Source organism: Coturnix japonica, chromosome 1 (assembly GCF_054131305.1).
Source record: "Coturnix japonica strain WE chromosome 1, WE-NBRP24, whole genome shotgun sequence".
Classification (NCBI taxonomy): domain Eukaryota; kingdom Metazoa; phylum Chordata; class Aves; order Galliformes; family Phasianidae; genus Coturnix; species Coturnix japonica.
The window spans coordinates 118,348,515-118,420,603 of record NC_140663.1 but is presented as its reverse complement, the minus strand read 5'-3'; the positions used below and the strand labels follow the sequence as shown (position 1 = coordinate 118,420,603).

Genomic DNA, 72,089 nt, shown 5'->3' with positions numbered 1-72,089 from the left:
CTAGTGACTAAAATATTTTGCAAATTCAGGTTTCTCTTTGAATTTGCAGAGTTTCCAATTGGTAACATTTAAAACACATAGCACATTGATTTGTGCTACTTTGCACTGGAATTCCTCTGGAAGGATGTCTGACCTCTCCATTAATATAAAATGAACTCCTTGTGATACCTTAATGAATATGCAGTGTCCCCTTAGTGACATGAGTAACATTTGAAACCTTTATGCATTTTCAATGGGCATTCACCTCGGCTAATCCTCAGAGCAGGTTCATTCATAGTCATATTTCCTGTTATCTGCTTACAAAGTTAAGATGTTCTTACTGTTTGAAATTTGTCACTTGCTCCAGAAGAAGGAGGAAAAGAAAAAGCAAGTGATGGTTTTAATGGGCAATGTGCCAAGATAAATGGTCCCTGCTGTGCATGTTAGATTTGATGCAAGTGTTCTTTGTGTAGATACTACTTCCTGTACAGAATATTGCAGCCTTATGGCAACCTTTGTCCTTTGTCTTGATGATTGTATGAAATATTAATCTCTGAAACAGTAATGCTAAAAAGAAGCATTCTGCAGTATATCTGGTGGCTACAGCTGCAGACAGGGATTCAGATGTCGGATCCTATTGCTGTCTGCACGGTAGTCTCAGTGGGTACTTTTTTCTGTATTTTAGCTCCCTCACTTGTCAAGGAGGAAACATTATCGTTAACTAAGTCCTAGGGGGTTTTCTGCACCTTACATAGATAAGTTGGTAAAACACATTGAGGTCCCATATGGGACTGGATGGTAAAGCTTTCTGATTATACATACCAGAATTAATACTAGACAGTGTGTCATGTTATTTTGTTGGCTGACAGTAGTAGTTAGGCTCGAACATCCTGACCTAAGATGTACTTTCTGATATTACTGGCAATACCTGCAAAGTTATTGCAGTTATTGCTCAGGGTTCTTCAGTGCATTTTACTTTGATGGTACAACCTTAAGGATGTGTTTGTCAGGCATTGTGGGGCTGAAGTCTTACAATTTGTTTTCATCTTCTGGGCAGCATGGGCAGCAACAGAGATCAGGCAATGGGTACACCTTTTCTTTAGGTCCATTGATAGTTAAAATTCAGAGTGGAATTTTTAGAGATGGTAAAAGATATTCAACAGGTGGTTTTGTTCTTCACACCAGACACAGAGGGAATGAAAAGCTTTTATGTGCTGTGCTGTTATCCTCTGAATTTCTACATTCTTAGAAAGGAACACACCAAACAGACATGTCCTATACCTACATGTTCTACACAGAGGAGTCTGGGTATTTTATTTTTTTTTGTAACCCCTTTTCCACCCTAAATAATGTGGTGAATAAATCAGATGGAGGGAATAACAAAGTCATTTGTTCCTGCCTTTTTCTTTTTTTTTTCTTTTTTTTTTTTTTCTTTCAATACCTACCAGGTGGTCTCTGCTTCCTCGGAGGCCAACATACTTATAGCTAGAGTTCCTTCATTTTCCTTTTTTCTTTTTCTCTTTTTTAATCATATGTTATTGCTCAAGAGATTGGTAGGATTTGCTACCCTCCACAAAGCCTATTAAAGCCTACTATAGAAAATAGAAAAACAACAACAACAAAAATGGGACAAATTAAAAATAGAGACACGATGTGGTAGTTTTGCTTTGTTTCTCTCTCTTACCCTCATTCCAAAGCTTACAAAATTCATCCCTGCTTATGTGGCTGTATTTCTACATTGTTTATAGCCAATGGACACAGGGATGAAAGGCATAAGTAAAGGGAGAGGAAAGAGCTGCATAATTAACTTTTTAAATTAATTCATGACCCAGTTAAAAGGACAAGGAGGGGGTTATTAATTAATTAAGGTGGGAAACCCTGTGGGCATGTGAGATTTAGAGAGTTTTAACTTACCAGCCAGGTTAAAAGGCTTTCTACGGGCACTCACTGAATCTGGAATACAGTCAATCTGAAAAAAGAAAAAAAAAAAAAAAAAAAAAAAAGGCGAAAAAAAAAGGTGAAAAAAAATATTGTAACAGGTTTTCAGGGAAATAAAAAGTCTAGAAAGACTGAAAATTAATTAGGAGGAATTTTGACAAATGTTTCATCAGAATTTGAGGAACAGCTTAGCCTGATTCTCAGTTTTTACAAGCTTACTCAGCCCTACTGAACACAGGCAATGGTTGATAACATAAGGATAAGATTTTGTCTTGAAATATATTTTTAAAATTTTCTTAAGTCCTAAGAATTTTAGCAGAATTCATGGATTAATAGTTACAGAAACTGTAGCAACAAATACTGATATTAATTTGAGTGAACTTTTTTGACCTTCTGGAGACACTATAGTCTCTTCTTGCAGATCTGGCACCTTTCAATGGGAATACATTTTAAATCAGCCATCCTGGGTTCCCTCTTTTCTCTGGTATCTGTAACTGCAAATGTCCATTTAAGATGCAGTTTTGTATATCTCCATAAAGGTTCATACCACCTCTGCTGCTTCCAGCACATGTCCAGGTACTGCAGGGTAAAACTTAGAACCCAGGAGAGTTTAACAAGTCATTACATATTGTGTTTTCTTCCTATTAACATTCCTTATACATCTTTGTACAGATTTTTATACATCTTAGGGCTTTTCAGTCATTAAAGTTAGGGATAATCCTTCCATGAACTTCTGGCACAACGAACAATAAATGTGCTAGTAAAGGAATTATTTTACAAATTCCTGAAAATTAATGTTGCTTCTCATTGATGGTGTTTGAAGCAGATCACATGTGTTACTGTTGGTTTATTTCGTCGGTCTTACATTTCAATTACCTAATGATAAATTTAAAGACTAATCATTTTCAGCTGTCTATAAATGCCGCCATCTTTTGTTGGCTAATACTGACTATGTGTCTTTGTCTTAGCAGCATTTGGCAAAATCTCAATCAGAGCTCAAATATTGTCTCAAAAGCTAATTGTGCAGAAAATCTTTGCCGTTTCTCAATTTCCCACCTTGGAATATCGAATATTAAAAAACCAATAACTAATAAATGTAAAATGTCAGGCCAAATGATGTGAAAGTGTTACTACAAACAATTCTGAAATTTAGAAGGAAAAAAATTATCATCAGTAGAGGCAGGCCACTGCTAATAGAATTTAAGTCTTTTTATGCATGAAAAATGTCATGCTATCTGCACCATGTTACTGTTCCCTAGGCAAGTAACAATCTTCATTGCTTTATGATTCTCTTTTTCTTCATCATACTGCAGCATTTTGGTGTGAGAATTTTAAAATTAAATCTCCTTATTGTGCAGGCAGGGTGTCCAGTTTTATTCTATCAAATGCCACAGAAACAAAGGGAACAATCCATTTTTCCTGATAGAAGCCAACAGTTCGTAAGAGGTTTGAGATGAGTGTAAGGATACAATTTGCCTAGAGAGTGCCTGAGGATCAAGACAACCTGACTTTCCACGGAATGAGTCTGTCAGCTGGCATCTTGCAGTAATTGCTTCCCATGGCAGGACCTTACCAGCCGAGGGAGGACTGCTCTCGTCAACCCAAGAATCAATTTCTACAGTAGCTGAATGATAATTGTTTGCTAAGGCTCGGGGAACTTGTTGCCAAGCCTGAAAAAGGGGCTGAAGCTATGATTGGCATTCATTAACCCGGGATTTGGATTTGATCATTTACCTTAGTAGAAGAATGTGTGGGGGTAAAAAAAGGAGAGGACTGCAAAATGTTCTTTTGTTTGGAAGAAACAAATGAAATCAATCACAGAATGGGTATCTGAATGTCAAGCCTGAAACCATGTCAGTCTTCACTCAAACAGACCAAATAACATGCACTATCAGGTGATTTGAATGCTTTCCTTCAAGTAGAAACATCTCTTTGGAATTTTTTCCCTGATAGATACCAACGTTTGCATATTTTGTTCACTGTGTTAAATATATCCTTGGTGACTGGTGTCCTGAACTTACATTGCTGGGTTATACTATAAAGAAAGGGGGAGAAAATATGTGAGAGGTCAGGAAGACTAAATTCTGAATTCTACGGTGAAAAGCGCGCTTTTGCAGGAGGTGTTCACCACTGTTTTGGGTACAGGCTTCGCAGTTTTGTTTCCTAGTGTCTGCTGATTATTTATATGACCCTTCAAAACCTCCTGACAAATACATAAACACTATCATTTTTTTTCTATATTACAAGAAATGTATGCATATCACACTGCCAGTGCCGGTTCAGGGAGAAGCACAGGGCAGTGACTAAGTCGATAGTATGGTATTTAGATGACTGCTTTAGGGAGATCCTGTATGATCTTCAACACCTGTCTATGTTTCTGGAAATGGCTGACCCAAATTTTCACCTCAGCCCTGACTTCACTCTGCATGCATATGTGCATTACTAGCAGAAAGCTCTCTCTGTTTTATGACTCTAGTCTCATCAAAGCTGTTCTCTTCAAATCCTTTTGTGTTATAAACTCTGCAATGGAAGGCATACAAGTCTTGAAGTCTAATTTTCCAACTGTTGCTGTGTTGCCAGTGGTGGCTCTAGCGAGTTTTAGTTCATGGGAACCTCAAAAGAGAGTCTTGTGGCAAGCATTTCTGCATAGTCATGTGCATATAATGTATCAACAAGAAAAACATAACACAAAATAAGAACAGAATGGTATATTGGTTATCAAGGTAATAATAATAAATCAAGGGTAATTAGCAGTTGTTGGAAAACAAAGCCAGCCATTGTAACTTAATCATATTCCCCCTTTCAGTGCTCATCCCAAGCATCTGATGAACAGTATCCATTGAGGCTCATCAAAGAGAGATAGTGTATGGATCCTGAAAAGACAAAAAGAATGTCTTCACTTGAATTACTCTGCAGCGCTGGAAATGAAGCGGATCTAACTCTTCTGCTCAGGCTTTGTTTGCACATCCTCACTTGCCTGGTTTGCATGCACAGTAAATTTTGCTTGCCCATGTACAATTTTAGGGAATGAATCAAACAGTCCTTAGAACTGGGGGACTGATTCATCATTTGGAAGGATCTGTACTCAGCCATGGTGCTATTTCCCACCTACAAACCACAAGGAATGCATTCAATTTTTTTACTGTCCATAGAGAGTTTGGAGTTTTGTGTTTTTATTTCATTTTTTTTTTCCCACCCCCCTCCCCCAGGGAATATCAACTCTGAACTTTATTAGGTTATTGTTTCCACTACACCCTGAAGACAAACCTGGTTTGTCATCTTACTCTGCATGGTGAAGGCAATGTCACATTCCTAGTTGCTCCCTTAGTGGATTAGTCGTGACCTTAGCAGCAGCAGTATCAGAGTATATGGATGTGAAGCATTTAGAATAAGTAATAACTAGACATGCTAGCTTGGAGATAAATATTTTACAATAAACTGACCTGTAAAAACCTCCATCTTAAAAAAAAAAAATAAAAAAATCCCCTATGTCCTTCTGGTTTGGGCAAGTTCACATCAAATGCTGAATGACTTGAAAGGAACTGCTTAGGAGATACAGGATCCCTCAGATACTGCAGTCTCCTTTAGTTCATGTGACAATTACATCTCAATTAGATTAGAGGGGAATACATTTCCCTTTTTACTGAGATTTTGAACATTGCATCCTGTATCTTCAGTGCACCAAATTAATGTGAATAGATGTCAAGTTATAGAATCCCAGTCTGGCAATGGGTTTGCATTCATATGCAACCTGGGGAAAGCAGCTTTGTAAAAATGATGAGTTTTCTGAGATTCATAACCAAGAAAGTTACATTAAATGAATTTTGCACATGCAAAAAGCCATAGTCTCTTATTAAACCAGTCCCAAAAAGAACTGATGTCCTTCAACTAGATGGACATATTAGTCAAGAAACATGATTTTCAATCTAAGTTTAGATACTTATATATGTAATATATGCACAACCAATGAAAATGGGGATATTACGTCTGACAGTGCATCTGTATTTTCCAAATTTTATGAACTGTTCCTTCTTAGTGAGCAGATCTGGTACTTCACAAGGGATTTGGAATATGAACGACTGCCATTCTTTATACTGCAAGAAACAGTACACAGCAGAGTTCTTCTGATCATGCATCCAGTGGTTTGTATAAAACAACTAGGGTGACATGCCTCTTTGATGTGTCAGACCGATTTAATCTGTGGGCCAGATATTTTCAGAGAATAAGGCCCTTAAATGAGTATCTTCAAAGGAACTCTGTGCCTCCAGCTCTTCTGGAGGGGTGCTGCCTAGCCAAAGATGCAAAAGGCTAAAAGGAGTGACACCAGTTTGAAGTCCAGGTAATTTGTCTTAAACTGTAGGTTTAAGACACATGGAAAAAGAAAAAAAAAAAAAAAAGAAAGAAAGAAAGAAAAAAAAAAAGAGGAAAGCATGCTCCCTGAAGTTAAATCAGAGCATTGCCATAGAAGTATTTTGTGACTGTACTCCATTTTGATAGCTGGTTTGGAAAAAACAGTGGCACTTATGATTTTGTTGGGGCTACTTCTGTTCTCCCACCAAGCAGCCATAAAAATAAAGAAGTTGTATTATACAAATAAAAGAATAATCCCATTTTTGTCCTTTCCATTCTCCTTCCTTCTAGTCTGCTAATGGAAAGCAATGTGGCACTGCTTATCTCATCTCTGATATATCTTTTTCAGTCAGTGAACATTTGCATTCCATACCTTTATCTTCTACATTCTTGTGGAATTACAGGAGCAGTAAGCATTGGATTTCTATGTCTATTAACTTACAGGAAGCTTGAGTTGTGTGAATCACTGCGATGAGGACAATACCCCACACACCACCTTGAAAATACAAGTTTAAAGCAAATGCATTACTGAAGTATTGCACAGCCAAGGGTCTTTGAAAGTTAAACTGCTGAAACATGGTGAAATTAACAAAGTGAAAACTTTTATCTGGAGATGTTTCTTTGTTCTTGAATAGAACATCTTCCATCAAGATCTCTGCTTGAATGCCCTTATACCATACTGAAATAATTCTGTTAGGGAAAAAACTAATAATAATAAAGGAAAAAAAACAAACAAAAACAGTAAGAGCTCCATATAGGTTTGATATTTTGTGGTTACAGGTTTTGCTGTGTTTCACTTCAGAAAACATAGTTCAAGAAATGTTTCCTAGTTTATGTTCTCCTTGGAAGGAATCCCAATCCTAAACTGGTATTAATTTTCTTCCAGAGCATGAATTACCCTGTATACAGGGGCTTTCCTATATGTAATGGGAAATTACAGTGTATCTCTCACTCTCTCTCTTCATCCTTCTGCTGGACTCATAATCCACAGCATCTTGTATGTGCATTTGTCAGTACCATCTCCTGGTATGAGGCTTACTGGAGTATGCATGAGAACCTTAAATTGTAAGAACTTTCTGAAAAGAAGATATAAACTCACTTTGGACATGATTGGCAGCTAATGGGATATTTTCCATTACTTCAGGTTTTGCAGGTGTCTTTTGGAGAAGAGCCTCTGATGACCATCAAAAAGATCTATTCTGCTGTAAATCAATGTAGTTTCTTAAGAAATATAATTCCATGGTGCAGAAGCAATAGGTATTGATGCCAGGTTCTAGGTGTGAGCACTGCTGACATTTTTACCTTTTTCCTGAATGACTAGCCCAGCTAAATTTACGTTAACAGCAACATTTCCTCAGCAATTCCATTATCTGCAGGAAAATAATAAGGATTTCGAACAACATTGATGTAGAATATAGATTGACAGCCCATGAGGGTTTTTGTTACTATGAGAACCTATGAAGCTTTCCAACTTTTGTGTGGGCACATCTGTTAGTCTCCACTCCATGTGGTAGATTCTGAGTCAGCACAACTCAAGCCATCCGCTGCCAAAAGCCACATAACTGCATGAATGCAGTGCTGAGCTTGACCTTACAGGCCCAGCTGGCTTGTGGGTTCCTTGGAGGATATTTTTATCCTAACACTGATATTTGTTTTCTTTCAGTATATAAATCTCTCCATGTGCAGTCCTTACTTACACTGATGGTCATTATATTATCATAATGTATAGTGTTATTAGCTTGGCCTCTTCTCTGTTATTCAGTATTACAACTTTGAACTGAAGATGGCTCTTCTCCCACTGGCTTGGAGCACAAGAATATGCATGAATGTCTCTCCACAGACAGCTGTCTAGGCATGAGCTGAACCTACAGACAAAGAAGCCAGTGGAATTACCAATTTAAGCTTATTTCAATTTTGATCACATTCCTCTTTCATATCTTCTGTGACTGTGAGGTACAATGTAGAAATCTAACTCACACCAATCTTTTATGATGACACCATAAGCATAGCATCTAATGCATGTTTATTTCTCAGTAGTAAAGAGTTACACGGTTTTAAAAAAAACAAAGCCACTGCTCTCAAATCATTTACTGTGAGTGAAAAAAACATTTTTCTTTATCATATGATCTTATTTCTTACCCCTTCTACAACTCAACTGCATGAGTTCTTCTCAGCAACAGTGTTTTGGTAGCACATCACTACAAATGAACCCAAAGCCTTGTACCTATTCTGCTCTCTATGACCTATGGAAGAAAAAATAAATACTTCACCTATATTTTTAATCAATTAATTAATTTAGTAAGAAATGTTGATGAGGCAAACTCTTCGCATATTCAAGATGTAAGGAAGAGTTTAATGTTTGGGAAAGGGTGTGTTCCAATGCATATCACTGGAAAGCTGCCAGGAGCAGCCTGGAGCCAGTGAGGAGACAAGTGTTTATTGTGGTCAGTGTGGTAAGATAGAGGACAGCAGGGTCAGACAAGGAGACTGAAACCATAGCAGCTGAATGTGGAAAGTGCATAATCTAATGATGAGCCTATGACAAGGCAGGTGTGAAGAGGAGATGCTTGATCACTGGAAAGGCTCAGGTAACTAATTTCAGACACTTGATGGAGACAGAGCAGTTGCTGTGGCCTGAGCAGAGATTTGTTCCTGACCTTCACACTAACATTAGAGGAAGGGGAAAAGGCACCTATCCTGACACCTCCATAGTTGCTTAAAAACTCTGACCTCAGTGTCTTCTCATTTCTGACTGAAGCTGTACCTGACAGCAAGCATAGCTGCTCTTCTGTGCTATCCCTGCAAAAGGGTTTTACAGTTATTTTTCTGCTTCCTTGTAGTTTCTTTTCCTTTTTTTTTTTTTTTTTTTTCCTTTTTTTTTTTCTCCCTGTCTTATTTTCCCCTTCGTAATGGAAGGAAAAAAGGTTAGATTAGAAAACTTCAATTAAGCCTTTAAAAAGACCATCTGCTGAATGCTGACTGGGGTTTCATGTAAACAAAATGCCTGTGCTGGTTACAAACAAATGATCTTATCTATTGTATTGTGTTACAAATTAAAATTAGATTAAGCCACCTACATGGTACCGCCGCTGAATCTTAAATTTCTTATGGAAACTGAATGTTTGCTGCAAGTATTCATTCGGCCTGATGAGAGCCTCATTATTTTTGTACCAGCAGTACACACTGGGTATAGCATAATCAAAGCCTGGGGGTACGTATTAATTATCCTTTTGAATAGTGATGAAATTTTAAAAAGATCTCCTTTAGGCTCACATCATCAGCAGATGAAACAAAGCTTTGCACAGCTTGTGAGCAGTGGCTCACATGTGTTTTTACATCTGTTCAGGATATTTCAATTTGAAGCGCAACAAGCCAAGTCTGGGATTAAAGACCCGGAGAAAGAGGGGGGAAAAATCTGCAACAATAACCAGACCCCACCCCTTCCTGTCTGCAGCGGAGAGGGAGAGTGTATCCTCAGTTAAAAAAAAAAATCTAACTCCATCTTGCTTTTCATTTTGGATATAGCCATGCTATTCAGAAGATGAGTGCAATGCTGTGAGCTGACCACACTGCCTGTAGGTACCAGGACTGATTGCCTGGTCACCTGTCCTTGCTGCCCATAACATCATCTATAGAGGCGCCAGTTTGTGCTGTTAGTGCTGGAGGTGCTCATGGGAGTTCACTGCTGCTTCCCTCTCTAGGATGGTAAAAGAGAGGAGATGGTTGACAGAAACTGCACATCCTGTTGCTGCGAAGAGTAAAAACAACAGTGGTCAGTCAGAGTGCAGATGTATTAACTTTCAGATGGAAAGGACTGCTGTAGCTCGGAGCTCCATCAAAGGGCTAGATTTGCAGGCAGCCATAAAGCTAGAACCACTCTGAAGTCCATGTGAGCTCTGTCTTGATAGATACTCAAAGATCAAGCTGATCGCGTTTACAAGTCAGTAAACATATTGCTATTTGGTGGACCTTTGTTTCATTTATTTATTTATTTTTCACTGCATTTCTTAAGAGAGAGTCAATGGCCATTCAGCCTAATTAAAATAACAAAGGCAAGGGCAGAACATGAGTAGAATCTGTGCTGTTGAATATATGTAAACATAGGTGTTAGGTGTTGCTTAGGTTAGATGTCATTCCTTTTTTAAAAAAGAGGTTAAATCATTTTTACATAACACAAGGCAAATTCTGCAAGCACCCATGTTACTTTCTAAAGAGGAATGATGGTTGTAGCATAGAACAGCACACAGAGCTTAATCTTATGACTGGACCTGAGTAAAAGTGGTATCAAACTGGTTGCAAATAATCTCTTACAGATTAGAGCACAAACCTTCATTCTTTATCATAAATAAATTTTAGCTAATTGCTTAGAAATATACAAAGGCACCATTAAAGGTGAACTGTAAAAGCTATTTAGTATTCTTATTTCCTTGGTCATGTACAGTGTTTCTGAAGCATAATAATCTTATAAGAGGACGTAGCTTATAATTCATGTGGTGAACTGAGACTGGAAGAGTCATCTCCCTCTAGAAGTCCATTTTGAAATACCATTAGTATCTCTGTTGGCATACACTGCAAAACAAACAGGTCTCAAGGAGGCATCCAGACCCACTGAAACATCTTTATCCTCTGGGCCAGTGCAAAAGTCAGGGGAAGCTGCACAGACTGTAAGAGAGAATGATTTTCTTCACAAGTTAGAAGTGAAGGATGTGAGCCCTTTCCCACTGACAGGACAACACTGACTTAACTTTGTCTAAGACAGGCTCTTTCTAATTAAGAACTGGAGATAGAAGGACCTGTGGTCTACTTTTCAGGCAACAAATGAATGTTGTCATTATTAAAAATTAATTATGCTAATGTGTTGAAGACTACACTCCAAGTTGTGCGCTTGTTGTAAACTAACAGCTGTTGCAGTTCTTTCTCTTTGCTCAAGCCTGCATGGCCTGTCATTTACTATTCCTTACAGAGTCCGGAGTATGGATCATAACAATATAAATATGGATATATGCTTAAAAACATGATTAAAAATAGTTACTGCTCATGGACAGTAGCCAATTTGCCAACATGAATAAAAGCAACTCTGTTTTTAAAAATGCATCGTGACACATAATGGACAAGCCTGTAAAATTTAAATAATGAATTTTATTTTTTATTTTTTCTGAGGTAGAAATGAGGGAGTGTTAAAATCTTCTTTCCAACAAAATAAAAAGTGACCAAAATGGTTTTTTTGTTGGTTTTTTTTTTCTTCATATTTATAAAAAAGTGCTTGCAGGCTGAGACTTTGCATGCCAAGTTTCAGCCTAAAGCGAAATTTAACAGCTGAGTTATAAACCCCTAAAAATAGGGTATTGTAATGGAAGTGCTGACACAACTTTAACTATCACAATGAGAATGGCACAGCTATAATCAAAAGTACATAGTGTACTTTGCCTTTGACTAACATAAATAGTTGTCAGGATGGACTCCAATAGAGCTCTCCATGTTATTTTGACTCCAGCACAATGGAAGTAATTCCTTATTATGGTGAGTAGAGACAAATTATCTAAAATTATAGAGTCACTGGATTTGTCTACAAATAGCAACCAAACACCCTCACATGTTGCTGTCAAGTGGCACCAAGAGCTCCAGCTGTTCTAAGAGATCATATCTTGACTCTGTCCTATGGAACTAAATTGCTTCTTTTCCTGCTTCACTTCATTAGGTGGGTGATCAGTGGGTTTCCACTGGAGTATGAAGATAATATCCTCCAACTAGACCAAGCCTTTGATGCTGAGGTACCTTTAAATTGCTGGATACTGCTGTGGCTTCTTGTTTTTGTGGTGACTTTTATATTTAATAATACGTTATTGAATAGGTGCTATGTAATTAAACTTTTCCGACAAGACTTCGTGTTTCTTTTTCCAACCCTTCTGTTACATTTCTAGGAAAAAAAGAGGCGTATTTATATATTTCATGACACTCTTAGCTTTTGTCTGTTAAGTCACCTTGTTGGTTGGTTTTCTCTCCCACCTCTTTTTCCTGTTTCTCTCTTCTCCCAGTGCACATTACTGCTCTTCTGTCTCTCTTTACCCTCATCTCACACTGTAGGGCTCCTTTTCCCATCTGTTTCTTTCCCCTCATACTTTGTATATGTGTCTGGCTTTTTCTAGTGGGGCTTAATTCGGAGGTTCCTGTACATTCAGCTCAATGAAGTCACTATTCTGAGTCAGTGACTGCCTCAGAATTCTGTCTCTCCTTCCCTAAGGCCCTTAAGGAGTTTATGGCTAATGGATGAAATAAATAAATAAAGCCAAGCACCTTATTTTGCAAACGGTTTCACATGTATAGCTCCATGTGAGTTGTGGCTGTTAAAGCGTGAGTTGGAAAGGCTGAAGCTGAGGCACAGCTTTGTGAAATACCTCTCGACTGCTTTGCAGCACCAAGAATTCCTTTGTCCCGGTATAACTGTTGAGATATACCACCATCTCCATAGGCTACAAAGGTTGGCTTTAAACATGAATTCTGCCTAAAAAGGAGATTCCTTCCACTGAATGCACTTGCAGTGCACCTCTCCTAATGCAAATAGGAATGACTCATTTTGTTTCTCTTCCAGGATATTTAACTGATTTTACTGTTGCTGTAGAAATTGAACCAGGAGGAATGTTTCAGAGACAAACGTGGGATACACATTGCTTATGGTCAGGTGACAAAAGACAGAAAACAGACAGTAAGAAAAATAATAACATATCTGACAAGAGAAACATGAAACAACTTCCTTTTACTAAGTAAAGTGCTCTGTAGCTAGGATGAAAGCTTTATTTTTAAGAGCCATACATTTTCTTAAGCTAAAAAAGAAATACAGGAAAGAAATAAAAAAAAATGCAGAATTGTATTTAGGTGAACTTGAAACTGAAATGTTGGTAATTTTAATTCTATCTTTTGTGAGTTTAGTTTAGAAATTTAGGTAGAAATTGTAAACTATTTCCAAAATATAAATGTAAATATTTGTGAAAATAGTGAAAATAGGATATTAAGAGACTGCTCATTCTAAATTTATATATATAAATCAAAATATATATAATTTCTATATATATAAATATAAAACTTTTAAGCCTGTAGAGGGAAAATTTAAATGAAGATTAAACATGAGATGTATTGCTTCTTGTATGACAAAATGGCAGATATTTTTAACTTTCTGTGTTTCTGCCTTAATTCTTTCTTTTCGTTCAGTTCCACAGAATAATGTTAAAAAACACCGTGTTCTGGGACAGCTCCCACCTTCAGGTGGCTCTTGCTCTTGGTTTTCGGCCTCGTGCCTAACACAACTCACCTGAGGCATGGTGATATCCCAGCATAACACAAACCTTGTCATGTCTTATTCCTTAAATAACACAATAAGGAAATTAAACGGCTTGCTGGTTATGATTTTCATTGTTAGGGCTTAGGAAGTCTTGAAGAATTTCAGGAAATTGATTACCCCGGGAGGGGTGATGGGGGTGGTTGATACCTACGGCTGAGGAAAACAGAAAAAGAAAAAGAAAGGAATAAAAAAGCACATATATAAAAAGAAATGTTCTGAGTAAACTCCTTTGAAATTCATACAATATACGTACACTCGTCCATGTCCGCAGATCATACTCGGACCGTGCATGCCGCCGCCTGGTGCCGTAACGGGGTCTGACGGATCGGCGTGGGCTGAATGCCCTCTACCGGGGGAACCCGGGGGTTACCCACGGCCGCACCATCCGTGAGCAAGGAGGGCTAGGGGTGGGTGCCACCTGCGTCACCTGCGTTGTCTTTGCATCAAAACACAATGAGGGGTAAGGGGGGGGGAAAAAAAAAGCTAAACTCTAAATAATGCCGACGTTCTTTCAGGAGGGAGCAGTGGGAAGGAAATCAGTGGTGCTCTTCGCAGCTCTGATGCTTCTGAGAGGAAAGGTGGGAAAGCATGACAGGCTTGTCTTCATCCTTTATGGCCCTGACAGTGCCCCCAGCACTGCTCCTGGTGTTGCCCCTGGATGCTCTGCCATGTTTTGCTGTTTTGTCCCAGACACACGTCCCAGCACCAGGTCACACAGAGGTGTGTGAGGGAGCTCTGTGCTGGGATCTCTGAGTTTAATAACATCCCTGAGTTTGACTCTCAGGAAAGGAAGGGAGGGGAGGAGAAAAGAAGGAAGGGAAGGGGAAGGGGAAGGGAAGGGAAGGGAAGGGAAGGGAAGGGAAGGGAAGGGAAGGGAAGGGAAGGGAAGGGAAGGGAAGGGAAGGGAAGGGAAGGGAAGGGAAGGGAAGGGAAGGGAAGGGAAGGGAAGGGAAGGGAAGGGAAGGGAAGGGAAGGGAAGGGAAGGGAAGGGAAGGGAAGGGAAGGGAAGTTTGATTTCTCCTTGAACAGGCTATGAAGAGTGACAAAAATGGTGACGGGAGAGCAGTGTGGAGCTGCCCACTGTGTCCGTGCTGGGTCTGCCCTGCCCTGGTCAGCTGCTCAGGGTGATGGAACTTCCTATTCCATCACCACATCCCAGATGGGTATTCAGGGAAGGCAGAGCTGCTGGATTCTGAAGGTGTAGTGGTTCTAGCCTCAAACCAGGCCCAGACTAGGAGGCTGTTCTCAAGGTACATGCAGAGAGCACCTCTTGCCAGAGCAGGGCGGCCTGAGGTCTTCTGCAGGGCAGGATGGGCAGTGTACTGGTGCAATGAGAAATATGAGAAATAAGGGGTAAAAAAAAAAATCAGTGTTTTCATTCAACACTGCTTGATGAGGATGTGTCCATTATCCCAGCTTCCCCTCTTGCCCTAAGAGACCATCTTGGCCATGGCTGCCCTGCTTGCACGTAGCAGTGCCCCTACGTCCCCTGCTGCCAGGTTTCTCCAGTTGTGTAAGCAGTCTACTTTTGAGCCACATAGGCAAAAAAAAATGTTGGTCTTCTTGAAGGAATGCTCTTCCAAAGTCAGCAGCCAGTACAGTGAGTACTGCCAGCACACAACTGGGTGGGATGAGGCTGCTCCAGCTTTACCCCAGGATCCGATCACTTACAAAGACTTCAATTAGATCCATCATGTTATCTGAATGGTTATTTTGTGATTTAATTCCCCCTGCTTTTTCACAGTGGTAATTAAACGAGCAAGGAAAAAGAGACAGATTAATTGATTGAACTGGTTCCAGGAGAAACCATTAGTCCTGTTCCTCTTCTGCTCTATATGGTGTTTAAACAACTCTGAAATGGAGCCCGGTGAATTCTGCCAACATATTTCTGTAAGCGTTGCTTTGATTTTCAAATGAATTGTCTTCATCTGCTTTTATACCCCCATTGCCTTAGCTTTACAGGAAAATTTGCACAATCTTATTGCTTATGAAAAAGCAAGAAAAAAAGCTAATATGTTTCAATATGATTGAAGATGGGTTTTTCTTCTGTGAGCTCAAGAGTTATGTGGCAACAGGACCAAAATAATGTAATGGGACAGACCAATAATCACTAATGACATTGTTCAAATATGCCACAGTGCAAATGAATTACACTATGTTGTGGATCGAATATAGGAAAATTATGTAACTTATATCACAAACAACAAACTCTGTAGGGAAAAAAAAAAAAAAAAGAGAGGGAAATGTACCAAATACTGCAGTTTCTTCCAGTTATTTTATTGAAACAATTAAGAATATTTTTCTTTTAAATTGCATTCAGTTAATGTGCATTTATGAATGTGATGTCAGTAAGAACAGAGTGTATTAGTCAAATCTGTGTTCGAGGAATATGAATAGTATTTATTAACCATAAAATTCCCATGATGTTAATAGATATACTAGCATAGTTTTTTAAGTATTTTGAAAAGAAGGAAAAAAAAAATTATGAAGGAGTGACTTCTAAGTGAATTTTACAAAAAAAAAAATCAACATTAAATAAATGCAATTTCTCATCTGGATCTAATCTAAAGTTTCATGAAATTTTTCTGTTGAACAATTATTCAGAGAGAGGTTGAATAAATATAGTGGTAAAAGCCACAATGAAGTTTTCCCGATGATTTGAAAAATAGGCAGAAAAGACACTTCTATCTCCACCTATAAGAAAGATTACTAATTTAGTTTGTATTAGTGTTACGCTTTTCTTTTTAATTTCTTTTATGGAACATTTCAGATTATGTAAGACTGCAGAAGGGCTGAAATTTTCAAAGCTACTTTTTGAATTTATATTCATTATTATTATTATTTTAATGAGCAGATCTGAAGTTTGGAACAATTCATTTTCCTAAATTACAAGTCTTTGGTGTGATAATGATTATGGGGATTCCTGTTCCAGCCCAGATAACTGTTCACCTCAGGAATGCGCTATAGATCCTCTGCCCTCCCAGGAAGACCTACATGTTTAGAGAATGCACAGTTAATTTAAATCTATGAGGAAGAACACAAAAGGCAGATGATGATGATAAAGAAATAGTAGAGGGGAGAAGAGGGGTTTCTTGCAATTCTTTCACCCAAGATGTAGCTGTGTATACACATAATATATGCTAAAATCTCAGTTTTAACAAATATCTGGCTTCTAATGATGTAGAAAACAAGATGCACCATGCCAGTATTTTACAGCGTGTGAATGTTTTATGTAGTTGTCTATAAAATGTGACCAGAGAGTTACAAAAATGGGTATGAGCTGAAGGGAAAAAAACGTGGTTTAATTTTGGGATGTGCTAATGTGAACAAAAGTCACAAGAGTTGTTGTTTTACTATATAAGAAAGGGTTTTTTTTGTTTGTTTGTTTGGTTGTTGTTTTTTTTGTTGTTGTTGTTTGTTTGTTTTTGTTTTGCAGTGTCATCTCATACACACCTGTTGGAGAATGATATAGCCAAAGAGAAGAAAGCCAAAGAGGAGAGTTCTGTGGTCAGTCCATAATCTTCCATCTCTGGCACCACTCTGTCCACTCTCAGCCCCAACTCCACATGGGTCCTTCCCACAACACCATCCTTCTCGACTCCCTGTGGGCTTCCCACAGTTTTCAGCCCTCCCAGCACTGCCCCACTGCTCCCATCCTCCGCTCACCAGAGGATTCCCCTGCAGCTCTTCTGCTACCAGAACCTCACCATGTAAGATCAGTATATCATGGCACCCACCCGGGCCTGGCTGTGGCACTGGAGCTATGTGATGAAGCCATCAGCTCTCCAAGGTGCTTATTCAGTGGCAAACCTATGAGGTCTCTGGTGACACCCAACAGCCAAGTTTCTTTAATTAAACATTTTGAAGGTTTCTCATTTGTAGCAAATACATGTTTGTTAATATTTTTTTTTTTATTTATCTCCACAAGGAGATTGAAGTGTTTCACTTGTTTTTCTTTTTGTCTTCTTTAAAGAAAAATAAACATTGAAAATGTGTCTGTCTCCTTCTCCACAAATAAATAAATCACCCAGCCCCACTGACTGGACAGGCTTTGGTATCCCTCCCAGCTCTAGCCATTTTATAATTCGATGATTCTATGAATTAAAAAGTGCCGTTTGGAAGTACCTGGTAGCTTTCTGACTATCTTTGTACATGAGAGCTAATAAAGTTATTGTCACACAGCAGCACTTGACTGCAGCCTAATGGCTAGAACAGTTTCCCAGCCAAAAAGCAAGGAAAAATGTGGCAGAGCACAGCTACATACATAGAGAAAATAGTTGTTATTTCAGGTGCTCAGGTTCCCAGTAGAAAATAAGTTTAATTAATTTATTTATTTTTCTAATTTGTGAAAATATGCCTACAGTGACCTCTAGGAACACGTGCAAAAGCCATAAAACCAGATTCATTCATTAACCATCTGACACGATGTCAATTGTGGATAGTCAAATAAACAAATAACATGTGAGGAAAACTCAAACCTCTCCATTCCAGCTTTCCATAGGAAAAAGCCTTGGAGAGCGAACACACTTGGCAGCATGTCTTGGGATCCTCACTTAGTGCCTTTTTTGGGTGACAGAGAAAATGGAATCTGAACTGTAGTGACAAACACTCTCATTTTTTATTTAATATTCATGCCTTTCAATTAAAATCCACAAATGTTTATACTTTTTTTCCATCTTTTTTTTTTTTTCTTTTGAATATGTTACACTGGCAATAGGAATGAGCTACAAAATTGAATGTGTGAAGTGTTTTCATCTCTGGGATGGGCAGAGAACTGGAAATTAGGGTTTCTGGCTCCTCATCCAACCTCTGCCACTCTTCTGCAATCTGATCCTGGGGCACCTACTCATCCAGAGTGGTTAGATGTGCAAAATTCATTACACTGGGCTTGTCAGCTCCTTGTGATTCAGCATGTTGCTCTTGTTCTGATCTTTGAAATTCTCTTGTTGCTGTAGGATGCTTTCAACAGTGAAACTATTTGAGGAAAAAGCAGGTGCACTGCAGTAATGTAATGACAAAAGTAATGGAAGGAGCCCAGCCTCTCCTTGAAGCAGCAGAGACTGTCAGCCTCCTATGGCCAAGTGACAGCAGCACTGAGATCTTGGTGCTTTATGCCTCCTCCAACACTTCCATGTGATTGAAGTGACTTTGTCCTTGCTGGTGCCTTCAGTCCCTGAAGGAAGGTACCTTTTGGGACCTGAAATGCTGTCTTTGCTGCAATGCCACCAGCAGCTACAGTTTTCCTCCTGCTAAATCCTTGTGAAACAATATGTGTTATGTTTTGCTTTATAAATAATCAGTTTTCATAAACTTATATGTCAGCTGTTTGGCAAGCACATTGTTCCACGGTAATAAATACAAGTCTGTGTCCAAACATCACAAGTAAAAAAAATAAATCCTTTGGGGCTACAACTTCATGTTCAGCAGATGAGGTTCTGTTCAACCTGGAGCTCTGTAACTGTGATGAACACAGAACAGCAGAGGAGGAAATCTTCCCTCTACTTTGCCCCCCTCAACAACGTTTTCAAGAAAAGATCAGACAGTTTTTTAATGCCTGGGGAAAAACAGAACGTGACCCACAGTCTATTTAGGCAGTTCCATTTCTGCTTGCTATTTTTAAAAGCATACACAATATTTAAAAATAATTAGCTCAAGCCCATTTGTGTGCAATGTATATATTGCACATATGTCTAGACAGAACAAGAAACAACATAATCACAACCTTACTACACTAAAGGCCTTGGCATAAGAACCACTGAGAGAGTGAAAGCCAAAGAGATTGTACCTGTCATATGTATTTCCCTCATCTAAATGTATTAAAACAAAACAAAAACAAACTTTTATTTTGCTCAGAGTTTAACCCTGTGTACATAGTAGTTATTTCAGTCTTTACTACAGTTATTAATGTTCACGTACAGTAAAACATGAGACAGAAAACTGTATGTCTTCTTTTTCTGCAACTTCAAATTTCATCTGTTCCTTGTGGAAAGGAAATGTATCTTCAGATAAGCACACACATTTTTTTCCCTGAATGTCTCTGTGTGGCAAGGAAGGCTGTATGGAGCAAAAGTGGGTTTTATTCTGCAAATGTGAGCATGTGTATCTGCAGTCTTCTGTCCCTTTAAAATTTAATTACACAGTATAATAAGGCTGCTATGTATGTATAATATTATCATATTTAGTGAATCATAGGGCTGGATATAAGGAAGAATCTCTATTGAGTCAAAATCTCCCAGAGGCGTTACTAGAGCTTGGACTGGCACATGGCTAATGCTTTTCTATTTCTTTTGATTCAACACCAAGGCTAACTATACTTGCAAAGAAAAAGATCCAGTTGAATAAAATCCATAAGAAGCCTGCTGTAATTACATAATTTGAGTAAATTTATGCCTTAGGACTTTCTTAAGAATAGAAATTCTCTGAACAGAAACAGTGTATTTCTAGGGAGTGCAAGTAAGGAGCTTCAAAGTACTCCTTATCTCAGTGATCTTGCAGGAGTTGGGTTAGATTTTCCCCACTATAGAGCACACTTCTTCACTTTGCAGCACACTGTAAACACACTTTTCATGGCAATGTCTTGTTTTGTTTAGTTTCACAGAATATGCATTGGTAATTTGTGCATCACATGCTGGCAAGCAGCATCACAGTGCACACTTGCTAATGTGAGACAGAAACCTCAGTGTATTCTAGCCCTCTTCTCATATCTTGTTAGCATCTGTTAGTGGTAGGCTGAGGTGATGAGGTGCTAATATGATACAGCAAAGGAAGTGTAATCCATGAACATTTTTGTGTCACATTTGTGTAATATATTACACTAATCTGACCAGACTTTCATGTGCTCTTACCCAAGGAATGCCATTCCACCCTCCTCCCTTCCCCCATCAATACCTTTGAAGGTTTGTGAACGATTTCCTGTACACAGCCCGTGTAAGAATGTGCACACATTCTTTCCATGGTTGAGGAAGGAGTGCTTTTTATTCCTGCTTGCTCTCAGTGTAACAATGTTCATGAACAAATTGCACTAAAGAGCAAAGCATGTTCAATTATATTCTTTCACAGCTGAGAGGTAAATGAAGTAGAAGGTGCATTCTTTCCAATAAACTTCAGATCCATTCAGCATGCTTCATGCAGTGTCTAGGGGCAATTTTTTAGCATAACTTTTATAAGGCAACAGTGTGCAGGTTGTAGAGCAAAACAAGTGGGATATGTGAACTGGCAGCCATTGTGTTTTTTTTCTAAGAGATACAGTCAACCTGTGGCATCTTGCAGACCTTATTACCTATCCTTAGACAATTTGCCAGGTCTGTTTTTCAGATCCATGATTAGTTTTGCCCTAGACTATCCATTCTTCAGCAATAGCTGTCTCTTCCTATGCATCTACACAGCTTTAACACATTGGTCTCCTACTCCCAACTGAAACTACTTGTCAGTACTGCAATCAAAACAAATACAGTAAAAAAATAAACTCTTTTTTTTTTTTTTTTTGCACTATGACTACAATATAAAATGTGTTTCTTCCTGCTGATCTGAGTTCATCAATGGCCTGATTGAAAGATATGTAATAGGAAAATTGCTTTGGCAAGTTGTTGAATATGTCTCTTCTTTGTGAATCCTCGGTTTAACATAAAATTTATAAAAAACAATGAAGAGAAGCTACCTAATACTGAAATTTGACTGCATAGGGGAACTCAAATATCTGTAGCCTTCTGGGTGTTCATCTGAGATGAGAAGGTCCTTAAATCCATCAGATGGTGTAACCAGTCATCCTATAACCTTTCAAGAGCTGCACATGACACAGGACTTTAGCTTGACTGTCTGTGTGGTAGACAATGCAACAGATGCTCGTTCCATTATATTAGGATCAGTTTTACTGTCTGGTATTTGCAGTTTTTGCTTGTTAGAGGGGTTAGAACTTCAGGAAACATCAGCTCAACAGTCCTGGCAGTGGTGGAAAAACTATTCCTGTGCAGAAAACATGATGGAAAGAAGACTCCGTATGTTCTAATAAAACAATTAACTTTTCATAATACCAAAACACAGTCTCATATACTGCCCTGACAAGATACTAGATTTCTCTTATGCTAAAGAACAGCCCCAAAACAACAATCACAAAATCGAGTTGGAGGACCTACCCAGTCCAAGAGGGTTAGCACACTTCAGCTTTGGATTAGAAGTAGTTTTCTGAACTCCTTTCCTGGTATTCATATTTAATTTGCTTTCTATTTCTAGGTTCTAGTGACTTTAGATGACATTAGTTTATTGCCAAGTGTGAGTTCATTTCGGGATGTTAGCATTAGCATTAGCATCTCACAGTGTCATTTGGCATAATAACAAGTCAGAAGAAACCTTAAAGGCTATGCCTAAACTGCATAGGCCTAAACTGCTTTCTCTGCTGCTTCTCCTTAAAACACTCTGACCTGCAATTTGTTTAGAATGACTCCCAGATACACATAATCTTTTACTGAACATTTTGACTTGCTTTGGTTTTGTTGTGGTTTTGCTTTGATTTGTTGGGTATTTTGTTTGTTTGTGGAGGTGAGAAAGAGGCATGATGTTTCATCTGAATCAGCTAGTAACCAGGACTTCCATTCTACGCTTTAGTGCAGCTCACAGGATCTGGAACAGGCATGTCATTCAAAGGGAAGCCATGATGCTCTCTTGCCTAAATGAGTAAACCCAGGTAAAGTGTTTTTGGATTATACTGATGTCTAAAAAGAAGTCAGTATGTATTAACTGGTTTCTGAAATAAGGAAAAATAATGTATTCTTATTTCATGTACTGACTTCTTATGGGTATGCTAATGTTTTGAGCACAGCTAGTTTACTGAATGTCTTGCTAAAGCAAACATAAATTAAAGATAAAGAATGTATAAATTGAAAAGCAGGAAATAAAAGGATTAGAAGCTTTTGAATTTCATGAGTATGTTTTTAAAATGGTTTCTTCTGGTGCCTCTTTTCACTCATCTTGCAGAAGATTTGAGAGAAATAAGAATCTTGGTAGGTCAGGACTTGTGTTAGTAAGAATATAAGGACTTCATGGTTTCACAGAGAGCACTTCCAAAGCCATGTATCACGTGTGAGGGTGAGGTACAAGGGTAGAGAAATGCTGGAAGGGTTGCAGACAGTGGAAATTGCTTGTGAGAATTGGGCTGTTCTCTCTTACGTACGAAAGAGATGTTATGATGGCTGCCCAACTGAGTGTTGCAGCAGGGCTGGACAGCTTGCAGGAGGTTAATTCAGTATTTGTAAATGCTTTGAAAGGAACAGAACGTTTATTTTGCTTCTGAACATAAAGAAGAATTTCAACTGAACAGGGAGAGAATGGCTGTATGATTTGGAGTACCAGAAATAACTATCCTTCGATTCTGCCCAGTTAATTATTTAAGTGGGGGAAGCTATTAAAAAACACTAATTTCCATGTTGCTTTCAAGCAAAATTTGTTCGCAAACTGTTATTTTGAATCTTGTGTTAGTAATATGTACCTACAAGAGAGAATGTTTTAATCCCAATGTCTCCCTTCTTAGTATTTGATTCTAATTACTACACCTGATGTAGTAAGAAATAGAAAATGCTTTTGCTAAATCTCAGGAAAAATTCAGACAATTTAAAATACATGTTTTTACTGTGATAAAAATGCAGATGCATGCAGAACAGATTATGCTACTATATGAGAATACTGTCATAGTGTTTAACGTGTGTCATACTTAGAATTTATTACATTAAATATTTCAATGACTTTATTACTGGTCAGTGTAGTTATTATCTGAGTGTGTTATACATCCAGAATTTGGATAGCTGTGTACTACTTTTGCGTATTAAGATCTGGGTTTCTTAAGGATGTCTCTGTTCTATGGCACCTAGCAAGAAATAGTAGAATTAGTGTATCAAAACAAAGTCTTTTCTGTTACGGAAAACACGTTAAGTTCTCTTTTAAAGATTAGGCAAATGTCAGTATAGTTGTGGTTGACAGCATATAGTCAGTTCTGTCTGCTAGGAGAAGAGAGCTTTGGATATATTCCCTTGTCATTTATAACATTTAAGCATACTTTAGGAAAGGAATTTATGAATGATGTTTATTAGTCTTACTGTCAACACAGAGTAAGTGATTTGCTTAACCAGTCAAACACTAAGTAATTAGTATTAGAGTATAACAAGTAGAAAGTTTTCAATTTCATTTCTATAAATATGTGAAAGACATAGGAAATTGGTCTTTTGGGGCACCTTCTAAAATAGAGCAGTCCAGTTAACTGAGTTTGTGCAGTAAATGAAATATAGTATATAGGGTTTGGTCTGCAACATATGCAGTCTTCATTGCTGTAGACTGGTGTCTGAATGAATAACAATTGATAATCCAGCATGATGTATAAGAAATCTTATGAGACAGACTTAAGGAGTTCAAATAAGACATCATTAGACTTCTTATGATGTTGAAAATAAGTGCACAATTAAAAAAACAAATAATAATTAATTAAATTAATTAAAAACAAAAACAAAAACAAACAACCAGTAAGGAGTGAAGAAAATGTAATTTCCCACCAGAAAATGTAAAACGAAAACTATTTTGAAATAAAATTCAAAACCCATTAGAATTTCAAAAATAAACCCTAAACTAAATATGTCTTCATGTAAAATTTGATCAAACTCAATATTATTAACAGAAGACAGATTATATCTCTTTTTATCAGATATCCTAAAGCCTGAAAAAATGTCCAATTCCATGCACAAGCAGTAAACTATTTATTTATTTTTTTAAGAATAGAAAGAATGTTCAATTTTTATAGATGAAATGAGCTTAGAAACATCTGTATCCATAAAATAATATAATTTGTTGTTTTATATTGTTCACAGTGGTTCCCTCGTGCAACTGAGGAAATGTACTGGAGAAAACTGTTGAATGAGTAGCCAATATGGGGATTGTACAACACTGCCGTAAAAGTGAAACAGCTTCTCAGTCAGTTGAACTAATGCACTGTCTTTCATATGAAGAATGTTGGCCCAATTATGAACTGAGTCCAGGCCAGATGAACTATTTATTTGCATAATTTTCTACTGGGGTCCTTATTCTATATCCCCGGGAAAACACTCTTCTGAAATGACAAAATAAATTTCAGCTTACAGCATCAGAGACAGAAATGAAGATCAAATTGAAAACTATAGTTTACTTGCTGAAACTAATATGGTTTACATTAATTCACATGTAAATTGTAATGTGTCTTAGCCAGTGAAAAATTTAGCCAAAGCTATTTGGCTTCAGTGGAAACAGAATCCTCACAAAGGGCCTGTGACCAAGTTTCTATAATAGAGAACTATAATTTATTTGTTGTGGTTTTAATAAGGATCTTCCTTGTGATCTTTCCTCACTTCTACATTTGGTATTGTTGGAACTGAGCAGCAGAGTTCTTGAGCAAAAGGTACCAGATTAAAATTTAAACCATTCCCACTTGTCCTATCACTATCAACACATGTAAACAGTCATTCCCCCTCCTTTAAGTACTGGAAGGGTTCTTCTTAGAGCATTTCCTTCCTCATATTTCTATCCTAAGAGTTTTTTACTGCAGTAAAATCTGCCCAAGTTGTGAGTATGAATGTATAACCTGCACAGTATTTTTATACAGACAACCTAATCTCTTTGTGGACATTATTTTATATTCCCAGTCAGATGGGCATTGTGCTGTTCTTTCTTTTCTCTGACCATATCTAAACATATTTATTTACACATTTTTATAACAACTTCATACAATTTTCATAACAGTTCCACTCAGATACAATTTCAAAAGCTTTGTACCAGTCTTCTTGTTGTATAGGTTGCAAGAGGATCCGTCATCTCAGCTAGCTTCCCTGCCATGAGCCATTTATCACAACAAAAGGCACTGTGTTAACGACATGGCTCATCAACAGTCAGTCCCAGTGCAAAAGATGTCAGATCTGCTGATGGAGAACAAGGATAATTTGGATTTAGCTTTTTGAAATGGAAAAGTGGCAGGGGCTGTGAAAAAAAATCACCTGTAAATTGGATGACAATTGACAATTTTCTACTTCTTTTTATATAAATATAAATTTTGGACTTCTTTCTCTATCCCTCCCCCCCCTTCTTTTTTCTCTTTCTTTTCCTTTCTTTTCTTTTTTATTTTCTATTCTCTTTTCCTTTTTCTTTTCCCCTTTCTTTTCCTTTTGCTCTCTCTTCTCTTCTCTTCTCTTCTCTTCTCTTCTCTTCTCTTCTCTTCTCTTCTCTTCTCTTCTCTTCTCTTCTCTTCTCTTCTCTTCTCTTCTCTTCTCTTCTCTTCTCTTCTCTTCTCTTCTCTTCTCTTCTCTTCTCTTCTCTTCTCTTCTCTTCTCTTCTCTTCTCTTCTCTTCTCTCTCCTCTCCTCTCCTCTCCTCTCCTCTCCTCTCCTCTCCTCTCCTCTCCTCTCCTCTCCTCTCCTCTCCTCTCCTCTCCTCTCCTCTCCTCTCCTCTCCTCTCCTCTCCTCTCCTCTCCTCTCCTCTCCTCTCCTCTCCTCTCCTCTCCTCTCCTCTCCTCTCCTCTCCTCTCCTCTCCTCTCCTCTCCTCTCCTCTCCTCTCCTCTCCTCTCCTCTCCTCTCCTCTCCTCTCCTCTCCTCTCCTCTCCTCTCCTCTCCTCTCCTCTCCTCTCCTCTCCTCTCCTCTCCTCTCCTCTCCTCTCCTCTCTCTCTCTCCTCTCCTCTCCTCTCCTCTCCTCTCCTCTCCTCTCCTCTCCTCTCCTCTCCTCTCCTCTCCTCTCCTCTCCTCTCCTCTCCTCTCCTCTCCTCTCCTCTCCTCTCCTCTCCTCTCCTCTCCTCTCCTCTCCTCTCCTCTCCTCTCCTCTCCTCTCCTCTCCTCTCCTCTCCTCTCCTCTCCTCTCCTCTCCTCTCCTCTCCTCTCCTCTCCTCTCCTGTTGTTTCTGTCTCCTCTGTATTTTTTTTTCTCTCTCTTTCTCTCACTCTTTTTTTATCATTAGTATTTTGCCTTTGTAAGACACTCTAAGTTTATCAGCCTCAACAATTCCACTTACTCTGAGATCTTAAATATGAAGGACTGAGAGATCAGTACTAAGGAAGTTGAAAATATGTTTGTTGAAGTCTCTAGAAAACAATAATTCAGCCAGCCGCAGACATATATCTTTTAGTGTGTTGGTCTCCCTTTTGATAAGTTTAAAAGCAGTGTTGGCAAGAATGCTGCCATATGTTCTGATAAAACAACACCAGTTTTTCAAGTAATTGAGCTGGAAATAATTGCATAGGACTTTCAAATTGTTGGGTTTTTTTCGTTGTTGTTGTTTGTTTGTTTGTTTGTTTTCTCAGCCCAATGTTTATTTTCCAGGATTTTCAAAATACTTGATTACTGAAATGTCAGATTATCTCTATCTCTTTTAATGCTGCATTCTTTTTGGTCTGTTTTTTTCTTTGAATGTACTTCTAAGAAAAATTAAAACCTGCCTATCACCAAGGATTTCAGTACAATATACGGCTGTTTGAATTGAACTTTTGAGGAGTACTATTTTTGGAGATAAAGAACTGAAGCACCATAAGACCCCAGATTTAAGGTAACCATTTTTGAGCCAGGTATTTAAGCTAGCAGCTTGCAAGCACATGCGTAACTCATTTAACTGCAAGTAGTGTTTACTTGTGCTTACTTTAAACACATGCTAAAAATTAAACATGATCATTAGTGCTGGAAGAATCAAGGCCTCTACAGATAAAAAGAAAAGTGAAACATGTAAGTTATTTGCATTCAGCTAAAGCATTCAAGATGGAGTCTCATGAAAGTTGGAGTAAAATATTAATTCAGTTTGGTTTGAATCTACATGCTCTTCTGTGGTTTGCCAAGTGTTCAAAGGAGCATAGTAAACAGTTAAGTAGCAAGTATCAAACTAGGTTAAGGTGTCTAGTGAGGTACCACAGGGATCTCTATTAGGGTTTATTTATTTAAGTGTCATTAAGAACTAGGAGAGGGATTCTGTTAGTGAGGCATATAAATTGAATGTTAATGACCACAGTTTAATTAAATTCACGGTTGACATTATATTGGAAAGAAATTGCAAGCATTAGGAAAATAATAAAGATGGAGATAATCGTATAGACAGGAGAAAATAAGCTGAGGATCAGTTTAAGAAAACTGATACAAGTGGGGAAAATTATTGTAGTGGAAGTCTGTATTCAGAAGGTATTCCGTCATGGAGTAGCTTTCCATACTACTTCTGAGCACATTTTAATGACTTCTTTTTCATTTGATGACATACTTTTATAGGGAAGATGTTTATTGATATGCTTAATGGACTATAAAGTAGAACAGCACTGTTTGAGATTCTTGAAAGACACAAGAATAGAAGGGCAAGCAGTCACCTGAGACTATGAATACCTGAAGACATAATGGATTTTATATTTTGAATAGTAAAGAACATCTTCTCTACTGGTAAAAGGCTGAAAGTATAACAAAATCATCTGATGTATGTTTCCTTATACAGTGGTAATACGGGTGTCAGCTATGAGGCTCTTCTTGGACATTTGAAAAATATAATCTGTAGAACTGACAGTGATTCTACCTGACTGAGAGACATTACCCTATTTAAAAAGTAGTGCTAGCAGTGCTTGACAGAAGATAACTCTGCAAGTAAACCTTTTCTGATTCTGATTCTTAAGTTTCTATGACAAAAATTGTTCCTTCTAGTAACATGCTGCTGAGGAATCTGTAGTGCCTACTTTATGTGCCTCAATACTCTGTCAGGAGACAAGTTTTCCAAACGTTTAATCAGTTTGCCTTTGTTAGTCAATGATGTGTTCTCCAGCACTTTTAGCTGCCTCACTCATTTGGGATATGCAAAGGTGCACCTCACAAACTTTGAAAACTCTGGCAGAGACGTGATTGTTTTCCTTATTCTGCAGCTTTCAACATAAAAGAATTCATTTGTTATTTTCTGCATCTTACCAATGTCCATTCCTTCCATAGGCCCCTCTGATTTATCATCCTAACGCTACAGAATGGCTGTAGTTGATGTTCTGTCAAAGCTGCAAAAGGAATAGCTAACAGCTGTGTGTGGATTGTATTGAAAAAAAAAACCACACATCCTATGATTTTACTTGTTCCTTTCTAGTTGCAGTTGGAAATGGCACTAACAGATGCAATTTAGTAGTCTGTGCAGTTTAAGAGTTTTTTGCTTCAACCATAACTTGTCCAAAAGAATATTTCAACCTGATGGTTAATACGAGATAGTTAAGCCTAAATTTATGAGCTGAAATGTATCTGATGTTATGTAATTAGCTCTGTATTTACTAGACAGTCTATTTCTATTTTATTTCTCCATTTGCTTCTAGAAGTCATGACTCTTGTATGCGTGGATATATCTCAACATGTTTTCCTTCCTTTTTCTTTGGAAGGGTGGAAGACCCAGCTTCCAAAATGAAATGCTAGCCAATTAAAGTTAATTTAAAAATGATTAAAGATGTTAACTCAGCCACTTGAGCTCTGAAAATACTTCAGATTCTTCTTACTGAAGAAAAAACAGGAAGCACCTTGGTCTTGACAGCCCAGCTTAGCTCCATCTCTCACCAAAGTCTGAGCAGGATTCAGGGGGTAGTTTGCTTTTGCTGAAGGCACCTGCAGCAGGCAAGTAAGAATGTTAACAGGGAGCACAATGAAATCACCTGGAAAAAATTCATCACAGATCACAGAGTGGCCATAACGGGAGATGGTTTGTATTCGTCATATAGCAAGAGTTACATAAAAGCATTTTATTATTACGTGGAAGGTACAGATTCAATTTTGGTTTACTTCTCCATATTGACTGCATGAAAAGGTTGCCCTCTTTAAGTATTTTAGCTAACAACAGATTCGGGTAAAAGCACACAAGTAGTCCTTTATATCAAGCAATCACTGATCAAAATGTAAATAAGTAGTTTTAGGTGCTCAGACTGGAGTCCAAGACTTTTTCGCTCTCTTTTCCTTTCTTGTTACTGATACAAAAGGTTGGATGGAGTTTCCCATAGGTGAAATTCAGTTTTAACTTCTTGAAAGATTTGTTATGAAAAGCAAAGATGGAATGCCTGCTATTTTATATTTTATGTGGGTTTATGTAGTTTTGGCCCTGGGCAACCTCATCTAGTGCCTGATTTAGTGGTTGGCAACCCTGCCCATATCAGAAGGCAGGAACTAGATGGTCTTTAAGATCCTTTTCCAACCTAAGCCATTCTGTGATTCTGACTCCATTATAAAGATGAGGTCACTTATATATTTATTGACTCCATTGCTGATCCAGTGAAAGTGCTTAAAAAATATGTCCTTTCTTATGAAATTTCAAGAGCCATATTTACTGAACCCTCTGCTAACGGTAGTACTACATCTATATTCACACAGGTTTAATCAGCTGAGGACTTAAGAACACTCTGGAGAGCCTTATAGAGAGTATGCTGAACTCCCTTCTGTCACAGTTAGACAGCTACTGGTAATGGAATAATCTGGTTTGAAGTTAGTTCAGAGTTACTACTTTGGATCCTCTTATTCAGACGTTTGGATTACAAATTTAGAGATGGGACTTTCTGCAGGCAGTAGGCTGTCAGTTGCTTTGTTGGGAAGATGTTGCTAGCTTGGGGGCTGTGGAGTAATTCTTGTACGCTGATGTTCTTTAGCAAGAGCACAGTCATATCTCCTCCCAGAAAAATATGTGCTACGATGAGCCATTTTCGAAGTTTACCTTGAGGGATTTTCCATAAATTCTTCTTGCAGGAGCATAAAAGAGTAAATTTAATAGCATTTAACAGAAGTGAGGAGGTAGAGAAAGTTGCCTACTGTGCCCACAAGGCATTGCTGTAGACAGCCAGTGAGGTGGATTTCCTTTACTTTCGCATTTCCTTTTGTTCCCTGATTACATAGACAAACATCCTTCCTCCTAACCATCCAATACAGAGGACATCACATCTGTGAACTCCCTGGGGGTGCACCCAGCACTGATGCATGGACCTGTCACACACCTACTGAATTTTAAATGAAGCAGTCTCTAAAAATGACTGAAGACTTCATAAGAAACAACAAATTTACAAACAGCAGTAGGTATAAAACCCGATTCAGTCCTTTAGATTTTACTTAAACTTCCATATGAAAAAGTACAATGGAGTACAAGGGAACACTTCACACCTCAATTTAAACCATTGTTTTTCAAAGGAAATATAACTTACCACGTATTTCTTACCAAGTGGAAAAAAGTGTTATGCAAACAGAGTCATGTGTGAAAGTAATCCTTATCTTGCTTCCTGGACTACTTGGAGAATAAAATAAAATAAATCTAAATCGGGTCCAAATAGTCAACAGAACTCGAACCTCTGTTGAAAATGCTGTAAATCAGGGGAAGTCAGTTGACTGCAATAGGAAACATTCTCTCCTTGCGCACACTTGTAGATCAGGACTAACAACTGCACTATTTAAAGCAACATTCTTACTTCATTTTTAAGGACTGTTTGCAGATCAAAGTGCTCTCATTATGAATGTGGATGTCATGTTTAGTCTCTGCTTTACTACCATATAAAGTACTCTCAAAATATTTCCTTTTTTACTGTGAAGTAAAACATTCTTGGCACCGCTAGTTCTCTCCTGCTGTAAGTATTGCTCCTAGTAGTACAAAAATGCATATATAAAATTTTTTTACTGTAGCTAATGTCATCTCAGGTGATCATCAGAAAAAGTCTTAGTTATGTCTTCTGGTTGTTTAGGACAGCTTCTGAACCTATTATAATTCTTAGACAATACTGTGAACTGTAGATAGTTTCCTGAATTTAGCAAGAGTTTATACAGGGGTAGCAGCATTAATAAGAAAACTAATATGAGTCTGCAGTACTTCACAGGTGGATCTTCCTTTGCCTGAAGTCAGTGTCTCCATTTAACTGAAATCAGGAAATGCACCATCTCCTCCTGCTCCTATTCCATGTATATGTCTTCAGCCAAACTTTTTCCTAAGTGCCTTCCCACTCAATCCACTACAGGCTGTATGGCTGTACAGGTTGTAAGCTATCACATGCACAGGAGCTCAGAGCTCTTGAACCATAAATCAGTAAAAGCTGTGAATTTATTGCCCAATATACAGTTATCCTTTTTTTTTTTTCTTTTTTCCATTTTATGATCTTTTAGAAGATATTGGACTGATTGGACATTCGATCTGATGTGCTCAGACGTTCTTAGTTTGTGGTGTTTTTCTTTGTCTGTCCAGCCCTCACTGATGTACAGCTCATCTTACCAAGCCCAACAGTTTTGTGACATGCTCAGCTGCACAGTGTTTTGCTTCTAAATAACCTAGTGCTGAGGTACAAACAGCAGTAGTAATAGCAAAGTTATTTGCTATTGAAAATTTCTTATTGAAATGCAATAACAAAGCTCTTCCTACCATTGTTGTTCTGTGTAGTCTTTCCCCTCCAGAAAATGTGCTTCAGAATCAGCGGACTTAGCTGTGTGTTTCAAAGGTGGATGCACACAGAACTGTGTGAACTAAGACAGGAAACAGATCACTCAGTTGGGCCATCTGGTGAAATCTATCTTTTGTCACTTGACACTTCGGCATGAGGCTGTAGCTCAACTATCACAGTTTGGAAGAGGTAAGCAGTCAGGACTTTCTGGGTTTTCCACAATTTAGAAATAAATAATATTTGAACTGTTGTTGGACCATTAAATCATCCCATTTCAAGAGAATATTTGATAGTAATGCTTTCCTGACATTTGAAGCCTCAAATCTTCTGTTTTTCAGAGTTGGTTGTATCAGAGCTATCTTTAGTCTGTGGTGTTTAAGATTTGTATAGTAGATGTCATTCCATGCATTTCAGAGTATTTCTAGTACATTTTACCTGCCAAAAACACCAGAGACAATTATATTAACTGAGATCAAGAACTTGAAAAGTTTAATCATTTTAACTTCAATTATTCTCTACTGTAAATCTAGATCAGGAAAAATGGGACTGGAGTCAGTATAACGATGCATGTTTAAAAACTTCATAACATGAGCAAGCATGAGGTTGACCTACAAGGTATTTCCACCAATGTAAACTATGATGCTTTCTCTCATGACTAATTTGAGTTTTTCTTTTATTTTGTTCTTTGTGATTGTCTTAGTTACTCAATGGTGATATAAGCACAAGTATATTTCTCTTGTCACTTGTAAGATGCACTGTGGTGAATAGGTTTTTTAACAACTGAAATCACAAAAGCGGCCAAGCAGAGTTTAGTCAAACTTAGTAAGCAAATATTTAGGTCTAGATAATGCTGTATTTATCTACAGATAATACCAACAGTCGGCTCAGGTCATGACCAGTTCAGAAATGTAAACAGAAATGCTTTCATGCCATAATAATAATGCAAGGGAAATCAGAATCCTTTGGAACTATGAAACATCTTGGAAAAAAGGCGCGCAGGAAAAACTGGCCATTGTTCTTACTAAGAGGGGCAAAGTTCCCATCAGTTTTGAGTTGACAGTATCTCACAGAGTCTGTCCTTCACACCTGCTTGTGGTTTCTTTCATCCTCCAAAGTATGGACGGTGAACTTTCATATCCTAAAACCTATTTTTATTCCCAGCCAGATGTTATGGGGCCAAACAAATATAGACATATTGTTACAGTGCTGCTCCAACTGGACAGATCAAATCTAGATCTGCACCATTTCCATCTTACAACGTGATATAGGAACAGGCCAATTGCTGATGGGCCAGTATTCTCCTGAAGCCAAAAAAATGTCCTAATAGGTTGAGTCCTGGCCCTCAGCCATCTGTTGACTAGTTTGGCACAAGGATATTCCAAATTTCTTCCCTTTATTCTTCCTGCTTCATGGATCTAAGTGATTAGACTCCAATCTCCTTTCCAAACCAGTTTTTTACAATGCTGGCACTGTTTCCACTAGTGACATCCCCTTCCTACAAAATCATCTTCTTCCTGCAAATTGTTCTAAAAGGGTTTGTAATATTATTCTGGCATAGCTCCTCTAAACATTATTCTTTGAAACCTTTGCAAAAAAATCACTCATTTCATTATATTCCTCTTTTTTTTTCTTTTTTCTTTTTCTTTCTTTCTTTTTTTTTTTTTCTTTTTTTTTTTTTTTCCCTTGCCAATGATTGGGCTTTTTGTATTTTCCTTCATTTCAACTCAGATGACGTTAGAAAATGTCTTTCTGAACTATCTCTCTCTATCCTAGGAAAAAGGCAAACCGATTTTTATATCAATAGCTACAAAGTGTGTTCTTCTTTATTATTATGCCAGAGTAAATCAAAATAACCATTAAAAAACTTGACATTGCAATTAAATTGAATGAAAGGATTGAGAATCATAGAATCAATAGAATCACCAAGGTTGGATAAGACCACCAAGATCATCTAGTCCAACTGTCCACCTACCACCAGTATTTCCCCACTAAACCACGTCCCTTAGTACCACAAAACAGAAGTGTCTGCTTCTGGTTACAGGAGTGGAGGGCTGTGCAGCATAACTTCACCAGCTGTACTGGTGATGATCTCAAAGATACCAACTGGATTTCAAAGGAGAATGAGGGGAGGCAGTGATCCCTCAATATGACAAGCTGGAAGTCCTTCAAGGAAAAGACAACTCTTAACTTGCTGATGTGCCTTGTCACTGCCCATTATGATTTATTTCTCTAACATTCTCCAGCCAAATATATTAATATCTCTAAAATAATGAAATAAAATAATATTATTTCTGAATATCAGCAAAGTGGGGACTTGGGGATACCTTGGTGGGGGTTCTGTAGGAGGCAAATAGGCACAAAGGAACTTCTGGAGTGCACTGTGTACTGTAACAAGCAACGTCTCATCAGATGGAGTGGCAAGATTTTCCTTTGCCTCCCTTTTCTTCTAGATCTTGTGCTCTGCATAATTTCCAGTGTTTAGTACCTGTTCTTGTGATTCTGTATCTCTTGTCATTCCTGTATGTGTTAGAAAGATCCTGGAATAAGATCCTGGAAATAAGATATGTCTTCTAACTGTGCTGGTAAATCATCAAGACCACTTCATTACATCACACGGACTATTTAAGACAACTTTGATTATTTTTCTAAAACATTTATTCTATCTTAACCACACACACCACTTAACTTGGAGCAGTGAAAGAGTGTGGCTTGCGTTGTGCTGCAGCTCAGAGCCAATGTTTGTGTCACTCCTCTTTGAGTGTAAGGATCTGTGAATCAAAACCAATGCTTTGGTTTATTTCCAGAGAAACTAAGTAAAACAATCAGAGACAGCTCACAAACAAACAAAATTGGCTGCCTTTACCAGTGGAAGTAAATTCGCTTAAAACATGTTTTGACACCTAAGCTGAACACTGAAGAAAGAAAGCTTCCCTTTCATTGGTAAGCTCCACCTCACCTGCTTAAAAATTGTTGCCACAGATGAAGTTTCCCTTTTTAACAATAAACTATTTAGTACATTTTGAGCTTCAGCTTTTCACTTTTACAACCAAATCATTAATTATGACCTTTTTAGTGTTGTTATTAAGCAGTTACCTTCTTTTCCTTCAAATTCTTTTCTAACAGTGAACCTTCTGTGTCAGTGGCTCATGGGCTGCAGCAGTCGTAACATGTAAGTAGCATCCACAGATCAAAGCGGGGAAAAGAGGTTTGCTGGAAAGAGGAAACACAGCCAGGACAGGAGGAGTACATGAACAGGCAAAGCACTGACTCCTCTTTCTTTGTTGCTGTTGTTAGCCACAATGGCTAGAGGGTGACTCCATAAGGAAGGCATGGGTGTTTGTTGTAATGTAGAAGTTGAAACCATGCAAGACTTCATCTCCTTAGGCTGGGGGAGAAAGCTACAGGCACCTCTCCAGCAGGCAAGCACCTACAGCATGATGACAGGCGACCAGTGGCACTGGCTCTGCTATGCTATGCTATGGCCTGGGCACGGCTATATGGCTCCATGGGCTGGAAAGTGTGGGTGGGCATGGGGGATTCGGCTCTGGAAAGGGGTAAAGCCTGCATCACTCAACAGCAGCTCAGTTACTGACACACCAGGTTAAATTAAGTGCTCTCACTGGTTCACTAGAAGTGAAGGCTGTACTGCTGACACATTTATCTCACAAATGCACAGGGGTGCATATGTGAGCTTCCCAGGCTGCCACTTGGCCTGATAGGGATGTGCTCCCATCTCTGCTGAATCCTCAAGGTACCTTGTGACAGGGCTGCCTTTTCATTAGTGCACTATGATCAGCAGATCTCAGAGGTCCTCTCGTAGTTACCTGTGAAATTAGAATGGATATAGGCTTTTTCCTCATTAAGTTAAAGTTTCTTTCTTCCCTCTTTCCATTCTTCTTTCTCTCTTCTTCAGTTGCCACTGAAGATTAAATCACCTCAGGAGAAATGAGGCAGAGATCTGCTGCCACCTTCTGCTCACATGGAAATCCTTCCCTGTCCCCAGCGCAGAAACAGCGCCGTGCCAGGGAAGGGGCTACACCTCACGGAAAGGTAAAATATTGCACTGTGATCTACATCTGCACACGGCATTGGTTGGATTGAAAAAATGCAGAGAGAGCTTCAGAGTGAATCCAGTATTGAGTGCAATATTCAGAAAAGGGGTCCCACTTCTGTACGTACGGCATCTACAAAAGCACTGCATACTAAACTCCAGTGAAGATGCACACAGTGATCTCTGTCAGAGTTAGAAGTCTAACTAGTTTTGTGTATTTTGCCCCAGACTGGAAACTGACATAGAAACCAGCTTTTTTTTTTTTTTCTGAAGAATCACAAAAACTTGACGCCTCTTGCTACCTTCATTTGTTAAGAACCTGTCACTTCTCTAGTTCCTAATTATCATGGCAGGGACAGCTCAGGACGTAAGCGAATGGCAAAGTTCTGCAGATGGAGATTTAAGACACATGGTAGGCTAACCCAACTTCTCTGTTATTGCTGATTCAAACTTTGAATTAGTCTGGTATGTATATATAGATAAGACTTAAATATAACAGAAAGTAGCCACATACACATGTATTCCACAGACATTTGCTAGAATGTTTTTCTGGATCTTCAACACCAAAAACCTGACCTTTGCCACTTGAAATAAAGGCTCTTTTGTCTCCGAGCAAAGTTGAAGGCTGAACAGTAGTTCTGGCCAGCCACAATAATGATGGTATTAAGAATTTGCTTCTCAGAGGCATCAATATTGCTAATGATTTCACTCCCTGACTCACACCTCCTGAAACCATTAGACGAGCCATACAATCAACAGAGCTTAAGACAACAGTAAAGATGTAGTTCTTTCTCTCTTTTTTTTTAGTATTTTCATCTGCTTTTTGAATCTTTACAAGTCTGTGCTTTGTGCTTTTGACAATCACCTTAGCAGAAGGTTTTCTGCAGCAACTCAGGTTTTCCTATGATTACCTGGTTGCATGATCTGGGTTTGGAGGGGACGGAGAGAAGAATAAATAACCCCACAAAACTGTAAGTATTGCATTCCTGTGAAATCAAAGAGTCAGAAGTGTAAGCCATTTGCAGTCCACACAAATTAGAAAATTACAGAGCCTCTAAGATGTCATTTAGCAGCATTCTATTATGAGGATGACAGCAGCCCTAGCTCACGCTGACAGTTCAGGCTCACTTGTCATCCTGAACTGTCCACCCAAGAAGCAAGAAACCACATACAATGTTCCAAAGTCCCTTTCCTCCCCCTTTCTAAGCATCAAGCCCTTGCTCCCCTGATGTGAGAGGGGCTCCTTGCTCTTTTGTGACCCTGGGTACTCTCCTGGTGTACTCTTTCCTGAATGGCATTACTGTCTGGAAGGGAGTAGGGTACTGCTGAGGCCATTGCACACACATTAACAGTACTGGGGGAAAATAACAAGGGAGACAAGTCCTCTTTTTCTTGAGAGCAATGCCAAGGTTCTCAAAAAGGAAGGCATGAGCTACCCCAAGGCATGATCCAGGGGTCTCTGGATTTTTGATGCAAAGTATAACAGATCTTGACATTCAGAAAATGCAGAGCAAATCAGGACTGTGATGATCCCTAAAAGTAGAGCTCTGACAGGATAAATCTCTTCTGAAAAAAAAAAAAAAAATATATATATATATACATATATATATATATATATATATAACTCAGCAGAAGTTTTTAATCAGGGTCAGCCTTGTAACGAATAGACAAGTAATGATTTCCTATAGTCTGTAAAATACTGATGAGGGTAAAGTAAACATTGCTATTACAGGGTTACAGAGTCAATTTCCTATCACTTTTCACTAGAACTATTGTAGGGAAACATTTGGGTAACCACATGTTGTGCTAGGAAAAAAAGAAAAAAACTGAGCACTAGCAACATTTCCTTTTTAGGAAGAGAGACTTGTGAATGATTTAAAGCCTGATTCTGTAAATTGGGCCCTCCTTTGCTCTGAAAAGGAACGAGGAAGAAGGGGGGAGGGTGCCAAAACTATATTGCACATTACCAGATTTCCAGGATTCTGCATTTTCTTACTCATTAAACTTCACATTGAATATGCATCACTTCTCCATGCTCAGTTCCAGCCCTAGGGACTGCACAGTCCAAATGTATTTTAATTACATTATTTATTATTTAAATTAATTTAATTACAAAAAATAACAGACTCTGCACATGTTCGAAAATGCCATGCTGTACAACTAAATCTTGAGTAATTGTTAAATTTCTTGCAGGCCTCCTGCTAGGAAGTACTGTTTTTCTTTAAAAGTGAGAACACTATTATATCCGTCAGTGGAAAGTTTACACATTGTATTTCTTCTTTCATATGCCGTTAAACATGAGGCTCTCTCATTTCCCCCTTTCTTCAGAAGGCAGGAGACCCATCTGGTAATATTCTGCAGATCAGCATTTCTTATGGAGAGTTTGATTTAAGTGGTGGTTTTGTTGAAGGCAACGAAAAAGAAACTTATGAACCTGGGTTACAGCACTACGTCTTGCGTTGTTATTAAAGTTTCTCCATGCTTGTTCCATGCCAAAGATAGAGCTGTCTTTACGCTGCAGAGAATAAGTAAGAGGTATTCTCTTAGTTTCATTCCACTGTGCTTTGGACTTGTAGTAAAGAAAAAATAATCAGCACTTTCATAGCTCTTACTTGACAGCTAATTTTGTTCTGAGATTTGAAATCTGATGTGGATAAAATACAAGGATTGAAAATATTTGATCAAGTTTAAAGTTAAAAAAAAATTAAAAAAATAGATTTTTAAATGTCTTCTGCTTTCTGGCTCATGCTGAGTATGTGAGTGTAGAGATGCCATAGAAGGATTTTGCCATCTTTCTTCCCCACACCAGATTTAGGAAATAAGTTTCCTTGTCTTTTTGTCTCTAAGCAGAGAATTCAGAGCAAAATGTGTGAAAACTGAGAATAAAGCTTTCCTGGCTCAGAGGTTGCAGTTAAGAGGATTTGCTGTAATGTTCCAAAAAAGATCAGGAAACTTCTCAAAAGTTTTCTCTTGGAAAAAAGAAAAACAAACAAAACACACACAAAAATCAATTGACCAGAAGTTGTGTTCATAAAGCATTCTCAAACCCTAACTGTCCACAATTATTCCATATTTCTTCATCCTCTTCAGCAGGACTTTGATTCTGTGAAACAGAGCAATGCATGAAATCCACTGAAGAATTTTCTGCTGCTGTTGCAGGTGTTTTGTGTGAATTTTAGTCAATAGTGATAGAAAGAAATTGAAAGATCAGTATAGACATCAGGGACTGAGAGTGCTGTACAGGCAATGCCAAGTCAGACTTGCAATCTATATAGCTCGTGTTTTGATTCCAAGAAGGCTGGAGACAGATACTTCAGTCCTGGTCACTTAAGCAATTGTATCCTCTACAACTATTACCATTTCAGAGCACGGCATCTGACATAAACGACTGGTATGTATGTGTTAAACAGTTTTACTTGAATGCTTTGTGGTAGCAAAATGCTAAGGTATGCAGTGATGAAAAACGGACTTTTAATTTAAGCCTGGATTCAGGCAGACTACTTTTAGGAAATTAGCTAAGGCCCAAAAGTTTAAGTACACTTTAGGCTGTCTTTGTAATTACTGTAGAGATAAAAACACTTCTAGAAAGAGAACACATCCAGCTAAGTGTCCTACTCTATAAACAGTCTGACTTGGAACAGACTACCTTTCTCTCTCTGCGAAACAATTCTCTTGGCAGTATGCACAGGCTATTTTGGATTATTTTTTTATTATTATTATCAATCCACATCGTAAGGTAGCTTATTTGATGGATAGGTTTCCATCAGAGACTTGGACAAAAACTTTCTGAAAGCCCCCAAAAAAGATGTTTATTTTTTGCAATTTTTTCTCTCCCCTTGGTATATGGAAGAATAGCAGTGGATGTTATCTCCTTAAACTTAGTTAGGCTTTTGGCACTGTCTCCCATAATATCGTCATATAGAAGCAGATTAAGTATGGTCTGGATGACCATGCAGTCAAGTTAATTGGAAACTGGCTAAACTACGAGGTCCAGAGAGTGGTGATTAGTAGCAAGTTTTAGTTAGAGGCCAGTAATGAACAGAGTATGCCAGGAGTGAACACTGAGACTTGTCCTGTTTAACATCACCACTAATGTTGAGGGTGGTGAAGCAGAGTGCCTTCTCAGTATGTATCTCCAAAGCTAGGAGGAGTGCCTGAGTCACTTGAAGGACTCAAGGCTGCAAGGAGGACCTCGTTGTAGCCTTCCAGTATTTAAAAGAGGATTATAAAAAGGAAGGGAAACAACTTTTTTTACTTGGGTAGATAGTGGTAGAACACGGGGGAATGGTTTTAAGCTCAAGGAGGGAAGTTTAAGATTGGATATCAGGAGGAAGTTTTTCACAGAGAGAGTTTGGCACAGGCTGCCCAAAGAGGCTGTCGATGCTCCATCCCTGGAGATGTTCAAGACCAGGTTGGATGGGGCCCTCAACAATCAGGTCTAGTGCCAGATCTGGACGTTGGTGACCCTGCCTGTTGCAGGGGGTTGGATCCATGGGGTCCCTTCCAACCCAATACATTCTGTGATTCTATAATTTTCTAGAGATAGGATAGATTCAGATGTGATACTTGATACCTTTGGCTTCTAAGTACAGTGGCACTGCAGGAGTTACAGTGGATAATAATGGAGTCATCCTTTAAAGAGAGAAAAATATGTTTGACCATTCTCAAAGAGAAAGAAAAGGCTGGGGAAAGGGGAGGGAAGGATGAATAGGGGGAAAAAGTGATGACTCCACAAAAAAGTGACTGGGCTTTGCTGAAAATGAGGTGAGCCTTGGGGCAAAGCAATAATAGAATAGTAACTTAAATTGATAAAATACCTTTCAGCATAGTCTCAAAGCACTGCACAATTATTAAAACCTAATGCCAAATTTAGCACTACAATAAAAAGACAAAACAAAAGCAGTTCCACAGTATAGTAGAATACATATGAAGTACCAAAAATAGAGTAACTCTAAACCCTGAACAATCTTATTTTCCCCCTAAGTTTGAAAATATGAAGTGATTTTCAGGGCATTGAATACTGGGCTATGTTGTTTAACAAAGAGGGCCATAAAGTAATCAGGCAGTACATTTTTGAGTAAGGAGAAAACTGTGGGCAGAAAGAAAACCTTTAATTCTGTTTTAGAAACAGGAATAAATACTTACTATTGTGTATACACTTTTAATTTAAGGTGGACTAAAATTTTTATCCCAGAGAGGTAAGCAGGGAAAAATGGCCTCTGTCAAGCAGAGTGAGGGGACCTAAGAGATGGGGAGGAATGGAAACAGTTTTCTATTTGGCATCACAGGAAAACACCCTCCCTTCCTAGCTCACCTTCCTAGGTGCCCTTAAGGAATAGGTTTGAGGCTCTGAAAACTTGAGGGACAGGTAAGTAAGGATGGAATACAAAGTCCACCCAGAAGGTTGTCTAGAGCAGTGTGGTCAACTGCACCTCAAGACTGCCTCCACCAAGATGAAAAGAAAGGTAACTGTTGTAAAGGGCCCGATGTCTGCCAGATCATACCTGTAGGGAAAACTGCTGCCTCCCTGCAGTCTGGGTCAGGGACATTACTAGGAGACTCCCTATTCTGATTCACCCCTCTGATTACTATCCCTCAGTGATTGTTTATTCTGGTGGTGAGGACAATGGCTCAACATCTTTGACAATGCATGCAGCGTGGACAATTAGCAGAAGGAACTGGAAGCCATTGTGTGACAGGCAAACTATGACTTAGTTGTCATTACTGAAATATGGTGGATTCACTCACACAACTGGAGTGCTGCAAAGGGTGGCTACAAACTCTTCACAAGGGATGAGCTAGGAAGGAAACCATCTTGCATCCATCTAAATGTATCTGTACTCTGCTTCCCTAAATTGCTGCTAAATTGCTACCAGTGCTCACAGGGTGGAAAACAATCAGGAAGAACTAGAGCTCTGTGGGCAGTCATGGGGCCATGATCTCATTGAGATCATGGAAACATAGGGGGACAGCTTAAATGACTGGAATGTTGTCATGGATGACTCTTTAAGAGAGACAATTTGATGAGGTGAGATGGTGGAGTTGCTCTTCATCTAACAGAGCATCCAGAATGTATGGATCTCCACCTGGGGTTGAAAGATGAACAAGTGGAGAATTTATGGGTGAAAAGTAAGGGGCAAGTTAATATGAATGACAGCATCGTGGGTGTGTACTACAAGCCATCTGATCAGGACCTTCTACAAACAGCTGAAGGTAGCCTTGTGATCTGGTAGCCACTGGTTCTTAAGGGATACTCTCCTCTCCTCTCCTCTCCTCTCCTCTCCTCTCCTCTCCTCTCCTCTCCTCTCCTCTCCTCTCCTCTCCTCTCCTCTCCTCTCCTCTCCTCTCCTCTCCTCTCCTCTCCTCTCCTCTCCTCTCCTCTCCTCTCCTCTCCTCTCCTCTCCTCTCCTCTCCTCTCCTCTCCTCTCCTCTCCTCTCCTCTCCTCTCCTCTCCTCTCCTCTCCTCTCCTCTCCTCTCCTCCTTTCCCCTTTATTTTTTTCTTCCCTTCTCTTTTATAATCCATCTTCAATACAACATGCAGCAAGGAAGTTATTGGGTGGTATTTAGAGCATCTCATAGCAGTTTTTCTACATGGTGCAGAAACAGAAAGTTACCACTCGTTTTTATTTTTCAGAATCAGTTTATGTCACTATGTTTGAAAGCACAGCAAGATCCCATGCATCTTCTCACTCTTTCCCAATTAGCTCACAGTTCTGATTCTGACATCTGTATCCATGATGACTTCCAACTCAGTTTCCCTCAGTGTAAAATAAAAGGACCCATTTTAATATATCTTCCCTCTTGCATAGCAGTTGTTTTTAGTGAGATCAGAAACACCATTCTGAGCCTAATAAACAATGGTAGTACTGGAGCCTAATTTTTCCTGAACAGTCCCCTTATTTAGTTAGACTCTTTTGTCACATCATTCATCACAACTATTGGTTTTAGTCTTTAGAGAAGTTTAGCTAATTAGATGGTCTTGTACACAGCAAAAGTTTTGTCTCGCTAGTTGTTTACCGAATTAAAGTTTTATGAGTAAGCACCAATGACCATCGCTATATGGCCTCCTGACAAGAAGGAAAGCTACCATTTACACTATTTCCCATTAGAAATGGAGATCATTCAAGAAATACGCCATAGAATTGCTGAATGATCTTCTTTATGGTGTGAAATTTAATATACAGCAGAAGTACCTATTTAAAAAATATAAAACAGTGACAAAAAGTATGCTAAACTAAAAAGTTCCCCTCCTGTATACTACTTGGAATCTTGCTTTGGCAGTAACTTACTTAATCAGGAAGGTCAATAAGGAAATATTCATTTTATGCTGGAAAAGTGTGTCTGTCATTCCATGTTGCAACCTTTCCACATTTCAGCCAGCACTGGCCTTTGTCAGACTCATATAGTACTGAATTTATTTTGACAAATTCTAATGTTGTCCAAACCACCAGGGGTACTTAACTTGGCTACTAATACCCAAAGTAATAAAGGCTGTTCTTCAGCAAAGAGTGTATGATCTTTATTAAACTTGATGACTAACCAATGTGTTACTTGGTAAAATTAAACTCTGTATATATAATGCATATTCACATACATATATTCAAACATACATTCGTGCACACTTTTGTTTGCAGACAACAGTATATTCATTTCCTCCAAAGGAAAAGTAGGACTCATGACAAATTATTTTTCTAGAAATTGTTAAATTCATTTAGCAGAGAAATTGGTTGCATTTTCAGCAGTACTATAGACTACAAAATGCTCCAAGTATAAGCAACTCCACAAGAACATACTTACAAGGAATATTTTATCAACTCAGTTTCTCAGTTGTTTGGGGTACTGGAGGGAGGAAGGTGCCAGAGGACTTTCAGAAATGTTGAAGCAGCTTCAGTCTTCAGTTTTTGTTACACCCAGGAGGTTAGTACATTACCTGTAGATATGTATTTGTGACTATAAATTTGTTTCTACAACATTGTAGAGCTAATATAATGCAGACTTAACAGTGTGGGGAGAACCTTAGAAAGTACAAAGCAAACAAGTGATAGTAATGATTTGCCCACAGCATCCAGTGCTGAAATTCTACCATCCACTTGTACAAAGACCCTCTTGTGCTTTCTCATCTACCTGAAATTTTTTATTCATACGAGAAATACAATGATAACTCTGGAAATGTAATCTAGCCCTTATTCAGTGAAAGATAAGGTGACTTTTTGACCTTAGTCCCGTCATTCCAACTAGTAAATGGCCAAATGCCACCCAGACACTGATGCTGGAGAAAGGGCTGACAGCTCCCTCAGACCCTATGGTGGAGTGGATCAGAGCCAACTGATGATATCTTTGGTGAAGTCAGTGGCAATTTCTTTTTAGCGATTATAATGAGCTTTGAACTAACTTTAAGGCAGATTTTGAAATACAGTTAGTGTAGTAGAGATGTAATCATAAGGAAGTTTGGCAAAGCAATCAGCTACTGAGACATAGGCAGAATAGCAACATGTACTTGCAAGGCCTTGGATCTACCTCATATATGGTATGCAGTGTACCTCAAGGCTTTTGCGCTGTTTCACAACAGTCCATGTCTCAGGTTGAGCTGTCAGTAACACAATTGCAGGCTTCTACCACCTTATCTGGAAGCTTGTATTTTCAGTGACTTTGAGGCCTGCTAGCCTATTTCATGATGTGTGTTGTACAGGTTTTCACACCTCTTCAGTCCAAATTTTGGGCAAGTCTGATGAAAAGAATCACTGTAAAATTAAGCGTTTTATTCAAATGATTGAAATGAAAATAAGAAAATCTTTACCACCCCTAGTCTATGAAAATGGTTTGAAATTCTGAAGGGGCTATTTTCATACAAACTCAGCTTCAAAGAACTCTCTACCTTCATATTCCATGAAATATGCTCAAGGCTCACAGAAGCTCTGCTCACCTTGCTCAACTTCTGAGAAATACAAAGATTTCTTGGATTCTATGGATCCATGCAATTCACATGGCTGACCTGTGCTTCATTTCATTCACAAAGCAGTCAATACCAGTACAAGGAAAGGCGTAATGTTCATGAAAGTTCATAGCATTCTCAATGGTGTAGAAATGAGCATCCTTTTGCTTCTTTTACTTAACATATTATACTGGATTAAAAAAAAAAAAAAAAAAAAAAAAGGGGAGCTCCATCATTTCTGAAGCTGGGACCTAGTAATCTCCTACCCATAACATTATAACATTCAGCAGTTTGTTTCATATTCTAAACGTACATTTAGCATCTGAAAAGATACTTAGCAAAGAAATGCTAGGATTAGAAATTCACAATACAATGGGATACAGAAGAGAATTTCAGGGGTCTTTGTGCATAGATTATGATGCTGTCTTTAATTATACAGCCAAGTCTACCCCCAGGACCACTGACACATTCAGTGCACAAGACAGACTGTGCTCACAAAATGAGCAGTCATACAGTATTTCATTTTCTTCTCATCATTTAATATATGGCCCCATGCCTAATTTTCTGCACACCATCCAAACCTTGCACTGAATACATAATTATTCATTTTCTAATGGGCTTTTCCCTGGTGTGGCTTTTTTTTTTTTCATAGTATCCTAGTTATTAACAGAAATTAATGAATTTATCTTCATAATGTCCCTGTAGTATCATTCTCCCCATTTTACAGATAGGGAATTGTCAAAAGTGCCGGCTAATTTGGGGTAGTAATTTGAGATGCCTGAGGTCTGATTTCTCAGAATATGTATCAGTATGTGTGCTGAGAGTAGTGTTCTATTTATCTTAGTGGCTGCAGTGAAATCTCAGCCATTCTTCAAGAAAGATTGCAGGATCTCAAATTATATACCCAAAACACAGGAAAACAGAATTTGTATGATTTTCCTAGGAAATCTATGACAGGGAAGATGGATGCTGGTTTTCCATATACAAATACTTTTATGACAGTCCTTTTTGTTAATTTTTCTCATGCAATGCAAACTGCCAAAGGATCTAGTTATCTTCAGGCTTGACACAAAACTCATCCACTTCTATACTGTTAGTCCTGTACTTTTAATGAAGAGAGAGTCTTGTGATCTTTCATTTCAGCACTCAGACATGACACATTTTCATATACTGATTAATTCAGTTTAGCTGAATTTGAACATTTTCTAACTTGAACAGAGCCCATACATGCACATTTGCCCACACAAACAAACTCAATGAAGCAGAATTGAGGTTGGGGGTTGTGCAGAGCAGTTGTTTTGTTTATTTGTTTGTTTTTAAATTTGAAGTACAGTGGAAAGTGGAATGAGGAAATCTTATGTGAACCTCCACTAGAGGGGGATGGAGGTACACATTTGACCAGTAACTTTGAAGCCACGTTACAGAGAGGATATTGAGGTTAAAAAACTGATTTATATAGGTGTAATAATAAGGAGGTGTGGATGTATTGGAAAAATATCAGGGAAGTTGTGAAACTCTTATTTTCCCCCTTTTCTGTGACATGAATTACATATACCTGATCAATGTGCAGCTGTACAGTAGCCATATCTTCCCTTCATTCAGCTGTACTCAGCTTCACTCTATCCACAGTCATAAGGGAAATATATCTAAAGGCTCCAATATATTCTATATTCCTGCTAATCCCTAGCTCCAGGTCTTTCTTTATTTTTCCATCCTTTCCCCATTTCTTGCTAATTATCACCTGCTTTTAAAGTTCCTCTTTAACACTTTCACAGTCTCTTCAGCATTCAGGTCTGGACACAGGCACATACTGGGAGAGGAGTGGCTGGAGAGCATCTCAGCAGGAAGGGACTTGGGTGTGCTGGTGACAGCAGCTCAGCAGTGTATTAGAGAGCAAACTGTATTGTCAAGTGCATTAAACACATAATGGCCAGCTGATCAAAATAGGTGATTCTCCATCTGTATTTAATACTGATGTGGTCTCATCTCAAATATTTCCTGCAGTTCTGGGATCTGCCATATAAAAGGACATTAAGGTGCTTGAAAGCCCCCAGAGGAGGGCATCAAAGCTGGTAACAGGGCTGCAGGCATGTCCTGTGAGGAGAGGCTGAGAGTGCTGAGCTGCCCAGTCTGGAGAGGAGGAGAACAAGAGTGGAGCCCACTGCTCCTTGCAGAGCCTTGAGGAGGGGAAGCAGAGACAGATGCCAGGCTCTGCTCCTGGGAACCAGTGGTGGGAGGAGAATGGCACAAAATCTGTGCCAGGGAAGAGTCAGGCTGGGCATTAGGAGACATTTATCTACCATGAGGGTGGTCAAACACTGGAATAGACTTCCTAGAGAGGTAATTGATGCTTTATGGCTGCCAGTATTCAAGAGGCATTTAGATAATGCCATTAGTAATATGTTTTAACATTCTGTTAAGCCCAAAGAGGTCAGGCAGTAGGACTTGATGGTCTTAGTATATCCAGTCCAACATCTAACTTTTCTAACTCTCGTCACCTTCTTTTTCACCACATCTTTCAAACACTCCTTCATCCCACCTTCCAACCCCTCTTCTCATTTCCTGCTCCACTTCCAAGTGCCACTCTCCATCAGCATGCTGGAGGGACAGTGAAGAGTGCACTCAGAGTGGGAGCTGACAAGAACCGTGGGAATCACAGGCAGAGCACAAAATTCTGGGCTTGTGATGGATGCTCAAGGAGTGGTAGCAATGTGGGCAGGAAGGATCTTATTTGATCAGGAGACTTACAAAACCTTGCAGAGCATACTTGAGGTTTTTGATAGGTGTGAGTTATACATTTTTTTTAATACATTTATAACTTTGGACTTGGACTGCGTAGTGATTTGAATTTTAGCTAACATCATTTTTTTTTTATTTTTTTTTTTTACCTACTGCACTATAAACCCTCTCAAAGCATTAGCAGAGCTCCAGTAGAATCTAGATAATAAAATTCAATCATACTTTGTGTAGTTAAAGCAAGACATGAAGTAACATTATTGACACTTGTTTCCTTATATAAGTACTCAGTGATTTGTCTACTGATGACATGCTCTTAATTCTTACGCTTAAAGTTGGGTTTAGCAAAATGCTTTATGTACTTATGCCTCCTTCACACTCTCAAATACTTGCAATATCACAAAAATATAATAATAAATTGTTTGTTGCTTCATGTGACACAGTAATATGATAAAATATGTTAATTAACACAATCAATGTGAATATGGCACTTACAAACAGGATACACTTCTAGTAAGAACAAGACCTAACGCTCAAATAACCCTGAGTACTTTATGCACTCATTACTTTTATTTTTGACCAGAAACTTCTTTTAATATTTGAAAAGTATTCCAGCTCTTAAGTCATGGATCTAGTTTTAGATAGTCAAAAATGGATGAATACTCAAAAAAGGTAGATGCTGAGATTTTAAAATTTCTGAATGGTTTTAAAAGCTTTGAAAGGTAAAAAAAATGTTTTTGTTTTTGTTTTGTTTTGTTTTTTAAACTAAAGCAGTTCTGCCTCAAAAGATCACAAGTAAAAATAATATGGAATGCCTCAACCCACATTAAAAATATTCGTATTTGGTATGCTTTCATTTACTATTTTTTGTTTTCTTCTTTCAGAGAATTGTATTAAATTATAATAGTGTATTACTTCCTGAGATCAAAATAATCTGCATTTAATATTTAACAGGGACAATTGTCTGTGTGGTCTTATATTATCTCCTTGGAACATCAAATTTTGTTTTAGATTTCTGCTAGTACATTTCTCAGTAGATCTTCCATGTTCACATGGAAAATACTGGTTGAGATTCAGGGATGACTTTCATGTGGTGGGAGTTGAAAAAGACTCATACCTATAAATGAACCACCAGAAGAAGCTTTGAAGATGGGATAAAGGCAAAACATGCAGTATGTATAAATGATAACTTAAGAACTTCTTCCAAATGGCTGATGGGAAGCAGTTTGTTTCTAATGAACAAACCTGATAATAGATCTAGTCTGGCTGATAAAGTCAGTAGAGTCTGGAGGGTTGTTCAACTCACACTGAAGTAAGCATCTAAATTGAGTCCCCTAAGTGCTCTAAGTTGCTTCCCCAGATATCCATTGACTGTAGAAAGAACTTGGAGACTCAATTCCCCTTTGAAATATAAGGTCAGACACACTTCAGCTACATGCCATTTGAGATACCTTCTGGTATCACAGACATCCACAAATGGTAGTCAAATATGATCCAGGATATGTGGGAGAACACTGAAGTCTGGCCCGAGAGCTAGAGACCAGGTACTACACTGTGGGCATCTCCAGTGATGCCAGAAATCCATGTGGACAATTGAAGCGCTGAAACCAGTCCCAACATTCAATAACTGCATTTAGATACCTGCAGTTAGAGGCTGAACCTGACCTGTACCACAACCTGGCATTACAATCACAGAATGACCCAGCTTGGAAGGGACCTCAAGGAACATGAGGAATAAATGTCCATTGTCCATCATATTAATGTTGATTATAGAAGTGTATAGATCCTTTCAAAGACCTAAGGGTATCTGAGAAAGAATTCAACATAAAAAGGGGGCTTCAGGTAGCACCAATATTATCTAATTTTACAGCATGCATGCTCACCGTGCTCACTGCTTAATTAATTGTCCTGAGTCCACGTTAATGTCATTTGAGAAAGGAAGATCTCTGGGTACAATTCACCAGGCCTACTTTTGTTGTTTTCTTAAGAATGAAGTGGGTAGTTCCCTAGAGTGCTGGTTTCTCTGTATTGACTCTAAAGAAGGGTGGAAAAGTGACTGAGTGACTAAATACAGAGTAATATCTGCACTGCAGATGGCCACAACTGAAAGCATGAATGACACCTGCTCTGACCAGCACCCACTCTGCAGCACTATGCAAAGGGTTCCTGAAACAGCCTACTTTACAGTGGCGTCACTAGTCATGAAAGGGGAGAAGGAAAGTTACCACAGCTGCATTCTTGCTGTAGCTAAAAGTTATTGTATCAGCTCCGTACAAAAGCAGAGATTACTGTATTTGTCCAGTTCGGGGGATGTGAGGGGGGTGGGGGCAGCTTCTTCAGGTATTAAATTTTAGGGTCTAATTCATGCACAGATTTACTTACATCAAACTCTGCAATTTGCAGTGTCAGTTCTGCTCAGTATGAATATTACCTTTTGTCCTCAGCTATCCAATATTTTACATCCCTCCACAGTATGACATGTATGCTCCTATCCTCTAGTCTATATGATCCTTTAAGGATTCTTACACTTATACAATTAATCTGCTGACATAATCAACTGAAATTATATGTGAAAGAACATAGGATGTTGTGATGATGTATTTTTCCAAAATACCCAAAGGCAGTTGATTCTACTGTCAACTTCAATGACAGAAACCCATCTGATACTACTAAGATGCCTCCTGTGCTCTTGTGTGGCCCAATAGCTTATCTGCATCTTAGAGGACGTATTTCTATTAGATTTTCTAAATAATTTTGCCCTTCAGGCTGACTTTGTTTGTAAAGTTTCTTCTTTGTCTTCAAAGATGGAATTGCAAACTCCCCTGCAAATGCTAACAGAGTGAAAGGCATCAGTGTATTTGTATTTCATCCTCAAATCTTGCTTCTCTTAGAACCCTGAGAGTAAAATCAAATCGAGAAATCAGAAAGTATTTTTTTCTACTATATGAAAGTTAGGTTTGCTATAGCTTGTGTGCTATCACCTTCTCGTCTCACCTATTTCCTTGCTTCTATTTTAGTTCAGAATTTTGACTTCTATAAAATATAATGCCTATAATTCTGTGCACTCTTCATGGTCTTGAGCACACCAGTTTTCCACACTTCTGTATGTTAAATACTGTCTTGGTAAACATGATAGAAAATAATTTATTATGGTCTTTTTATAGCAATAGGTGTTTATCAGCTGTCACTCTTCACAACGTACCATTTCTTGCATGAGTACAGGTCAAAAGAATGGATGAAACATAAGTCTTGCATTTACACAGAAGTGATGTCTGTGCAAAAATAATTTCTTTATACAAGAAATATACAAGACTTTGACAGGCCAAAGAAATGAAGCAGCAGAAACTCAAGAAGTTGAGCAAAGGGAAGTGCAAAGTAGTAGTGCTGAGATCAGTGCAGGGCTTCCCACTGCAAGATAGGCATGGACATACTGGAGACAGTGAAAGGTCATGAAGATGATCAAGGGGCTGAAGAACCTTTCATACAGAAATAGTCTGAAAGAGCTGGGACTATTCATCTTGAAGAGTCAGGGAAATCTTGTCCTTGTGTATAAATACCTGAAGGGAAGAAATAAAGAAGATGGAACTACGCTCTGCTCATTGTAGCCCAGTGACAGGAAAAGAGGCAATGGCTATGTACTGAAACACAGGAAATTCCAGTTAAAACAATTCCATTGGGAACATATCTGTCATGGCAGGTGATCAAACACAGAGACGTTGCCCAGAGAAGCTGTGGAGGATCTTTGTAGGTGCTGAGAATCAGACAGGATTTGGTCCTGGGCAACCTGCTGTTGATGACCCTGCCCTGGATAGGATTAAATGACTTTCAGAGGTGCTTTCCCAGCTCAGCCACTCTTTGACTGTGTGGAACTGTGATTGTTCCTGTAGTTAAACAAGGCCATAAGTCTGAAAACAAAATATGTATTGCCTATTTACTGAAGGAGAAATAAAGGAAGAGGAACGTAATCTTTGACCTTTTTTTCAGGTTCTGTTATTTTCTAGCAGTGATTGCCTACGTGTCTTGTCTAAACAACTCTGGAAGTCTAGAATAAAAGGAAAATTATATCAGCTAATGGAAGGTATCAGTATTGTACTGATTATAGATTTTCTCACTGTGCTACAGTGGTACAGTACTTGCGGTAAAAAAAAAATAAAAAATCACAGAACTTCATATAGGTGAGATTTTTAGGCATCATTTCTAAAAATCTCTTTTCAATCAGATCACTCTTTCTTTTCTTAAAAGAGTCATTTCAATTATTTCTAAGAAATTCCCTGTAACTATATAAGCAGCATTGGAATAAAAGGTCATGTAAGTTCTCTGCCTTTCTACTCCTCTGGTTTCACAGTTTCAAAGTGTCACAACAAAGCAACTTCCAACAGAACAAATAACTGGATATTCTTTCAGCATTCAACAGATACCACATTCTGCCCATTGCTGTTTTCTTTGACATTCAAGATTCCCCAGTACTGAGGGAGCTTTATGGTTACAATATTTCTTTGCTTGCTTTTGCATCAAACCAAACAGTTCTGTAAGAGGATGATACACAGTATTTGAGGTTAAGTCTTATTGTTTGAAACACATCACTCTGTTCTCTGAACTTTGCTTCTTTAAGATATAGTGCTTTATTTGCCCATTTTCTCTGCATTTCCTTGAATTCATTGCTGATGACTGTCTTCCCAATATTTCCCTAATTCCCAGCAGTACCATATTAGCAAAAGCAGCATTGCATTCAGGGTGTAAGTTTTGAAAACAACTCTGATTTGACCAGTTTCAACACAAGAGATGGTGTGACCACACAGTTGTGAGTTTAATCAAAATTAAGAGGATCTGCAGACTCTTTTTTGCTTCTATTACTTCTTGTTTTCAATCTATACCACATTAATGCTGCTACCTGTTTTAGTCCAGAAGGGTGTAACTCTTTGATACTTCTCTGATGTGGAGATCTTCTCCAGTACCTGGGTGTTCAATTCATTTATGCTGTTGATTGTGATCTAACATCTTCTGCAAAACAGCAAAACAGTATGCCAGTGACATGAAACATTTGCACGCACCGCGATACCATGAGCGATAACTTTGCTCTCTATTGTATTATAGACCCTTTGTTTACTGATGTTCTTTGTACTGAAGTTCAAATATTTTGGAATGAAAATTAATGGGGGAAAAAATGCACAAGAAGGCCCCCATCTCAGCCTTACTCCTTTTATGAACAACATCTGCGGAACATAATACAAAACAAAAACATCTGTTTCCAGTGGCTTTGCCATTATGAGCCTTTCTAGAGACTCATAAAAACCTGAAGTCGGGCTCTTTAGGAAGTTCTCTCCTTTTTTACTACAAGGAAAGCCCTGGGCTAACTTCATAAGCAGAGGTAAGGTACAACGAAGTGGAACAAGTATCGGTAGACTGAACTATAGAAAACTTTTCAACTTCACTGCTCCTGGATGAAGAATTTTTGGGTTGAAATTAAGATTGCAGTCTTGGATACCTAACGAGACAGAAATCACAAAACATTTCAATTTTCCAGTAGCTACACAAATTTTCACAACAAATTTTGTTGCAAAGTCAGAACAAACTTTTGAATGTACCTATTAGTTTAATCTAGTCTATGGCAATGTAATACACTGGAGATATGATTATTTACCTAGCAAACCTGTATGCCAGTTCTTCTGGCCTACTTTCTATTTCTCCCTACAAAGCTATCAAATGCTGGGTAACATTTCTGTGCTATGGTAAATAGCTGGTGTTCAATGCCCCTATGAATGCATTTATCCTTTAAGAATTTCAGATTAAAAAAACATCATTTTCTGTTATTGTTGACAAAACATTTCTTTAGTGTTTAGGCCTCTTGCACAGACAAAATTTCTCAGTGACTAAAGTGCATGAGCAACATCTGAGTTTATGATCAGGCAACAACACTAACACCATAATTGAGAGAGTTTGCATACTGGAGGTATGCTTCCCTTTTCTCATATACAGAAGCGTGTGTGTGTCCTGCCTCTCCCGCCCCCCGTGACTTGTATAATTGAAAGCATTTTAGAGAACACTGTGCTTCACTGAGCACTTTTTACAGAGTTCTCAAGCCCTAAAGATTTCCCATCATCAGAAATCGGGTATGTAGGAATTGATTCTCTACCTCACAGTTCAGCAGCTAGAGGACTCACATGGCTGCAAAGAAGTCAGTTTCTCTGTGTTTTAGTGAGAAGGACCTCTCATATTCATTAAGAACCACTGTTTTCATGTGTGCTGTCTTCATCCTTCTTTTGAAATTCAACCCTTTCACAAAAATTAAGCTCTTTCAGACTGGCTGACTCAGAGAAGGAGGAGGGTATGTGGCTCTGCAGCCCACAGATGGCCTACCAAAATTAGGAATGACCCTTTTTTCAGGTACTACATCACACTAAAGAGTTGCTGGATAAAACATCTGTCTATGCCAAGATAAAAAAAAAAAAAAAGTGTGGATAATACATACCCCTGTCCATCTCACTACTAGCAAGTTTAAGCTCTTCTTGAGCTTTTAAAATGAGTCATATGGGAGTCTAATGGTCTTTCTAAAGGAGTCATATGACTTATATGTATAAGCAAGCTTATGTAATTGGCAGATATTCAGGATTCCTCACCTTATGTGGGGATTGTGCTGAAATGCTTCCTTTGGAAACTTCTGTAATTGCCTAGTAGTACAGACAGTTAATGCTTGGATCAGTCTCCCTCTCTTTCTCCTTACAAGGCCTGTTGCGCACAACTTATAAACCCATATTGATTTCTTATTAATGCTGAACATGACTATAGTCTTCCGTTTAACAACTAAGAGCACAGTCTTAGAGGCTACTTTTTAACAGATATCTTTCACAGACCAGTATCGATCAAGAAACCATTTATCAAAAAAGTTGTAGTTTTCATTTTCAGGCTGCTTAGGTATATACAGAGAGATTTGTTTAATATGTTGCATGTTATCTCCTTCTCTTTTTCACACATCTTTAAGACCAGAAAACCAGAAGTTCCGGTCAAAGAAATAAACCCTATCATTAATGCAAGAGATTTCAGTTTAAGAAATTACATTACTGCACTAGGAAGCAGATGCAGGCTCATGATGCTGCAGCCCATGATGGAGAAATGAGAGCACACTAGCAGGTTTCGGGGAGAGGACTGTGTGGGTATGCTGGCTCTGCTGCTGCCTCCCACTGCTCCTGCTCCATGACTGCTGTGGTATCTGAGTGCTGAGAACTAGACTTATTCGTGATGGATCTCTACTTAGTGGTTCAGTGATAGAATTTTGTGGCCATGTTTTCTTTTCCTACATGAAAAATGACTATTTTTTTTCAGTATTTGGGCAAATATAGACCTGTATGGTTTTTCCATAGAAAATTACTGCATCTATCTCTGTCTTTCAGGAGCTCACTGTGGCCCTCCCATCATTATCCTGTTGTTTTCAAGACAAGGGTGAAATTATAGACTGTGTTGTTGTAAAAAGATAAGCCAATAACAAAAAGCAAAGATGGTTTTGAAATATTTTATGACAGTACTGTAAGAAACTTTTACATTCCTTGAAAAGGAAGCAACCATTTTCTGCTCGTAGTTGCACGAAGTTTATTTCCCAAAAGACTGATAAACACTAATATGATAAAAATAAACAACAACAACAAAAAGGGAAATTATCAGAAGTTGCAAGACTGGTTTCAATAAGTTCTGTTATTTGTTTTTAAAATGAACAATGTGATTTCCTTTTAGTCTTCCCCTAATTGAAAATCATATAAAAAGCCAAACAAACAGTATAGATGTTCAGTGTATCATTGCAACTTGGCTCAGCACTGATACAGTGGGTACATAAATCACACGAGGTATAAATATACATCCTTTTTATTCTGCTGTTGATAAATGCAGTTCGGTTAGTCTGGACTACAATACGATATGCTGTCTGTGCCTTTCTGCAGGATATAATTAGGAACAAACTGTAGTATCTGAGGGACATCTGCCTTTGAAGAACATAACAACTCTGAATAAACAAAAAGGGAACTTGTTAAAGGTGCCATATACCCTTCCTCTCACTGTGTGGAGTTGAACAGGCCTTTTTCTAGATGTCTAAGTTGCTCTTTTATAGCTTGGTTTGCATGAGTCTCTGAAAACCTGATTTGAGACAGGGTGCATGGCTGTGTAACCATCAGAGAACTGACAATCAGGATGAGGAGAGGAGAATTTTATTATTTCATTAATTCCCTATGTTGCATTATGTATATGTGTGTGTGTGTGTATGTATGCATAATATTTTCAAAATAAATGTTTAGATATTTGCAAGTTTTATATTTTTAATTTTTTGTCTGTTACATACTATGTAAATATGGTGGCATACATATGCAAAAATAAACTTTATAACTGTAAAATATAATACAAGCTATGGTTCTTACTGAAAACTTAAATGACTGTAAATTTTCATTTCATGAACACTACTGAAACAACAAATTTGCACATATCTTTCTTCTTTTTCTTCCAAAGTAAAATTTCACAACAATGTGAAACATTTTTAATTCAGATAGAAAAATATTTGTTAACAGAAAATGGTTAAGGCATCTAGCTAGCTCTTTAGACAATCGTATGTATGTGTAGTTCAGACATGAAGGAGATAAGCAATGCATTCAAAGCTTTACTTCCCACTTTATTGCTTCATTCAGGAACACATTTATATCAAGTGTAATTTGGTGTAAGTTCTTTGATTCTCATGCAACACCAGTTTATATTGTCTAAGAACACCTGAGCTAAGGTACACTCTGCAGTTCAAATTATATAAAGTTTGTATTCATTTAAAATCATTGCATTCTTAGTATACTATTTAAATACTGCATCATTATTTTTATTTAAAAATCAATTTGAAAAGATGCACTAAAAGTGTACAAAAGACCTCAAAAGGTTGCACAATTCTGATTTTGATAAGAAAAGGCAGAAAGATTGTCAAGATTTCAGGAAATCCTCTGTTAGCTTGGTTTTCTTGTTATGGTGCAACTAAGTCTAAGGTAGTGTCAAGAGAAACTAGAGAAATTTGTCTTCCCAGTTAAGTTTGGCAGTTATTATCATGCAGTTACTGGATTTGCCTTTGGCAAACTGTGTCATCAGAAACCAGTTCTGGAAACTAATATATCTACATTACTGCATACAATTCCCAATTTATATACAATTCCCTGTATACAATTAAAGTTTTTTAAGTGGAAAGATACTTTATTAATTTCTGTAATTTTCTGATATGTGTCATCTGCAAGTTACAGTATGAATTAGTTCTTAAAAGTATGCAGCAGGCAAAATTTATTCAACTGATAAAATCATTCAATGACTGATCAATGTTCATGTAAATATCTGGAACTATTTCACAACTGCAGAAGCAGCCTACAAAAGCAAGCACTCATAACATAAGGAGATACAGTAAAACAGTACATTATCCCTATGCAAATGAACAGTGTGCAGTCTGGCTTTTGTGAAACAAAGTACATTAGGAGACAAATATCTTGATTTTCTTTCTTCATTTGAGAAGAATAATGATGTGGTTTGCAGTACATAAGAGGAAGGACTGAGTCTCAGCTGTTGAAACTGTACCATGGAACAGCTCCTGATCTCTCCTCATCATAACATGAAAATGGTGCCTAGTTAATTCCTACATATAAAAACCAACTAGAACCAAGTAGAATCCCAAATCTTAACTCTATAAAGCATTAGACATAGACAAATATTGAGCCTGCTCATAAGATCATAAGTTCTTGGAAAGAACCAATCTGGAACCAGAGAACACAGACTTGTATCTTTCTTTTTGTGTGTCTTGTGATAGCATTTTCTATTCATCCTCTCCACTAAACTCATCAGGGTCTTACATATCATTTTCTCATACCTTCTGAATTATGCAGGTTTTATAGCATCACATATGTGTCATCATTCACTACATTCTGGAGGCCAGAAAAGGAAACCATATTATTGAATGTTGGCATCGGGCAGGCATTCTGAGCTGCTTTGGGACTGTTATTTCCAGTTGCTCCTGAAAAGCTGAAGACTTTTTCCCTAGGTTCCTGTTTGACACTTTTCTTCTTGTCTATTTGCTGATATTCTTCCTCAGTGATGCATTCTAGCTCTTCATATTCTAATTTGGTTTGCACCACCGCATGATCAGTTTTATCTATCCATTCCTACGAGAATGAAAAGGTTGATAGTGGCAGGTTCTAAGTGGTCAATCAAAGGAAATCTGTCTGTATAGACCTGGATTTTCCTTAAAGCAATGGCATCTTTCTAGGGACAGACACAGTGGAGAAGGTGAAAAGGGAGTAACATACAGAAGCAGAAAATATAATGCAAGGAACCAAGAAAGACAAGAATCTGCAGCAACATCAACCCAGAACAAGTGTTGGTAGCTGCTTTCAGATTACTCACAGCATTGCAAAGTTCATAGATTTGTTTGCTAGGAAGGGAATGCTTACCTGGAAGTTTCCATTATGATTGTTGAAGAGATCAGTAAATACGTATTTTGGATCTGGTATAGTAGGCATGACAGATTTTTGAAGTCTGCAAAGAGAAAAGAAAAATGCAAGAAACTGTTCTGTTATGGCATTGTCATTCATATGAACATCTACTTCAACACATTGCTGAAGTCACAAATAAGATCTGCATGTCAATACCGTCAGCTTAGTTTCTTTTAAATATGTGACAATGGCAAAAAGTAGTATTGCTACACTACTACCATATAACAATGATGATGAGATTTATGCAGTATAACAGAATGATAAGCCTAGTAACATCTGGAATTCCTGAAAACTTGCAGCTGGGCAGCAAGCTGTGTTCTGCTCTGTGTAGTAGTCAAAGCTGTACATTCTCTTGTGTACATTCTCCAGGATGGAGAAGGTGTTGAATCAACCAGATGTGTTTGCTGTGTTAGTGAATACAAATGTAAACACGGAAACATGGAGGGAAATATATATATATATATATATATATATATATATATATATAATTTGGAAAGGTATGCATTTTATAGTAGTAGTAAGCAGTGAAATCATAGTTACCTCTGCCATTTACACAGAAGAATCAAGAGGATAAATACCATTAGAAGTAATGCCATCAAACAACTTAAAAGAATTACTGTGTTTGACTGGGTTTCTATTTCATCATCACATGAATCTAGGAATAATCAGAAGAAAGCAAGTGAAAAATTTATTGTTTGCTCTAACAGCAAATATTCCTAACCATGCTAGAACACTGATTTATTTTATTAATAAAATAAAATAAAAAAAAATAAAAAATTTAGGAACAAATAAGAAAAAAGAATCTATTATCTCTTGAAAGAGAAAAGAAAAACCTGCAAACCTGCAAATCAAACCCTGCAAAAAAATAAAATCATGCTCTATTTATTTAAATTGACCTTTGTCCTGTAATATTAAAAAGGAAGATGCATTTGTGCAAAGAGTAGAAGCATTCAGAATGATGATTCTCATGTTCTCCCACTGCACTAAGGGTCATACAGCAGTTCTTTGCTAAGGCCTGTCTTACATACACAAACCTACAGACTCCAGAGCTGCAACTAATTCCCAACAACCCACCCCCACCCCCACCGCCCCAATACCAAAATAGCCCACAAAATGCAAGTGCTAACAACCAGAAAGTAACTAGTGACAGGATTCAACAGGTATGTATCTGAACCAATGAATTTTTGTAGCTTTTGGCATTCTCAGTGTTTTTCTTGCAGCTTTTGTAAAGGCACCACAAAAATGTACTTCCCTGTACTGAACTTCTGCTCTTCAGATAAATACTATGGAAATTTAGGTTAATTATTCATGAAGGACCAATGATTCTCTAAATCGCACTCCATAGTCACTCCTTTCCCATGTCAGCCCGTTTCACTTGCTCGCTTTGTTTAGCCTGACAAAAAGCCACAAGAAAAATTGTGAACATCCAGTGAGGTTTTCAGAGGCTATGAAATTTCTTGAGAACAGCTTTCGTCATGTCTGTCTGTAATACGGAGGCAACAACTCTTTGAAGTTCTGAAATGAAATGCTTGCTCCACTCAAAACTACTGAACTGTTTGTCTCTTCTGCACTTTCCATCCACATACATGCCTGCTGATATCTCCTGGTCTAATGGTGTGGGTAGGGCTGCCATGTTTTCACTTCTCAAAGGTACACATTGTCTTTTGTGTTTCTGAAAGACATTGTCCTCCACAGCAGAGGTCAGCAGGTTCACAATCTGCATGGTGCAGTAGATTTCTCTGGAGATCAGCACTGATCTTACCACAAGTGCACAAGTAGCACCTTCTTATGCTCCAGGTTTTCAGCCTGGCTGTATGTATACTTATTTTCTTTGGGTGAGTTAGTTGTGTTATGGAAAAGTCAGATCTGGGTAGAATGGACATTTGGGTGTCTCATAATTCCAAAAAAGTCTAGTGGGTGACTCTGTGGTTAGTTGATATGAATCATAGAATTATGAAGGTTGTAAAAGGCCTCTGAGACAATCTAGTCCAGCCATCATCCCATCATGTCCAGAAACCATTTCCTCAGTTGTCACATCTGCATATTGCTTGAACACCTCTAGGAATAAGGACTCCACCACCTCCCTGGTCAGTCTATTGCCTTGGGATAGTGTACATTCTGTTCTACAAGAAATCTGTCTTTTTGTTTTGGTAACCAATAGAAATAGTTTACATCAAAGGTCTAATTGAAAGCAATTATATACAGTTAAGTGGGTCTTCCTGGTGGGAAAGCAATGTTGATAATGACTTAGTTCTCATTTCATGTTTCCCCCATTTTCAGCAAATATGAGCACCAGACACTTACGACATCTGGTCCTGTAACTTTACTAGATGTATTTTAAAGCAATTGGTCTAAAAGGGTTGAGCATAAACATTTTTCTTAGAGTTAGGTTTGATGTTAATGCATCATCTGTCACCAGAGTGCCTGTGTATGTTTATGTTTTACATAAATATGTAAATCCACATATATTTGTGTATATAAATGTATATATACAAAATATATGCACAATGTGCATCAGATCGCTGTCACTGGGGGATCCTATACATTACTGTAACACAAATAATAAGGGCACTTTTAACTTTATAGATAAATGCAAAAATTTGTAGTGTTATGAGTCATCAGGAACAAAGTTTCTTTGATAACAGAAGATGGAACATAGTGCAACATAAAACTGATTGCACATTCTCATTTCTTTCGCAATCACCTCTTACCAGTTTGCACTTAAACAATATATGAATATAACACAGCTGTTACCTAGTAATGTTCTATTCATCCAAAATGTTTCTGCTTCCCAGTCACTGCTGTAATCAACTACATTGCAATAGGGTACTATCCTCTTCAGTCTGACCCGGAAAGAATAGCATTTCCTTGGATCAAATCCTTGCTCTCCAACTCTGCAACACTTAGAAGTTCTGGACTGAGAAGGAAGGTGTATAATCGTTAATTCCAGTTTTCAAGACAGAGCTTCAGAATGCTACACTCCATTATGAACATGACTAGGACAAGGAGTAGACCAAACCTAAACCTCAGAAATAAAATTTTGTTTCTCTGAATTTTGAGGATTTCTTCTTTTTGACCTATTCTTTCCCATTCATCCCCATTGTGCATTATTTAATGATGAGCTAAAGGGTCTAACAGTCATCATACTGAGTACTATGTTACAGTTGCTGCTTACAGTATACAAAAAGTAGACTTTAATGCACAATATATTTACAACGTTTACATGTGCCTGGAAAGATTAAAGAAAAGATGAAGCCTATCGAATAATACTTCAATAACAGCTAGACAGAATAAATAAAAATCCTGTGTTCTCTTTTTTCTTTCATTTTATCTTATGCAGTTTCTCTTAATTCTATTCAGCTTTCTGCTTTTATCTTCCAAGGCTGTTCTGTTCTGAAACTATGAACTTTCCTTTACGTTGTCCCCAGTTCTTTGTGTAGCAAGTAGATAAAACTCAAAAAGTAAATGACTTCTGGTATGGTAGGTTTTTATGATCAGAAAAAAAATCCAACAGGGCTCTCCTACAGACTGTTTTGAATGTAAGGAGAGGAGAAGAATTAGATAACAACCCTAGTTTATATTCTATGGAGATGATATTTCCGGCTCCTTTCAATACTAATTGAACATGTCATGTTCAACTCACTTGCCATCCTTTGTCATATTTGCTTTTGTACTGAAGCTCAAGTCTCAAGCACTTCACACCTCTTTCTGGTTTATTACATGTAATAGTAACAGTGTCATCCTTCCAGAAGAAGGTCACATTTTTTGGTCGATTGGGCTTTACTAAGGAAAAGAGAAAGAAAACATGCAATAGCCTCTTAAAAATGAGTATTTTAAAATTAATTCCTTCCATCTCTCCACATTTCCTTGAGTAGTAAGGTGGAAAGTGATGCACTTTCTCAGCTGACCTTCTTACTAAATATCAAATGTACCACTATGACACTACTTGTCATTGGAGGTGCCATGTTTAATGGTAGATGCCATCCCAGTTCAGGAAAATACTGAAACTACTCTGATCTTTCATTTCCTTTGGTCTAGAGCAAGGAATATTCTTCTGTATTGGAAAGGGACTGACAAATTCAGTACCACTAAACTTACAAGACATATGTTCATCCTCTGGAGGGAGCGTGGGATATTCTGAGACATATGGCAAAAATACTGGGGTACTACCTGTGCAACTGAATCCATCCCTTGCTATTTTCAGATGGTCCAAGAGAATGCAATGGTTTGACTCATGTAACTGTGTAGTATTTAAAGTGGGAAATTAAGTGTTGAGAAGAGTGTTATTTGCTTTCTCAGTCCTCAGTTCCTTTTCATGGTATGAAGCCTTGACTTCCTAATTGCAAAACTGATATCAGACTTTCATTATTTCTGCTTTGTTATCTGACACTTTGAAATTAATTTTGGTGTCAGAGAGAGTTTAATAGCCAAAATTCAGGGACCAGGCTACAATTTTCTATAGTTCACAGATGAGATACAAAAAGTATTCTCAAAGTTAAATATTTTAACAGGTTTTAGATTCATCTTTTTTCCTAAAACAATAATTAGTTCTAAATGTATATTTGGAAGATAATGACTTCTCCAGATTCTTTCTTTCTGCCTTATTTTCTGCTTGGTACTTCTTAGGAAAAATAATAATAAAAAAAACATCCTTCACTTTAAGCACTCTATTTATGTGTAATACCAGGAAATGTAAAAACAGGAATATAAAATCTCTTCTAGTAACACTTGAAATTAACAAGTTGCATTTGTTTTCTGACATGAACACTGAGTAGGCCTACAACATGCCAAGTATATCCATATATTTTATTTTAATTCCAAACTTGAAACTGCATTTTGGGACAAATCTTACTGTCCAAAGTAATCCCACTGAGCTGCAGCTGCACATGATCCTGTATAACTATCCATTGACAGAAAGGGATGAAAATCAGCATCCATAATTCCAAATACTGATAGTTTGCTTATTGTATACACTATAAGCATTTCATTGTGACAGATAAATGATTTCTTCTCATACTAAGCACAAACTGAGAATGAATGGGGAGACCAGGACTGCCAAAATATATAGTTTTGATTTTACATACTTACTATAGAAATCAGATTTCAGTCTTTTATTAAAAAGCTCTTCACTTCCATTGCTGTTCATGATTGAGAAAGAAAGGGTGCGTCCCTCTGTCTCAAAAAGACATCCTGAATTATAACCTTGCGTCAATAGATATGTGGGACATGTTTTCTGTTTGCCTTCTTCAAATCTAGAAATTAAAAAATGTCAATGAATAGAAATACTCACATCAGGACAAAAAAGCTAATTCATATTTGCAATTATATTTTTCTTTGTTTTATTTTCAGTGGTCCTACAAAGACAAATCCACATACAGAACTTGAAGTAGGAAATTTCATTATGGTTTGAGGCAATTCATTTGCATGACCTCACTGACTTTCCAGTCCTTGGATCTGGTGCAGTCTGAAACTACCAAGTTGCCTTTTTGTTAGTTTGTTTTGTTTTTCTCTAAAAAGAAAAGAGCTTATTCAAACAGATGTTTTCATAAGCCTTTTTTCAAGACTGTGTTGTTAGTTCTTTCATGTATATCAACCAGAAAGGAAATGAGATATGAAGCTTTACGACTACCTTCATCCAAAACACTGAGTTTCTGTTACGTAAATGGCATCATTTTTGTATATACATAATATATATACTTAATGACTTAATATGCATAATATACATACTAAAATATATGCAGAAGAACACTTTCAACAGTGTAATTAACATCAACATTTAGGAAAAAAAAGAGAGAGAGATGAAGGTTTCATATCTATATCACAGTCTAATAGGATAGGACAGAGGAGAATGGCTCCAAACTAAAAGGGGGGGAGTTTACGTTAGATGTTAAGGAGAAATTATTTACTCAGAAGGTGATGAGACCTTCTGGTGGTACAGGTGGTACAGGCTGCCAAGAGAAGCTGTGGATGTCCCATCCCTGGAGGTGTTCAAGGCCAGGTTGGATGGGGCCCTGGGCATCCTGAGCAGGCAAGGGGCAGCCCTGCCAATGGCAGGGGGTTAAAGCTCAATGATTCCCTCCAACCCAAACCGTTCTATGATTCTACATCTGATTATTCAGCAGGTTTACAAGTTTATACAACTTTGTAGCAGGATAGGAATATAAACAAGCTACATCTTGAATGAGTGTAAAAATTTTAATATATGTAGTTCAGAGATTACTGAAATCACTTTGATATTTTAGCTTCCCAAAGTGAATTCTTTAGGAAGAGAAGGATAGGTGTTATCAATACTCACATATAATGAAATGACACATTCTTGCCAGGGAATAGTTTGCTCGTTGCCCATGTGATCTGCATTTTCTCATTATTGAAATTGATTATTGTGATGTTGACAGCATCTTTCTGACCTGTCCAGTACATTTACAGAGAGTATGAATTCAGCACTGACTGTGAAATATTCCATATTTGTAGGCAATTGGTATTTCAAAAAATGCTTATGCCATAGGCTCAGATAATCATAAAATATAAATATAAGAATATATGCAGTATATATGTTTATGTAACTCTTATTATATATGTGACATGAACATTCCTAAAATGCAAGGAGACAGAACATAATACCCTAGAGAAGCTGAAACTAGAATTTCAAAACAAAATGAAAGCATGTGCAGAAACATCAGAAAGAACCCAGTGGTTGCTGGGCCAAAAGGTGTAGGCTGGTTCACAGATGTGGAGTGCATAGCGCCTGAATAACAAAGCCAGCTTTACTCCATGGTACCTGACAACAGTTTCCTGCTGAAGAGAACTATTTGGGAACCAGTGCAAGAACGATTCTCTGTATAAACTCTGATCTTTACTACAAGAAACAAGCACTAACACCCTAGATTAACAGCAGATGGATAAGGTAGACACACACAGGATCCCAGGGTAGATTAGCAAAAATTGGTGAACTGTACGCTTAGTCTTCGTGGTCTTGGCCAATTCCAGATTGTAGCCTTTCTCAAAGCAAAATCATTTTATGTCCTCTGGCTGTACATGGATTTTTTTTTCTTCTCCTGACCTCCGCCTTGTTATAACTCTCACTGTGACACAGGTGTTTTAATGTTGTGTCCATCAGGATTCCACAAGTAAACACTGAAGATACTCTGACCTTGAAAAATGAGAAGGTAGAAACAGTAGAGAACCACAACAGAAATCTTTTGAGAAGACAAATTATTTATTTTCAGTTCTATAACATGTGAAATTATATTTTGTTATACGACAAACAAACAAACACAAAAAACAGAGAAATATTAGTATCTAAGGAGAGACTATAAGAAGGAAGGGGATAGACCCTTTAGCAGTGTCTGTTGTGATAGGAAAGCGGAAATGATTTCAGACTAAAAGAGGAGAGACTTACACTGGACATAAAGTAGCTTTTTACAATAAGGGTGGTGAGGCACTGGCACAAACTGTCCAGTGAGGTGTAGGATGCCTAGTGTCCAGAGACATACAAGATCAGGCTGGACAGGGCTCTGAGCAACGTGATGTAGCTGTAGATGTCCCTGTTTATTGCAGAGGAGATGAACTAGATGACTTTTAAGGGGCCCTTCAAACTCAAATGATTCTATGATTCTGTGAAAATATATAATGAATATTGCATAAAACCTTCTGAGGCTAAAATTTGCAGACTTGTCTCAAGACACGGAATGTCTGCCACTAAAAACTTCTGGAGGAACAAACATTCCTGCCTAGAGGAAAACAGAGGATTCTGACTCTGATTTCTATTTACATTTTATGCTTTTGATGTTTTTTAAAGTACAAAAATGTTTAAACATTTCTGATGACCTGTTTATTACACTTAATGATTCTGAATATTCATGGTAATCAGGCCTACATATTTTCCAGTTTGCTATACTTTTGCTCAGTAATCAATGCTAAGAATGTGAAAAAGGCATGTGGTAACACTTGGGTTCAAATAATTGTGTTGTCTAACTGTTTTCAAGGCTACATTTCTGCTTAAGAATTCTGCAATTAGAGCTTATCAAGACATTTCTGCATAGGTGTCATTGTATTCTAACATCATTCTCTCAAAATCTCTCTTGAAACAGGTGTGACAGAAATCCAAGAGCAAATGTACAGACGTAGATGCAGATCCCTACTACACTATAGAGTTCTAAGAAAAAGAGATGCTACTCTTATGCAAGAGAAAGTCTTGAACATAAGTCATCTGTTTCATAACTGGTGGCTGCAGACTTCTTCTACATTGCTTTCTCAAACTAAAATTTCCATGTTTTTCTGAAGAATGGAGAAGTCAATGCACTGAAACAAAACAGAACTTTAAAACTTCAAAAGCTGTCACAACATGGATTTTATCCAGACAATTTTACCTCTGTACAGGAAACTAGCCTTTGTTTCCTTTTACTCTTCAAGCCCCTCAGCAAGTCTTGGAGATCATCTCGTCTTTAACTCAACAAATATGATGGCAAAATGTTTGACAGTGGATTATTAGTCTACAAATACAGGAGCAAGTTTTAATTTTTATGAACTAAATTTTAGCATGTGTGTGATATGTAGTATATAATGTTATGATTAGTGTAGTATAAATCCATGACTGGTATGCAGTGTTTCTATAAAAATAGCAAAATGTATATTTAGCATATTTGAATATATAATTACATACACTTCATTAGACTAAAGTAGTTCTATAAAAAAATAGAAATGTTAGTGTATGGTACTAATTTCTATATGGAACAGTAACTTTTGGATTTTGCAATGCATGTTTTTGCATGACAGAGAAGAATATCATTATGACTCCAGTCCAGCAGTGATTTATGAGCAAACTGAACTTTCTGAGTAGTCCACTTGACGTCCACAGTATTACTCAGAGCACACCAGATTAACATTCTATATAAATCAGATCCTTTTTCAGTTCAAAACAAATACAAAACCAAACCAAACAAAAAAGTTGCATATTATGATTTGGAATTCTGAGAATTTAACATTTAAATGTAAACTCCAGTAACTAAAATGGAAGAGAATACATTATTGAATACCTTCACAATAAATACAATTATGTAGTAGAAATGGAACTCACGATGTAGTGCACACTTAGTGATATACACATATTTTTCTTATGTTCTGTCTTTAAATGACTTCAACAGAAGTAGGTCTTAACATAATTTATAACTCTGAAATGCATTCAGCTGTATAGTGCAGAAAAGTTTTTGAAAAAAAACTGTTATTATTGAAAGTTGTACTTCCACATCTCTAGTTAGTGCAATTTTTCTACTATGCTTTCTAATTTAGAGGGATTTGTAGTCATATTATTGTGGCACAATCTGCCTTTTGTGTCAGTGAACAATAAAAATTTATGTGCATCTTTTCAAAACATAGCATATAAGTGATGCATTATTTATATTTCCTTGCTATTTCAACTTGAAAAGATGCAAATCCTGACTAAGGTTTTTAATGTTTGGTTTAAGGTGGCATCAAACACTGAGGGTATGGGTAGGTTATATGAAATAATGTCTCCTACTGATGATCTTTCCTTTGCCTTCAAAAGGAAAGGTTTTTAATTTCTTTCTTTATTTCATTTTACTATTTTTATTATTTTATGTTATTCTTAATCACCTACACTTAAGGAGGCAGAATCACTCCTGTCTTTTGGTAGTGGTAAGAGATACAAAGAGCAGAGAGGACTACTCATCTCATCTTCCTTCCTTCAGCTGTAATAACCTGGATTGTTCTCAGCCAGTGTGCCAGATCTTTCATTCCCTAAAGGGAGTAGAGCAGCACATATAATTATTTCTTGTGTTATGGTAATTCTTAGATAAAAAATAAAAAATATAATGAAAGGATTATCCTGGTCTAAAGAAAGATGGCAGAAACTTTCTGTCCAAGAATGAATTTTCAGTCTGTTTAGGAGACTAGATGACAGGATGTTGCAGAAGTATAGAATGCATACCAGAACTCTTGAGCATCATAGTCAGAAGGAATAATCATAGTCTAACTCTTCAGTAAAATCAGAGAGGAAATGGTAGGGCTTTACACTAGATTTAACTTCACATATGCTATTGGACACTTAGCTCTTCTTGGGACAGAGAAGAATGGAAGATACTGCTGCATGTACAGAAAGTACTATTACAGATGAAATAAAGGGAAATTACCTAGAGCAATACATTATGCAGAAATCACATGAGCAATTATATTCCTCCTCCAAAACACTTTTCGAACTTCATTGCTAAGAAAATTTACTATTGAAGGGGAACTTTGTAAAAAGCCCAAATGTGATGGAACAGATAAAAAAAAAAAAAAAAAAAAAAAAAAAAGAATATCAGTTTGCAAAGATAACAGTGGAATGTACACGTACAGGAACAGTTGCAATCTCATTGAAAGCAAACAAAAAAGAAAAATCACTTTTGATTTCCTCACACTGATGAAATCTGATAAGTAACCACATGTTGAACTTACGCATATTGCAGTAGTACTCTGTATAGAAACAAACGGAGAGAAATACCCAAAACTGAACCTACACCCTAGTTACTCATACATGAGAACAGTTTCATTTCGTTAACTGGAACACATGTAAGTGAAAGTGCAACTCCTTGAACACAAAGCTGCTGAAATGTGTGCTCAGGACTGACTGAGTAGAAAATCTATTTTCAGTAGAACTAATAGGACAGCAACAGAACTTTTTATAGACCTTTTGAAGCAAAGCATACTCCATATATTATAATTCTAGTAATTCATCAAATTGATTGGTGCAGGGATCTTTTGTTTGGTTGGGGTTTGAAGTTGTTGTTTTTGCGTTGGCTTTGTGGTTTGGGTATTTGACTTTGTTTATTTGTATGCTTGTTTTCAGTAGAAGCTTGACAAACTATGGACATCACCATATTTTGCATTAAATTAGAGCCAGAATGGTAATTTTCAGCTTTTATCTCACAAAGTCATAACATCTCAGGTCAGAATCAAGTCCCCTCACACACACACACACACACACAAAAAACCCACAAAAAAACAAAACAAAACAAAACAAAAACTCTGAAGAATTAAGCAGTGTTGCATTACTTATACATACAGGAGGAAGGGATAGCTGTAGATTTCTTGAATGATGGGGTCTTTGTGATAAAATAATGAATGAATATTAAATTATCAGACTATGTTTGAGGATTTTTAATGTTTTCTTCAAGATTCTCTTTAACTTTAGTGAGCTATGAATAACGGCACTGCAGGCAAACACGTGAAACAGAGATGTCCTTGCATGTAGGCAGACAACAAGACTTCAAAGCTTTTATTAATTTTGCTTTTTAAAATTATTTTGCACCTTGTTGCTTTTACAGGCACAAAATATTGCTGGGTATTTCCCAGCCTTTCATTCTTCCTGAATAGTAAGTGATGAAATCTTACCTGGAATCCATTTTATCCAACTTTTTTCAGTAAGAAAACTGTAGTCTGTTTCAGATTCAGTCCACTCTACCAGAACGTATGCATTTCTTGGATAGAAAGTAGTCCTGCTTAAAAATGTTATTATTTCTCTCTTTAACAGTAGACATAAGCTTACATAGTTCTTTATTTTAATTTAGAAAAATGAGTAGATTTCTCTTACTCTCATCATTACTCTTGTTGTTTGTTCTTTCTAAGAATCCACATTTACCTCATTTGGATCTCAATTTCTGTTTTGTTGATTATTTTTGGCAAAAACAAACAAACAAACAAACAAAAAGTTAATATATCAATTTCTTAAGCAAAAATGGATTTGAACTTACCAAACGATTGTGATAGAGCACCCACCAGGCTGACCAGTGTGAAGATCACTGAGCATTCTTGACAGGTGAGTCTCATGATTTGAATTATGCAACGGACTGTAAAGAGATGAATAATTACAGTCCTTGGTCTTTACTATTTGATCACTTCTTACAAGAGATGGGAGGGAACTAGAGGAAATGACTACAGGAAATTAAAAAATGACTATCTCTAGCAACAAACAAGTCAGAAGTGTAGGACTTCAGAATGCATACTTTCTTTGCACTATGTAATAATAATAATAGAATAAGTTCACAGAAATAAATTTTCAAACTTATCAATACTTGCTTTGCTTTATCTTGTCACCATACTACAGGTGATGTCAACCATGATCCAAACAAGGACTATGTAGTTGTGAGTAGCAGCAACCATACCATACACATGAAGACAGTGATCTCAGCATGCCCAGCGACCATAGGGTAGTTGAGGGCCAAGCAGCCTGCCTCCTTCCCACTTACTAATAAGATTTGCTCCTGTCACTCCACGTGCTTGGCACATTTCACATGGCATAAGCCATCTCTGTCTACAGATCAGAAGGCAGAAGTAGTGGGCCTTCTGTGGCAGGGAAAGGTGGAATGCCAGGGGTGAGAAGGTTGCACAAGAGGTAGCACTAGAAGGCATTTCTTCCTGTATTACCAGGACATCTATATGCTGCTATAGACTCTTACCAGTTTTCTCACATCAGCAAAGTCCTCAGCTAGATGGTGTGGTACCAGTTGTGATCTGTCTGTTTACTTTTCTTGAGCTAGCTTCTTTCACTAATTTATCCATTACACATGCCAGGAAGATCTGTTCAAATTTCAACAAGTCTTGGAAACACATACATTACTCTTTCGCCTGTCTAGACCCTGCTTTCACCACGTTCCTCTAAGGAGGCATTAATTCCTGTAATGAAAATGACAAGAAATAGATAATTGAAATACTGAACTGGGTTCAGTTATTTTTGCAGCTAATGACAAGTAGAAGATTTGGAACTCGATGGCCAAATCTAGCAAGATCTGTGTACCTCAGAACTATCTCTCATGCCAGGAGCCCAACCACTTGCCCAAAAAGATTCTGTTTTCTTGAATAAATCTCTGATTACCTGGTGTGATTTTTCTCCAAATATGGATAATCCCAATCCATGAACTGAAAAGTTGTCTGTGAGCCAAAGAATCTATTCTCCCTTAGTTTGTGTCTTTAAATGTGTAATTGATTAACTTGCCCACATCCTCAGGGTCACTGCTCCTGTGAGGACAAGGCCAAAGTGTACAAAACTGCACTTTCCTCGTATCTCTTACACAATACAGCACTGGCCTGAAAAAATACTAACGCTGCAACTTCAGTCAGTGACAGTGGAAGAAGAGTGAGAATGAGCTGAGAATTTACAATTTGCAGTCAGTGTTTGTGATTTTGACTGCCAGTAGAGAAAACTGTAAAGAAGATACTCTGAGAAGGATAGAGCTTTTTTATTTATGACCTGACCTAGAACTTCTGCAAGCCAAACAAAAGAAGTGCTTTTGTCTTCATATTGGACTTTATATTGTATTATATACTGCACAAGTACTGTTTGGCCCTCTGCTGAGTCCTTTACCCATGATAGCTGCTCTCGGATATGCTTCTTTCCTTTTTATACCTTTTGGTTTTTCAGTTCTTCTGTAATCAGCAGTGTGAAACAGGTCTTTGATCTTTGAGCTTTGATTGTTCAGCAAAGCAAATTGTCTGGAGTTTATTTCTTCCTTCACCTAGAACCTAAACAAACAATATCCTGTGATCAACTTTCATTCAATATTTACTCTTGGCCTTGATCCACAAGATGACACACTACAAATACACAGATAATCTCATTTTTACAACGATGATCACTTTTGATTTTTAACATTAGGAGATAATGCCAGTGTGCCTAGAGTATGTGGAATAAAGAACAAAGAATCCTATCACACCATAGCAAATCAGCTCAGTCCACAGGAGTCAGATCAGCCTATTATTCTCATAGCAGGATCAGGTTCCCTTTGGTAATCTGCTGAAAACTGAAGTGCATGTAGAAATCTCCACTGCGCATTTTTGGGTGCATCTTCCACCCATAGAAAGCTTAGGGAATTTAAAGTCAAAGTTCTCTGGCCCTCTACAAATTC

The 72,089-nt window shown here is 37.8% G+C and overlaps 1 protein-coding gene and 1 long non-coding RNA gene across 21 annotated transcripts; one reads left to right on the top strand and one right to left on the bottom strand.

Moving 5' to 3' along the window:
* The first annotated feature begins 11,962 nt into the window (after window positions 1–11,962).
* LOC107306166 (uncharacterized) lies at window positions 11,963–17,230 on the top strand. The gene is made up of 4 exons (XR_014947661.1): window positions 11,963–12,970; window positions 13,875–13,990; window positions 14,119–14,181; window positions 15,348–17,230. It is a non-coding gene; the product is annotated as an uncharacterized LOC107306166 (long non-coding RNA).
* Window positions 17,231–29,153: 11,923 nt separating this feature from the next.
* On the bottom strand, window positions 29,154–71,197 carry CRLF2 (cytokine receptor like factor 2). Of its 20 annotated transcripts, XM_085551365.1 has the most exons (12): window positions 71,060–71,197; window positions 70,644–70,860; window positions 69,939–70,034; window positions 64,487–64,598; window positions 63,280–63,443; window positions 61,835–61,974; window positions 60,946–61,108; window positions 58,732–58,846; window positions 58,150–58,234; window positions 57,570–57,861; window positions 52,596–52,705; window positions 50,954–51,261 (listed from the first exon to the last, which is right to left on the bottom strand). In XM_085551365.1, exons 3-10 carry the CDS (start codon window positions 70,012–70,014, stop codon window positions 57,589–57,591), a joined length of 1,128 nt encoding a protein of 375 aa, XP_085407491.1. In that variant the 5' UTR covers window positions 70,015–70,034; window positions 70,644–70,860; window positions 71,060–71,197; the 3' UTR covers window positions 50,954–51,261; window positions 52,596–52,705; window positions 57,570–57,588. The 20 variants fall into 20 exon arrangements, with proteins under 20 accessions (XP_085407547.1, XP_085407536.1, XP_085407541.1 ...); XM_085551421.1 differs by lacking the exons at window positions 50,954–51,261; window positions 57,570–57,861 and adding an exon at window positions 29,154–29,192; XM_085551410.1 differs by lacking the exons at window positions 50,954–51,261; window positions 57,570–57,861 and adding an exon at window positions 38,438–38,550.
* Between the last annotated feature and the right edge of the window lie 892 nt (window positions 71,198–72,089).

What these genes read in the sequence shown, in the direction of transcription:
- CRLF2 (XM_085551365.1), bottom strand. Translation starts at nt 70,014, where the DNA reads ATGAGACTCACCTGTCAAGAATGCTCAGTGATCTTCACACTGGTCAGC. An exon ending in GATGAATAGAACATTACTAG is followed by an intron (nt 58,847 to 60,945) that starts GTAACAGCTGTG and finishes GATTATTCCTAG; the next exon opens with ATTCATGTGATGATGAAATA. An exon ending in ATCATAATGGAAACTTCCAG is followed by an intron (nt 57,862 to 58,149) that starts GTAAGCATTCCC and finishes TCATTCTCGTAG; the next exon opens with GAATGGATAGATAAAACTGA.